The sequence below is a fragment of the Eretmochelys imbricata genome, chromosome 1 (assembly GCF_965152235.1).
Source record: "Eretmochelys imbricata isolate rEreImb1 chromosome 1, rEreImb1.hap1, whole genome shotgun sequence".
Classification (NCBI taxonomy): Eukaryota; Metazoa; Chordata; order Testudines; family Cheloniidae; genus Eretmochelys; species Eretmochelys imbricata.
In genome coordinates this window covers 8,741,348-8,813,041 of record NC_135572.1, presented here as the reverse complement: position 1 = coordinate 8,813,041, position 71,694 = coordinate 8,741,348, and the positions used below count along the sequence as shown (strand labels likewise).

General features: G+C 48.7%; 1 protein-coding gene and 1 pseudogene across 1 annotated transcript; one reads left to right on the top strand and one right to left on the bottom strand.

Annotated features, from left to right (window-relative positions):
• Positions 1–46,208: 46,208 nt before the first annotated feature.
• On the bottom strand, positions 46,209–67,928 carry CHRNA10 (cholinergic receptor nicotinic alpha 10 subunit). The gene is made up of 5 exons (XM_077841259.1): positions 67,826–67,928; positions 50,848–50,993; positions 50,120–50,274; positions 48,518–49,050; positions 46,209–46,834 (listed from the first exon to the last, which is right to left on the bottom strand). Exons 1-5 carry the CDS (start codon positions 67,827–67,829, stop codon positions 46,209–46,211), a joined length of 1,464 nt encoding a protein of 487 aa, XP_077697385.1. The 5' UTR covers positions 67,830–67,928.
• Positions 67,929–69,788: 1,860 nt separating this feature from the next.
• Positions 69,789–71,445, top strand: LOC144279661 (peflin-like; annotated as a pseudogene).
• Positions 71,446–71,694: the final 249 nt, after the last annotated feature.

The following is a 71,694-nucleotide window of genomic DNA, read 5'->3' as shown; positions in this document are numbered from 1 at the left end:
GAAGCGAAGTCAGCTCAGGAGGCAGAACTGGCAGCCTTGCTAACAGCTTTAAATGAAGTGGATCCCAAATTTGAGCCAGAATGTTGGGTGGTGGTAGATTCAGATGATGTATTTCGTGGTGCCACATTAATGCTGAGATGGTGGGCAGATAATCATTTCAGGGCAACAGACGGCTCCACAATCAAGCATGCTACCTGGTGGAAGCGAGTGGAGGAGCTGAGTCACTGTTTTACACGGATCAATGTGGTAAAGGTAAAGGCACACAAGAAAACAGGACCCCTAAGCAAAGGGAATAATCTGGCCGATGTAGAGGCCAAGCGGGCTGCAACAGAGGCACCCCCATGGCCCTGGGACCCAGAAGAGAGTGTGCCTGTCACAGTGTTAACAAGAAGCGGGGTGGATACAGATCGGGGAGGGCGAATTCGAGAGTTACAGGAATCTGACCCAGGACTGGAAGGCATCATGAAACTTGGGGACAGGCATGTGCCAAAGGTGGAACTAATGGAAGGGATTTGGTGTGTCTTAACAACTGAGGGACCGGTAATGTTGTGCCCTCAGGGAAGTCGGACGGCTTTCTTAAGCTGGGTGCATGGGAGCTTGGCAGGGGACACCCCGGGTTTGAGGAGGCACTGGGAACTTCAAAAAGGTTGTGCTGGTGGCCAGGAATGGCAGCTGATTTAAAATCACATCTGGAACGTTGTTTGGACTGTGCCAGGCACAGCCCACCTCACAAGGTGCTAAGGGGAGAATTAATGAGACAAGCCCCAAGGGTACCATGGGAAAGAATACAAATTGATTACACAGGACCCCTACCACCAGATCACAGGAAAAAACGATTCATGTTGGTGGTAGTGGATGCTTTCAGCCGGTGGATGGAAGCTTTCCCCACAAAGTATCAAACTGCCCGGGTAACTGCTGCAATACTGGTAAATGAGGTATTCACTCGCTGGGGGGTTCCGAAGGTGATTGACTCAGACCAAGGAGCTGCTTTTCGGTCAGATCTGTTAGGGGAGCTATCAGCCCTCACTGGAATCACACAGTTGTTCCATATTGCTTATCACCCCCAGGCTGCGGGGCAGGTGGAACGCATGAACCGCACCATTAAAAGTGAGCTAAGAAAGGGAGTGGAAGTCGGAGGAAAAAACTGGTCACAGTTACTGCCCTTTGTCTTAATGAGAATAAGGGCCCGAGAATCAAAGGGCACAGGATTTTCTCCATATGAAGATCTCATGGGAAGGCCTATGGAACGGTGGGAAAATCTACTTACCCCAGTACCTGGGGAAGTCACTACACATGGCTTAACACAAGAATGGATTTTAACTTTAATTGACCATGTAAAACAAGTACAGCAGGCGGTGGCCTGGCAAGACGAGCAAGGAGCAGCAAGAGTTAAAGCATGGTATGACCTGCCTGGGGAGCGTAATCTACCCATGGTGGGAGATCTAGTGATGTACAAGATTCCAGGTCAACACCATCCATTCCCAGCTCCTAAATGGAAGGGCCCCTATCTTGTCCTTGACCAATTAGGGCCCAGTCTGCTATTACTGGGTACAGAGAATGGAGGACGGGAGTGGGTCCACTGCACGCAAATAAAAAGGTACAAACAGGGGATTGGGAAAGGGGAACGTGTAAATTTTGTTATGTGTGTATTACAGGTTAATTCAAAAAGGAGAAAAGGATGAAAATTCCCTGGCCCTGGATGGAACAATTACTAGTGCTAATCACAATTGTCACATTTACAAATTCTATTCAGATCCCACGATGTGAAGTGTCAAAAGGAGGAAACACATGGATGGCTACACATGCAACCTGTGGTAATAAAGCTAATGAAGACTATGAGAATCTCCCCATAGAAAGATGTACCACTAATACTCCAACAGGAATTTGGCAGTGTCGGTATATGGTTTATGGATTAGATGGGGGAATCCCAACCAGGTGGAGAATATCAAATTTATCAGGAAATATAGCATGGTACTCCCTGGGTGCTGCCATGATTAACGATAGTGGAAAACACAGTTACCCAGCTATGTGGTTTGTTACAGAGGGTCCAAAGAATATAACCCTCTGGTCTCCTGGAGCAAATGAACCCTCTTGGGAAAATAGGGCCCCACATTTAGGGTGTGATGTTACCATATGTAACCACAACGGTACTTCCATGGAAGATAATCCCCGAAGGTGTGATTGTTATGTACATATTACATTAGGCGTAAAATCCCCTTTGGGACGCTGGGTGTATGATGGGTTAACCATTTTACAGAATGTAACCCTACAGGTGATATGGATGCCAAGTTGGAAGAATCCAAATTTAAAGTGGCCACAGCCTGGAGCCAAGAATATTCCCCGACGAGCAAATGTCTGGGAGCCATTGTGGGAGCAGGTGCAGCCAGCACTTTTTAACGTGTCCTTTCACTCTATTACATGGGTGGTACGCCCCAAGGAATGGTGGGTGGACCAAATCCATCCTAATTGTAGTATGTACATAAAAGGATTGAAACAACAATTCAATGCATGGGTGAGGGGACACACCTGGAATCGTCGTCGGAAAAGGGGGTTGTGGGCAGTGGGGAACACTATGCTGGGTACATGGAATCTGGGGGACGAGTGGGTAACCAAACAATTAGTAAGCCAAAATGTGAAATTTCAACAACAAATTAATGAATTAATGGCACAGCAACTATCAGCAGTTGCCACAGGGTGGAGGACAGCAGTAGAGGTAAACTTGCAGTTAACTCATTGGGCAGGGGACCTGCTGACATGGGTAGAGGATGGATTCAGAAGACTAACATGGGGAGAAGTGTGCGTAGGTATTCAAAATGCTCAGTTAATAATGTTAATGGATATTATGAGAGATGCTTGGTCAGAACAATGGCCTTCAGTATTAAATCGGGAGGCTAGCCCATATCTATCCACAATTGCAAACAACATACCCATCTACCTGGAAAATAACATCCCCGACCTGTGGGGACAGTTCTTGTGTAATTGTTACTATGATACCATGGGAAGGAAATGCAAATAAGGTGGTTCCCTTGAACCCTATGGGAGTTAGTAGGGAAGGGGGAGCACGTTGGGAGCCACTAGGGAATAGGTGGGGGGGCTGGAATGGTGTAAATTGGACTGTCATCACATTAAGCAGTTGTATATCCAGAGGAGGAATATGGATGTGCCCCTCTCCTATGACTATGGAGGAGCAGGATCAATGGCCTATTGCAAAGGGGGGGGGGCATTTAGGGGTAATGTATATGGGGTACGGTGTATTCTGTTGGGAATGTATGCAATCCTGCAACATAACACTAGGAGGCAAAATCCTTCCAGTGTATGACCAAATTATAAACTTCTATACACTGCCACCTGGACTACGGTGTACCAATGGATCAGTGGACTTCATCGTTGTAAACAATCGAACCGGCACCTACTACCCCATGCCGTACCAAGTAGTTGAATTGGTTTGGACAATACCAAATTTCACTGTGGATATTCAATGGACACACAATATGGACAAAAGTACACAAAGATTACAAGAGCAACTTGCTTCAAGCGCCAACAGTTGGACACACTTACAATGCACACTACAGGATGGCGCTGACAAAATTTTAACCTTATCAAAGGAGGAGAAGCAGTGTTTTTGGTAGTGGCCAGGATGTTGGACCATACTGCAGTGGTCAGGACTCTCGGTGTTGCTGTGGATTATCATAGCAGCTAGTGTATTGTTAACTATATGTGTGTTACATTGCATATGGAAACGATCAAGGGGGGCACAACCCCCTAGAGAACAGCCACTAATTATAACCTATAAGTAATGTAGTAAGCCCCTCCCCCCCCACCTATGTGTACTAGACAACCCGGACACAACCTTCTCGGGCCCACTATACTGGGAAGTCTGGAACACTAATTGGAATAGGTGTGGTATGCCCGTACGAGAGAAGGTGCAGGGCACTATACTACACAAGGGGCAGTGGGACAGATGGAGCATCGACACCTTCCACCTTGATGCCTGGCCCTATCAGGAAATGTGTCGCCATATGTCCTATGCTTTTCCAGGGATACCTGGGCAGGAGGATCCCAAAAGAAAAAGAAAAAAAGGGGTGGAGTGTTAGGATATAAATATTCAGGCCTGCCTGTAAAGGCCTGTACTTTAAGAATTTAGGTGTATTCTTATCACTTGGCTAGTTAGAGGTATAAAAGAAAGAATCAAAATCACTGTCTGCCAATGTAAGGTCCTTCTCTTACTGTGACAGTCTGGGGCCCTGTGCTTAGGCTAAGGCCTTTGGCTAAGCAGCAGAGGCAGCCATAAGCTGGGAAGCGACCGGTCACATCCTCACATTCCAACCTAGTCACATTGAAATAAGGTGCTATTGGGCTGTTAGGCACTATCAGGACAGGATTGTATTCCTATCACCTCCAGAGAAAGGGAAGTGCCTAGAAAATGTAAAAGAAAACTTAGTTTGATAGCATCCTGTCTGGCAAGAACTCACTTATCAATACTGGGATGTGAAATCCTCACTTCTGTATTGTCTTGCCATTATAGTTCCCACTTTGCTATTGTTTGTCTGTATAATCTCTGTCTGGTTCTGTGATTGTTCCTGTCTGCTGTATAATTATTTTTGCTGGGTGTAAACTAATTAAGGTGGTGGGATATAATTGGTTACATAATCATGTTACAATATGTTAGGATTGGTTAGTTAAATTTTAGTAGAATGATTGGTTAAGGTATAGCTAAGAATATTACCATATAAATTAGGTGCAAACAGAAAGTAAGTTGGGATTCGGAAATAAGGAAAAGGAACTTGGATTTAAGCTTGCTGGAAGTTCACCCCAATAAACATCTAATTGTTTGCACCTTCGGACTTCGGGTATTGTTGCTCTCTGTTCATGTGAGAAGGACCAGGGAAGTGGGAGAGTGAAGGAATAAGCTCTCTAACAGTGGTCTGTCCCAAAGACAAAGAAACAATACTTCTTCCAAGGATATTCCAAGGACAAAGGATAAAATTAATTTGTACCTTGGGGAAGTTTTAACCTAAACTGGTAAAAGTAAGCTTAGGAGATTTTCATGCAGGTCCCCATATCTGAACCCTAGAGTTCACAGTGGGGGAGGAACATTGACATGAACAATTGACCCTACTAATGTCAGTTCCATATTTTATGGTGCTCCTTTCGTCAATAATTCCTACACATCGTGGTGTGGGAAACCTTAATAGGCACCAGCAGGAAACACGAGTGGATGCTGGTTTTCCCTCATTGTTCCTTAGGCCTTATCTGCACTGCCAAGTTTTTTTGCCAAGAGGCAGCATTTGCTGAAGAAATAGTGGAGGTGTAAACACTACAAAGCCACTTTTGAAGACAGAACTCTTCAGTTTCAGTGACGTAATAAAGGCACCTTAACGAGAGGTGTAAGGGTTTGCAACAATGATTTCTTTTCAAGGCTCTTTGGTCATTGACCCAACTTTCAGTGAAAAAAGTCTGCCAATTTACACATAGGCTTAATGAAATGAAACCCAGACTAGAGAGTCCATGCTGTAGGCAGTTTCCCATTCACCTAATTACTGAAAATCTGAGAGTGGGGAAAAAACACCTTTGCTAAGACATGTGCCGGGGAAAACATCCCAACTAGAACCCACCTCAGGGAAAAGACTTGGGCATCATTGATAGCAGCTCCACAGAAACACCTGCTCATTTACAGTACTGGCCACAACAAAGACAATGTTCAGATGTGTAAGGAATGGGATGGAGAATATCCTGCTTTGGAGATGCACTCACTTTTGGTCACCCAGTCGCTATAAAGGATCTAGTAGATAGAAAGGGGATTTCCCAGGCAGGCTGTGAGAATGGGGGAGGCTGGCGTATGCGGATAGACTGAAAAGTCTGGGACTGGTTAGTTTAGAGAAGAGACAATTAAGGGAGCGTACGATAGAGGAGAACAAAATAAAGAATGGAACTGATTACATTGATATGGACAAACAGAGAACAGCTTCCAGCCAGTAATAGCGATCTACAGATACCCTTCAAAAGGGCCAATTCCCCAAAGATAAGGCAAATGATCAGCAAAACTGATTGTGAGGAAAAATTTAGACAGAAAAATGGGAATGAAAAATGGGGGAAGTTCTTTAAGAAGAGTTTATGAGAGAGCTAAAAAGCCATGATTCCACAATCAAGAAAGTGGAGAACTTTGCTTAAAAACCCAGTTCAGTAGCAAAGTGAAGGCAGCAATTGAGGGGGGTGGGGCGAAAGCAATATATAACAAATGGGGAAAAGGGAAAAGAGATAGCAAGCAATACAAATTGGAAGTTATGAAAATTAATACAGGATGTTACAGACATCAGGGGGAAATCCATGCTTTGCAGGGCTAAGGATAACAAAAAAGAGGTTATTAATTATATTAAGAAGAAAAGAAACCCTAGAAAAAGTATAGGCCAATTCCTAGAGGGAGAAAGGAAACTTGTTAATGTTGGAGAAAAGGGAGATGTGTTCAAGAATTAGTTTTGTTCTGCATTTGGAAAGGAGCAGTATCAGGTACTCAGATCACATACGGTCATGAAAAACTTTCCAGTCCATTAGCAGTCAAGGAGGATGTTAAACAGCATCTACAGTAGAACCTCAGAGTTACAAAAACCAGAGTTACGAGCTGACCGATCACCAAACATCTCATTCCGAATCAGAAGTAGGCAGTCGGGCAGCAACAGACTCCCCCAACCCCACCCCCACCCCACCCCAAAGGAAATAAAAGACAGTTCTGCATTAAACCTAAACTGTTAAAAAATAAAAGGAAAGTTTTAAAAAGAAGATTTGACAAGATTAAGAAACAATGGAAAATCTGATTTTGGATAATTTAAAAAAAATCTAGCATGATCTAATTGTCCCTTCTGATCTTAAACCTATGAATCTATCGATAAAGAAAGTAGGTCAAGCATTTATATTTACTCTGTCTCATAACACAGGAACAAGGGAACATTCAAGTACATTGAAAGTCTGAATATATGACACTGAGAAAGGAAAATTGTTTACCTAAGCCATATTTGGCCAGTGGAACTCGTTGCCACAGACATTGTTGGAGCAAAGAGCACAGGTGAATGGGATTCACAAATGGATTGGCCATTGTAGGTGGTGCTGGTGACACCATGGTTAGTTAACGCTGTCTGACACATTCAATTAGGAGACCTCATTTTCAGTTGGTTATAAGTTTGCCAAATTTTAACCGTTTGGACTGAAATATCTCACACTGGGTTTCTGCTTCTAGCTGAATTGTTTTTGAAAGTTTCAGGCATAACAGTTCAGCCAGCTTCTCAACTGAAGCCAGGAGAAAAGAGGTCTTGCCCATGTTGAAAAATTCAAATAATTCTTCCAGTGAGGAGCCCTAGCCCCTCCATGATTTCCATCACAAAGTCAGGTGAGAGCCACCCCTTTTAACAGCCAGAGGCCTGAAATGCAAGAGGAGGAGGTGAGAGTCCCTGTGCATTAACTCACACACAGCTGGCTCCTGAGGTCTTTACTCAATTCTTACTCCAAGGGGAGTTTTGCTTCTGTGGGGCCTGAGAACGTATGGGCCACAGCCTCATAATTTGGCCTTGTATTCTACATCTGCTAAAACCTTTCATTCTGAAGCATCCTGTGTGCCACTGAAATGCAGCCACCTCGGGGCTGGAGCCCATCAGCCAGGGGCAGAGAAAAGGGGACACTTTGGCCAGTGATATTGGAGCAAACTCATCCCCTGTGGCAAGGGCCCCAGTATGGTTAATGGTTTTGCAGAACGGAAAGGACCACAGACCTATTCTCTATCCCATCATACCCACGTTGCACTCGGTCTGTCGAGCAGGTGAGCTCCTCAGCAAGAGATGGGTACCTGTGAACTTTGAGCCAGACGTGTCTTCCCTGGGAATCCTCTGCAGATAGCTATGTTCCACACCTCTCTCACCCCAGCATCTGCAGCAGCATCCCACGCCGAGAGCCGACCATGGGTGTGCACCATTTATAATCTAGCTGTGCACACTCCCAGGTGGGTTCACTCAGCCTCTAGGGGAGAAGCGGCATCTGGATGCAAATAGGCTGGAAACCGTAGACACTCTAGCCAATGTATCTCTTTCAGTGTCTGTGCTTCTGTGTTCTTTATCCAGGTTTAGAAGTAAACAATAATTAAGGGACGTTCCCCAAGGGAGATGAGAACTCTTGGGCTCTCCACTGAGACAGAGAGGAATTGGCTGCTCTGTGTATTTGTGTATATTTAAAAAGTAGAGTTGATTAGGAAGAAAACTAGGGATAATGGGCAGCTCTCCAGAGGGTTTGATACCCTGTAAATGCCCAGTATTAATGGGTAGATAGTAGACAGAGAGATCTGGAGAAAGGTGACTATATGACGATAACAGGGTTTAAAAGAGAGCTGGATAAATTCATGGAGGTTAAGTCTATTTATGGCTATTAGCCAGGATGGGTAAGGAATGGTGTCCTTAGCCTCTGTTCGTCAGAGGGGGGTGATGGATGGCAGGAGAGAAGTCACTTGATCATTACCTGTTAGGGCACCTGGCATTGGCCACTGTCGGTAGACAGGATACTGGGCTGGATGGACCTTTGGTCTGACCCAGTACAGCCATTCGTATGTTCTTAAGGTAAGTGAGGAGAGATACGAACACTTTCTGCAGGCACACAGGGCTATCGCTAAGGCATCAGAAATCAGTAATTCTCATCAGTAACTGTCATCATACTGTGTAACATTGAAGGATCTTCAAAACACCAAGTAAAGGAAAGTCACTATCAACATATCGTCATTATACTGAAAGGTAAACTGAGGCAAAGGGAGACTGACTTGGTGAAGGTCACACAGAGAATGACAGACAGAACCCAGGACTCGTGACTTCCCTGCTCTAACCTTGATCTCTCCATTAGTAACTGAGTGCATGAGAAGAAGGAAATGGACTCATGGTCTAGCAGGGCTTGTTCTTTAGGTGGGTGTGACGGACTTGCCCAGGATGCAACCTGGAAAGGGGGTATCGCTGAGCCCTCTGGCATACCAACCTGGGCTCTCTTTCACACTTTGAGGATGTGACAAACTGCAATCCTCTCCAGGTTTGGACTCTCACAGCCAGACACAACTGCACCCAGCTGCAGTTACATGAATGTTTTCACGAGGCACTCATGAACCAACAATAGAGAGGCTAAAGCCAATTCCCTGCCTGCCCGCCCCCACCCCCAGAGTTCCCCAGGCTAAGAACCCAGAGCTGTACTGTCTTACCCTGGTCAGAAGCCCAGAGACTGTAAGTTTATTACCCAGTCCACCCCTCCCTCAATGTGGAGAGGACAATACATTAGCCCCTGTTCCTGAGCACATTTCCCGTTTGCATTTCACACAACACACTGTTTTAGATAAAAAAAAAATATATAAAACCGAGTTATTAACTGCAGAAGGATAGATTTTAAGTGATTATAAGTAATAAGTGTACAGATCAAAGGAGATGACCTAAGAAATAAAGGAAAACGACTGAGTTCTATAAACTTGACAGGATTTGAATCACGCAGTGTGTCACCCTGATGATACAAACAGTCCACCGTTCCTCCATGCACAGGCTAGAAATGCCTTCAGCCTCGGAGAAAATCCTCAGTTCTGTCCTTGTTCCTAAGATTTTTCCAGGTGTTGAGTTATGCAGGGGAGTGACGCCAAGCGATTTTCTTACTTCCACCTTTTATGGCTTCTGTCATTCAGAGGGACCTTCATTTTTCCAAGCAGAAGGCCCCAGCACAATTACCAGAAACACTCAGGCACAAATGGAGTCCAGTGTCACATGAGCTGCTCATATGCCCTCACATGCTTTCAGAATTTTTGGCACAAAAATGAGACATGCATACAAATAGGGTAATCATATTCAGCAAATCATAACTTTTTCACTGATACCATTGATACCTGTTCCTTTGGGGGCACAGAATGTCACACCTCCCCCCTTAGTTTACTGCAGAAGTGTTAGTCACTGACTAGTTTGGCGGGAGTGTGCCCAAGGCCTTCTTAAGGTTTGGAACATACAATGCCCAAGCGTTGCAAACCTTGGAGTGTGATCCACATGTTTTTTTACAAAGTTCTGTGTGCCTTCTATTTGTCACTAGAAAGCCTGTCTTTGTAACTGTGCAGGATTGTCAACCATTGTGTTTTTCCAACTGGTGATAACTCAATGCAGATAGTCATCAATGCCATGAAGTGGTTTGCCTCAGTTTCCCCTTCCACACAGCAGACCAGGTTTATTATGGTTTCCCTGCCGTAACAAGCTTTGAGCCTGTTTAGAGGTGTTAGCTGAGAAGTAGTATTCCCATAGGGCTTCTTTTTTACTACATGTAGCAGGTTACAACTTCTGATAGGATTTACCATCAGTACCAAATTCTTTGTTATAAGATTTACCATTAGCAACAAACATTGGATGAGGCTTTCTTCCAGCAACTCACGGAAGTTACTAGATGGCAGGCCTGGTTCTCATGGGAGACTTCAATCAACCTGATATCTGCTGGAAGAGCAATACAGCGGTGCACAGACAATCCAGGAAGTTTTTGGAAAATGTAGGGGACAATTTCCTGGTGCAGGTGCTGGAGGAACCAAGTAGGGGCAGAGCTCTTCTTGACCTGCTGCTCACAAACCAGGAAGAATTAGTAGGGGAAGAAAAAGTGGATGGGAACCTGGGAGGCAGTGACCATGAGATGGTCGAGTTCAGGATCCTGACACAGGGAAGAAAGGAGAGCCTGCAGAATACGGACCCTGGACTTCAGAAAAGCAGACTTTGACAACCTCAGGGAACTGATGGTCAGGATCCCCTGGGAGAATAACATGCGAGGGAAAGAAGTCCAGGAGAGCTGGCTGTATTTTAAAGAATCCTTACTGAGGTTACAGGGACAAACCATCCCGATGTGTAGAAAGAATAGTAAATATGGCAGGCGACCAGCTTGGCTTAACAGTGAAATCCTTGCTGGCCTTAAACACAAAAAAGAAGCTTACAAGAAGTGGAAGATTGGGCAAATGACCAGGGAAGAGTATAAAAATATTGCTCGGGGATGCAGGAGTGAAATCAGGAAGGCCAAATCACACCTGGAGTTGCAGCTAGCGAGAGATGTTAAGAGTAACAAGAAGGGTTTCTTCAGGTATGTTAGCAACAAGAAGAAAGTCAAGGAAAGTGTGGGCCCCTTACTGAATGAGGGAGGCAACCTAGTGACAGGGGATGTGGAAAAAGCTAACGTACTCAATGCTTTTTTTGCCTCTGTCTTCAGGTACAAGGTCAGCTCCCAGACTACTGCACTGGGCAGCACAGCATGGAGAGGAGGTGACCAGCCCTCTGTGGAGAAAGAGGTGGTTCGGGACTATTTAGAAAAGCTGGACGTGCACAAGTCCATGGGGCCAGATGCGCTGCATCCGAGAGTGCTAAAGGAGTTGGCGGATGTGATTGCAGAGCCACTGGCCATTATCTTTGAAAACTCATGGTGATCGGGGGAAGTCCCAGAGGACTGGAAAAAGGCTAATGTAGTGCCCATCTTTAAAAAAGGGAAGAAGAAGGATCCTGGGAACTACAGGCCGGTCAGCCTCACCTCAGTCCCTGGAAAAATCATGGAGCAGGTCCTCAAGGAATCAATTCTGAAGCACTTAGAGGAGTGGAACGTGATCAGGAACAGTCAGCATGGATTCACCAAAGGCAAGTCATGCCTGACTAATCTAACTGCCTTCTATGATGAGATCACTGGCTCTGTGGATGAGGGGAAAGCGGTGGACGTGTTGTTCCTTGACTTTAGCAAAGCTTTTGACACTGTCTCCCACAGTATTCTTGCCAGCAAGTTAAAGAAATATGGGCTGGATGAATGGACTATAAGGTGGATAGAAAGTTGGCTAGATTGTCGGGCTCAACGGGTAGTAATCAATGGCTCCATGTCTAGTTGGCAGCCGGTATCAAGTGGAGTGCCCAAGGGTCAGTCCTGGGGCCGGTTTTGTACAATATCTTCATAAATGATCTGCAGAAAAGGACCTAGAGGTTACAGTGGACGAGAAGCTGGATATGAGTCAAAAGTGTGCCCTTGTTGCCAAGAAGGCCAATGGCATTTTGAGATGTATAAGTAGGGGCATTGCCAGCAGATCGAGGGACGTGATTGTTCCCCTCTATTCGGCATTGGTGAGGTCTCATCTGGAGCACTGTGTCCAGTTTTGGGCCCCACACTACAAGAAGGATGTGTAAAAATTGGATAGCGTCCAGCGGAGGGCAACAAAAATGGTTAGGGGACTGGAACACATGACTTCTGAGAGGCTGAGGGAACTGGGATTGTTTAGTCTGTGGAAGAGAAGAATGAGGGGGGATTTCAAGTACCTGAAAGGGGGTTCCAAAGAGGATGGCTCTAGACTGTTCTCAGTGCTGGCTGATGACAGAACAAGGAGTAATGGTCTCAAGTTGCAGTGGGGGAAGTTTAGGTTGGATATTAGGAAAAACTTTTTCACTAGGAGGGTGGTGAAACACTGGAATGCGTTCCCTAGGGAGGTGGTGGAATCTCCTTCCTTAGAAGTTTTTAAGGTCAGGCTTGACAAAGCCCTGGCTGGGATGATTTAATTGGAGATTGGTCCTGCTTTGAGCAGAGGGTTGGACTAGATGACCTCCTGAGGTCCCTTCCAACCCTGATATTCTATGATTCTATGATTGCATCATGAGATGTAACAATAACTCTGGATTTGGGTACCCGCCGTCCCCCTTTTCTCTATCCATGAGAGGTCAGTTGTGTGACTGCTCGTCTCCGGTAAGTCACTTACACAGTTCCCTCTCAATGCTGGAGCCACAGGTTGGGTACCTGGGAGCACAGATGCTGAATCAGCCATTCTGTCCTGGACATCGTCCCCCATGTGATCAGTGAGGAGACATTCCTGTACTCCCACTGTTCCTCCCCCATTTTCCTCCTCTGCGGCCCCCTCTAGGACACATACCCCTGTGCTCTCCAGAGTGGGAGCTATCCCCTGTTCGTGCGTGAAGGACTCACAGCTAACAGCCTGGACAGATGTCTCAGTGGCAGGCTCCAAACCCCTCTCCCTTTCTCAGGTGGCCTTGCCTCCTGCTGCTTTGTTAAAGGAACCCATAACCACCTCTTCAGTAGTTTCTATGATTCTATCAGTCTTCTCTGGGCTCCTGTAGTGGGGTGAGCACCCCACTCCGGCCCTGAAGGGGTTAAAACAGCCCTGGGAGAGGGCTGCTCTTGGGAGCCAATAGTAAAAGCAGCCCTGCAGAGGGCTGTGGCTGGAGAAAAGGAGTGAAAGCAGCAAACTCAGTTGATTGGGGAAGCAGCCACAGCTATGGCCAGCTCAATCAGGGCCCAGCTGGCCCTTTGAAGAGGGCTGTGGGCCAGGAGCTGGGAGGAGACCCTCTCTTTCCAGCCTGGAGGGAGAAGGACCTGGCTACCTGAGAGAAAGGGTACCTGAGGCAGAGTAGAGCTGGGGAAAGGCAAAAGGAGCTGGAGAGCTCCAGCCTGGCAACTCCCCAGGCTGCAGGCCTTGAGCAAAGCCTATGGAGGTATTGGGGCTGCAGAGGGGCCGCCCAGGCAGAGGCAGAGGCAGCTGGTCCCAACCTCCTTGCCAGTGATGAGTGGCCTTTACAGACTGCAGTTTGCACCAGTGAGAGGGGGCTAGATGATGACTGGCAGTAGCCACTGAGGCAAAGTGGGGATAGAGGGTTGGGGGGTTCCCCTGGGAGGGGAAACCCAGAGTAAGGGAGTACTGCTGGAGGCAGAACCCTGACATTAAAGGGCACCGTGGTTCAGGAGGTACATGGGGCCTGAGGCAGGTGAGACACTGGCCAGAAAGAGGAGCTCCGAAGCTGCAAAGGGCTAATTCCCAGGACGACCAGCACAATGTGCCGCACCAGTGAATCTTTCCTTCACTACAGCTCCCCTCTGGAACACATCTCCCTGTGCTCCCTAGCATTGGGTTTTCCCCTTGTTTAGCTTCAACATTGACATTTTTCCCCTAAGGCAACGCTGGCCTTAGCTATAGGGCAGGAGCTGGTCTCAACCACCCCTACCCCTGGAAACATGCAGCTTCCCTCTCTTAGAATCATAGAATCATAGAATCATAGAATATCAGGGTTGGAAGGGACCCCTGAAGGTCATCTAGTCCAACCCCCTGCTCGAAGCAGGACCAATTCCCAGTTAAATCATCCCAGCCAGGGCTTTGTCAAGCCTGACCTTAAAAACTTCCAAGGAAGGAGATTCCACCACCTCCCTAGGGAACGCATTCCAGTGTTTCACCACCCTCATGATTCTTGTAGAGGAATCAAGGAGACCTCTCATTCTTTGAGCAGTTCCTGGGACTTTCCCCTTTCCCTCTGAGGTCCCAACAGAAAGCACCTTCTTGCTGAAGGTGGACACTCTAACAGCCTGAGCTACATGAAAGAAATCATTGCCAATTAGCTTATCAATAGGATTATCGTCTCCTACCCCCACTGATAAAACAGCTTCCAAACCTTTGGTTTCTATGTGCACTTTAGCCAAAGGCAAAAGGATTTTGTAACAGCAAAATAATAAAAGTTCTGCCATCTGTCCTGTCAGTATGTCTCCTTGTTGCAGTATACCTCTCCTAACCACCGAAATTTCTGCCCCTGTATCTTCCCACCCAAGGTGTTCCCTACTATTAATGCTGACAGCCTTTAAGTGCTTCATGCCTAGTTCAGCAGAGGCTAATTTTAGAAACCTTATGATAAATGACAGGTGCCCAAAGGGCTTCTGTGCTCAGAATCGCAGCATTCACATGGGCTATCCTGCTTTCTTTGAGCACAGGGCATTTATTCCTCAGGTGATCAGTGAAATTACAATGATAGCACCTCCTGGACTCTTCCGTTTTCACAGGAGATTAGGGTTGGGAATTAGAAGAATGGGGTAAAATGGGACCATACTTCCCATCAAGTGTAAACCCCTCTGTCTGTGGTTTATTCACAATAATTGCTTGTCTTCTCAAAATCATCAGCTACAGAAGCCGTCTCATCCACAGTTTTCACCTTTTTGTCCCATAGACACTGTTTCACATCATCTTTACCTGTGTTTAAAAAGTGTCCTGAGAAACAAGTTCAAACATTCCTTCAAAGCTTGTAACACCTGTGCCCCTTACCCACTTTCCCATCTAGCCCGGGTCAGTAGCCTGACCAGTGTAAGTTTATTTTCCACTACAATCCTCCCTCAATGTGGAGAGGACAATGCACCAGCCCCTGTTCCTTAGCAGATTTCCCTTTACACTTCAAACAACAACTATCTTAGATAAAAATATTAAAATGATTTATTTACTACAGAAAGTGATTATCACTAAGAAGTGTACAGCTCAAAGTAGATGACCTAAAAAATAAAGCAAAATCGCAATCTGAGTACTATAAACTAGACAGGGTTTGAGTCAAGCAGTATCTCACCCTGATGGCACAAACACCCTGTTTGGACAATCTTCCATACACAGGCCAGGATTTCTCCTTTCCAGTCTGGGACCACCTCCCCAGTCAAAATCTTTTCCCTCCAGATGTGTCTTCTGGTGTTTTATTGTGGGGGGAGTGTGGCTAAGTATTGATGTCACTTCCCTGTTTTATAGCTTCTGCCATGTTCAGGGAACTTCATTTTTCCAAACAAAGCCCCAAGCACTGTCAGTGGGAAAGTATAGGCACAAGATGGAGTCCAATGTCACATGACCTGGTCACATGTCCTTGTATCCTTCAATGAGTCATCACAAGGACCATTACCCACATTCTGGCCAGACATCTACAGGAAAGTCCACCAGGTGGGGAGAAGCTTCTTCCATGGCCCATTATGTGCTCACTGATGGGCCATCAACTTGAATAGTCCTCTCATAATGTGCTGGCTCAACTAGATGTAAGCTACCATGTGGGAGTTACCATAGGAACAAACACATTTGAAATACAGGTCATTGTAAATATTCTTATCTTCAGATACAAAAATGAGACATGCATACAAATAGGATAATCATATTCAGCAAACCATAGCTTTTCCACTAACACCCCACATGACATAGTTTGTACAAGATTTGTGGCAACTATATAACAGTGGTGAATATGGGGGTTCCAGGGTGTTGCTTTGGGGTACAGTGAGTTACAGCAACATATCTATCAAACTAGAGCTCTCTAAGGTCTAATTTTGTGTTTTAATATAAGCCATACATCCATGTCCCAAGCCATGGTTCAGAGCAAAGGAAATTGAATGAGTGATTTTCCAGCTACCCATCACATGTGCAATATGTGACCCCCTGAAAATGTCTATCTCACTTTCATTGTTCAGCGAGTGTCTCCTGCACTTTCTGTTTGTCAGACCTCAGCCTCACACACATTGCTGGATAAACAGACAAGGAAGGAATTTGTGCCTTGGGGAAGTTTTTAACCTAAACTAGTAGAAATAAGCTTAGGGGGTCTTTCATGCAGGTCCCCACATCTGTACCCCAGAGTTCAGAGTGGGAAGGGAACCCTGACAAGGGCCCAGCACCATGTCAGTAGCCAGCTCTGCATGGAGCTTGGTCTGAGAGCCAGAGCACCAGGAGAAAACTTGAGGTCCCTTTATGAGTAAAGGGCTGGAGCAGCCTATCCCAGATCTCTTGGGTCCTCACCCAGTAGATGTTGGGGTTTAGCATAGTGGGCAGCAGGAGGTACCTGTTGGCCATGAGAATGTGGAAATGCAGGGCCACATTGTGCCCAAACCAGTGCATGGGGAAGGAGAAGAGAGCTGGGATGTAAGAGTTTAAGATGACACGGAGGCAGGAGCCACAGGTCCCAAAACTCTTGAGCCAGGCGTCCTTTGTGGGGAGGCTTAAGATGGCCCTGAGGATCTGGGTATAGGACACAGCAATAAAAAACACATCCAGACAGATCACCAAGAATGCCACAGAGAGGCTGTAGTAACTACTAGTGTGGATGTCAGCACAGGCCAGCTTCACCACAGAGATGTGCTCACAGTGTGTGGGGGCAATGATGATGGTTCTGCAATATGGCACCTCCTCACCAGGAAGGGAGTGGGCAGTAGGAGCATGGATCCGCGAAGCACCATGGCCAGGCCAATTTTGGCCACCATGGGGTTTGTCAGGGTAGTACAATGTCTCAGGGGATCGCAGATGTCCACATAGCGATCAAAAGCCATGGCCATGAGGATCCGAGACTCCATCGTAGAGAAGCTGAGAATGAAGTACAGCTGCAAGAGGCATGCACTGAATTTGATCTCCCTGGAATTGAACCAGAATATGCTCAAAATTTTGCATAGGATAGATATAGAAAGGACTAGGTCGGTGATGACCAGCATGCAGAGGAAATAATACATGGGCCCATGGAGGCTCGGCTCCCTCTTCACGATGAACAGGATGGCGAAGTTCCCCAAGATGGCTATGGCGTATATGGTGCAGAAGGGGATAGAGATCCAGATATGGGCTGAGTCCAGGCCAGGAATGCCCAGCAGGATGGAGGTGGAGGGCTTCGTGAAATTGGTTCAGTTGGAATCTGACATGGAGTAAGAAAGAAGGTGTCCTATCCTGAGGCACAGTGGTGTCTCTTGAATGTACTGTACATTCCCTGACTTCCTTTATGTGCCCAGGGTTTAGGGTGATGGTGGCAGGACAAATACCATATTCACCCTCCCAACAAAGGACACCCAGCTCAAGATTTTTGGGACCTGCAGCTCCCACCTCTGTGTCATCCTAGCCTTTTACATCCCTCATCTCTTCACCGCCCTCACGCAATGGTTTGGGCATAATGTGGCCCTGCATTTCCATGTTCTCATGGACAATGTGTATCTCTTGGTGCCCCCCACGCCATACCCCATCATCTATGGGGTGAAGACCCAAAAGATCCGGGATAGGCTGCTCCAGCTCTTTACTCAGAAAGGGACCTAGAGTTTTCTCCTGATTCTCTGGCTCTCAGACCACGCTCCATGCAGAGCTGGCTGGTGATATGGTGCTGGGCCCTTTTCTCTGAATCACTGACTGGCCAGTCAAAGAGACTGTCAAGGCTTCTTCCCCACTCTGAACTCTAGGGTATAGATGTGGGGACCTGCATGAAAACTCCCTAAGCTTATTTTTACCAGCTTAGGTTAAAACTTCCCCAAGGTACAAACTATTTTCCTTTTTCCCTTGGACTTTATTGCTGCCACCACCAAGCATCTAACAGATATATAACTGGGAAAGAGCCTGCTTGGAAATGTCTTTCCCCCAAAAATCCTCCCCAAACCCTACACCCCCTTTCCTGGGGAAGGCTTGATAAAAATCCTCACCAATTTGCATAGGTGAACAAAGACCCAAACCCTTGGATCTTAAGAACAATGAAAAAGCAATCAGGTTCTTAAAAGAAGAATTTTAATTGAAGAAAAAGTAAAAGAATCACCTCTGTAAAATCAGGGTAGTAAATACCTTACAGGGTAATCAGATTCAAAACATAGAGAATCTCTCTAAGCAAAACCTTAAGTTACAAAAAGACACAAAAACAGGAATATCCATTCCATTCAGCACAGCTTATTTTCTCAGCCATTTAAACAAAACATAATGCATATCTAGCTAGATTACTTACTAAGTTCTAAGACTCCATTCCTGTTCTGTTCCCAGCAAAAGCATCACACACAGCGAGAGAACCTATGTTTCTCCCCCCGTCCAGCTTTGAAAGTATCTTGTCTCCTCATTGTCATTTTGGTCAGGTGTCAACGAAGTTATCCTAGCTTCTTAACCCTTTACAGGTGAAAGCGTTTTTCCTCTGGCCAGGAGGGATTTTAAAGGTGTTTACACTTCCCTTTATATTTATGACAGAGACATTAAATCCTTTCCTGACATTACTGTGCTGTGTCAGCATCACAAACTGGGCAATCTGTCTATGAACAACTCATAGAGTTGCCACCTTTCTAATTGCTGGTAACTGGAAGCATGACGCCCCACCCCTGTACCATGTATCTTCCCCCAGGTTCCGCCCCTGCTCTGCCTCTTCCTCTCAAGGCCCCTCCTGCAACTCTCTCCTCCCCTCCCCACCCCCTGTCACTCTATGGATTGTCCCGGTGACACTCTGCACTCCAAAGCACCCCATATTTACCACTGTGATGTTGTCAAGGTTCCTTCCCCACTCTGAACTCTAGGGTACAGATGTGGGGACCTGCATGAAAACCTCCTAAGCTTACTTTTACCAGCTTAAGTTAAAACTTCCCCAAGGTAGAAATTAATTTTACCCTTTGCCCTTGGAATTTCCACTGCCACCACCAAACTCTAACTGGGTTTACTGGGAAACGTAGTTTGGACACGTCTTTCCCCCAAAAATCCTCCCAACCCTTGCACCCCACTTCCTGGGAAAGGTTTGGTAAAAATCCTCACCAATTTGCATAGGTGACCACAGACCCAAACCCTTAGAATCATAGAATCATAGAATATCAGGGTTGGAAGGGACCTCAGGAGGTCATCTCATCCAACCCCCTGCTCAAAGCAGGACCAATCCCCAATTAAATCATCCCAGCCAGGGCTTTGTCAAGCCTGACCTTAAAAACTTCTAAGGAAGGAGATTCTACCACCTCCCTAGGTAACGCATTCCAGTGTTTCACCATCCTCCTAGTGAAAAAGTTTTTCCTAATATCCAACCTAAACCTCCCCCACTGTAACTTGAGACCATTATTCCTTGTCCTGTCCTCTTCTACCACTGAGAATAGTCTAGAACCATCCTCTCTGGAACCACCTCTCAGGTAGTTGAAAGTAGCTATCAAATCCCCCCTCATTCTTCTCTTAGAATCATAGAATCATAGAATATCAGGGTTGGAAGGGACCCCTGAAGGTCATCTAGTCCAACCCCCTGCTCGAAGAAGGACCAATTCCCAGTTAAATCATCCCAGCCAGGGCTTTGTCAAGCCTGACCTTAAAAACTTCCAAGGAAGGAGATTCCACCACCTCCCTAGGCAACGCATTCCAGTGTTTCACCACCCTCTTAGTGAAAAAGTTTTTCCTAATATCCAATCTAAACCTCCCCCACTGCAACTTGAGACCATTACTCCTCGTTCTGTCATCTGCTACCATTGAGAACAGTCTAGAACCATCCTCTTTGGAACCCCCTTTCAGGTAGTTGAAAGCAGCTATCAAATCCCCCCTCATTCTTCTCTTCTGCAGGCTAAACAATCCCAGCTCCCTCAGCCTCTCCTCATAAGTCATGTGTTCTAGACCCCTAATCATTTTTGTTGCCCTTCGCTGGACTCTCTCCAATTTATCCACAAGAAAAAAAAGCAGGACCAATCCCCAATTTTTGCCCCAATCCCTAAATGGCCCCCTCAAGGATTGAACTCACAACCCTGGGTTTAGCAGGCCAGTGCTCAAACCACTGAGCTATCCCTCCCCCCCAGACTAAACAATCCCAGTTCCCTCAGCCTCTCCTCATAAATCATGTGTTCCAGACCCCTAATCATTTTTGTTGCCCTTCGCTGGACTCTCTCCAATTTATCCACATCCTTCTTGTAGTGTGGGGCCCAAAACTGGACACAGTACTCCAGATGAGGCCTCACCAATGTCGAATAGAGGGGGACGATCACGTCCCTCGATCTGCTCGCTATGCCCCTACTTATACATCCCAAAATGCCATTGGCCTTCTTGGCAACAAGGGCACACTGCTGACTCATATCCAGCTTCTCGTCCACTGTCACCCCTAGGTCCTTTTCCGCAGAACTGCTGCCTAGCCATTCGGTCCCTAGTCTGTAGCTGTGCATTGGGTTCTTCTGTCCTAAGTGCAGGACCCTGCACTTATCCTTATTGAACCTCATCAGATTTCTTTTGGCCCAATCCTCCAATTTGTCTAGGTCCCTCTGTATCCTATCCCTGCCCTCCAGCGTATCTACCACTCCTCCCAGTTTAGTATGATCCGCAAACTTGCTGAGAGTGCAATCCACACCATCCTCCAGATCATTTATGAAGATACTGAACAAAACCGGCCCCAGGACCGACCCTTGGGGCACTCCACTTGATATCGGCTGCCAACTAGACATGGAGCCATTGATCACTACCCGTTGAGCCCGACAATCTAGCCAACTTTCTACCCACCTTATAGTGCATTCATCCAGCACATACATCTTTAACTTGCTGACATCTTGGATCTTAGAACAATGAAAAGCATTCAGTTTTCTTACAAGAAGACTTTTAATAGAAGTAAAGGAATCACCTCTGTAAAATCAGGATGGTAGGTACCTTACAGGGTAATTAGATTCAAAACATAGAGAATCCCTCTAGGCAAAGTTACAAAAAAGACACACAGACAGGGATAGTCATTCTATTCAGCACAGTTCTTTTCTCAGCCATTTAAAGAAATCATAATCTAACACATACCTAACTCAATTACTTACTAAAAGTTCTAAGATGCCATTCCTGTTCTGTCCCCGGCAAAAGCAGCATACAGACAGACACAGACCCTTTGTTTCTCTCCCTCCTCCCAGCTTTTGAAAGTATCTTGTTTCCTCATTGGTCATTTTGGTCAGGTGCCAGCGGGGTTACCTTTAGTTTCTTAACCCTTTACAGGTTAGAGGATTTTTCCTCTGGCCAGGAGGGATTTTAAAGGGGTTTACCCTTCCCTTTATATTTATGACAGATGTAATTATGGTATGTTTTGTACAAAGTATGTCCTGTGAGGTATCATTCTAAAAGTCTTAATCTGCTAAACATGGATATCTCCTTTGGTTGTATGTGAAGTTATGAAATCGTGCTATGTGTGAGTTACTAAAGTGTGATGTGAGACTGGAAACACCCAAAACCAGCCAATCAGTGGAGTAGCCAGTGGATGTTGTTGGAGTAGCCAGACACTGTTAATTGCTGTCATCAACACCCATCCAAGGCAGAATCCACTAGCACAGGAACTCTGCATAAGGAAGCTTCCTCGGAGGGAGTAGAGAGAAAATGGAGAATGATTGGCCAATGGGGGTGGACCCCCCATGTCACATACATAGACTTTCCAGCAAGCTAGAAGAAACTATAAAGGATGGGGATTGAAATCATCTCTTGTCTTCACTTCCCCACAACTCAACACCTGCAAGAATTTCAGGAGGACCAAGGACTTTGAATGGGAGAGGGGACCCCAGGCTGCAAAGCAGATACAGCCTGTGCCTCAAGAATCTGTAAGCCTGCTTGTATCATCAGTCAGGGTGAGATATTCTGATTCAACTCCTACCTAGTGTGCTCAAGTCTTAGATTGCACGTTTATTTGATTTCCTAAATAACCTGCTTTGATCTGTTTTCTATCACTTATAATTACGTAACACCTATCCTTCTGTAGTTAATAAACCTGATTTATGTTTTATCTTAACCAGTGTGTTTTTGAGTGAAGTGTTTGGGAATCTTAGCTCTGTTAACAAAGGCTGGTGCATATCTTCCCCCATCAAGGGCGGAGCAAACTAATTAATGAGTTCATGCTGTACACATCTCTCTGCAGTGCAAGACGGTCTAATGCTGGGTTTATGCTCCAGTAGGGTTGCCAGGCTGAGGAGCTGGGAGATTGTCTGGTTCCTCCATTGTTGGTCTATGAGTGGCTTTGGTAAAGCACTCAGGTAACTCAGTTGAGTATGTGGCGCCACCTTCTGTTGTGTTGGGTGATAACAGGGCCCAGAGGGGATGGCTGTGTGTCACCATGAGAGCAGGGGGAGAGGCCAACCCAGCTGAATGGTTTGGGGGCACAGCAGTTCCAACAGCTTCCAGGCACTACCCCAAAACAACACCCTGGCACCGCCGTTTTCACCACTGTTATATAGTTGCCACAAATCTTGTACAAACTATGTCATGTGAGGTGTCAGTAGAAAAGCTATGGTTTGCTGAATATGATTATCCTATTTGTATGCATGTCTCATTTTTGTATCTGAAGATAAAAATATTTACAATGTACCTGTACTTCAAATGTGTTTGTTCCTGTGGTAACTCCCACATGGCAGCTTACATCAAGAAACAACAAGAAAGTGAGAGGAAAGAGAAAGAGAGTGGAATTACCAATTGGACTTGCTGGAAAAGCAGAACCAGAACCCTTCCACTCCACTGATTCCCACCTCTCCAAAAATCCTCAAATGGGAACAGCTGTGTCCTGCATACAACGAGGCAGCTGACGTTGCTGAATACCTTTGAGAGCCTGTGTGTAATTCATAAGATTCCTGATGCCCAGAAGATGCCCACTTTAGTTGCTAATTTAACTGGTAAAGTTCTGGCTATAATCAATAAAATGCCAACTGATGATGCTTTAGATTATTGTAAATTCAAAGAAAGGGTTTTGAAACAATTTCAGATTTCCCCCTGAAAGATATAGTGTGAAATTTAGGAATCTTAAGGGGGTGCTGGTGTGTAACATGGAATATGTTTAAAAAATGAAAGGTTTGATGGGAAAGTGGGTAAGGGGCACAGCTTTTATAAAATGTGAAGGAATGTTTGACCTAGCTGGTTGGTTAGGAGCACTTCTTAAACATATGTAAAGATGATGTGAAACAGTGTCTATGGGACCAAAAGGTGAAAACTATGGATGAGATGGCTTGTCTAGCTGATGACTTTGAGCAGACACAAGCATCTATTGTGAATAAACTACAGATAGAGGGGTTTACACTTGGTGGGAAGCATGGTCCCATTTTATCCCATTCTTCTAATCCCCAACCCAAATCTCCTGTAAAAACAGAAGAGTCCAAGAGGTGCTATCATTGTAATTCCACTGATCACCTGAGGAATAAATGCCCTGTGCTCAGATGAAGCAGGGTGCAGGTAGCCCATGTGAATGCTTCGATTCTGAGCACAGAAGCCCCTCAGGCACCTGTCACTTATCATACTAGGTTTGTAAAATTAGCCTCTGCACAACTAGGCATGAAGCACTGAATGGCAGGGAACATCGTGGGTGGGAAGATACGGGGGCAGAAATTTTGGTGGTTAGGAGGAGTATAGTGCAACAAGGAGACATACTGACAGGACAGATAGCAGAGCTTTTATTATTTGGCAGTTACAAAATCCTTGTGCCTTTGGCTAAAGTGCACACAGAAACCAAGGTTTTGGAAGCTGTATTATCAGTGGGGGTAGTAGACGAAACCCCTATTGATATGCTAATTGGCTATGATTTCTTCTATGTAGCTCAGGCTGTTAAAGTGTCCGCATGCAGCAAGAAGAAGCGTTCTGCTGGGACTTCAGAGGAAAAGGGGAAAGCCCCAGGAACTGCTGAAAGAAACAGAGAGAGTCTCCTTGATTCCTCTGCAGGAGGAGGAAGCTGCATGTTTCCAGGGGTGGGGGTGGTTGAGTCCAGCTCCTGCTCTTCAGCTGAAGGTAGCGCTGCCTCAGGGAGAAAAATGTCCATGTTGCAGCTAAACACGGGATAAACCCAGTCCTAGGCAGCATAGGGAGATGTGTTCCAGAGTGGAGCCTAGAGAAGGGTGATAGAATCATAGATGCAGAGGTGGGTGTGGCTTCCTTTAACACTGCAGCAGGAGGCAACACCACCTCAAGAAGAAAGGGGTGTGTGGAGCCTGCCACTGAGACAACTGTCCAGACTGCTAGCTGAGAGTCCTTCACGGCTGAGCAGGGGATAGTTCCCACTCTAGAGAGCATAGGGGTATGTGTCCTAGAGGGGCTCAGAGGAGGAAACTGGGGGAGGAATAGTGGGAGAATGTCTCCTCACTGATGACATGGGGGAGGATGCCCATGACAGAATGGATGATTCAGCATTTGTGCTCCCAGGCACCCAACCTGTGGCTCCGGCTTCAAGAGGGAACTGTGTAAGTCACCTGCCGGAGGGGAGCAGTCACACAACCGACCTCTTGGGGATAGAGAGAGGGGTGACGCAGGGTATTCCATACCAGGTCACGATTTTTCAGGACTTTGTTCCTGATGTGCTTGTGAGAACTAACTCTGTCTCTTGAAGACAGGATGTAGGCACAACTGAATCAATGGAAATGCTAATGACCCAACTGACAGAGGGGAAGAGGAAATTCCCAGGGTTGGGAAGACACAGAAAGCAGCTGTGAAAAGACACACCTCTTAGCCCAGCCCAGAGAGCACAGATCACAACCCTCTAGGAAAGGGGGAGGGAAGGTCCCAGTGCTGGCAGTGGGGATCACAGGGAAAGCCCAAGGTTGGGGGGTGGATTATTTCCATAAGCATAACCCTGGGGTTGGGAAGCAGCTCTGCAGAGGGCTAGAAAACATATAAATCCCTCTTACTTCCTTAACTCATCAGACCCTGGCATACCAGGACCCCAAAGATCGCCTTAGACTGAGATCTCTACTGAACGGGGCTGATGTTATTGATGGGAACTGTGACCACAGAGATCATTGTTTGGTCCTATAGTGGCACCAAACCTTGTACAAAGAAGGTTGAGTAAGGGGTCATGAAAAGGTTGTAATTTGTTCGTTATGATTATGCTGTCTGTATGTGTGTATCGTTTTTGTATTTGAAGTTATGAATATTGGCTATGTACTTGTATCTCAATTTGTTTGATTCTAAGTAGCATCAGTGAAGCATTTGGTAAGCTTCTCGAGAAAGGACGATTCTGAGTAAGTGCCCAGTGAAGAAACATTTAACTGACAATAGACCTTGGGAGACTCCCATCCACATCTGAGGAGCCTTTCTGGGAACGTTCAAGATAGCACAAGATAGCCTGGAAAAAGGCTAATGTAGTGCCCATCCTTAAAAAAGGGAAGGTGGAGGATCCTGGGAACTACAGGCCAGTCAGCCTCACCTCAGTCCCTGGAAAAATCATGGAGCAGGTCCTCAAGGAATCAATTCTGAAGCACTTAGAGGAGAGGAAAGTGATCAGGAACAGTCAGCATGGATTCACCAAGGGCAAGTCATGCCTGACTAATCTAATTGACTTCTATGATGAGATAACTGGTTCTGTGGATGAAGGGAAAGCAGTGGACGTGTTGTTCCTTGACTTTAGCAAAGCTTTTGACACTGTCTCCCACAGTATTCTTGTCAGCAAATTAAAGAAGTATGGGCTGGATGAAAGGACTATAAGGTGGACAGAAAGCTGGCTAGATTGTCGGGCTCAACAGGTAGTGATCAACGGCTCCATGTCTAGTTGGCAGCCGGTATCAAGTGGAGTGCCCCAGGTGTCGGTCCTGGGGCTGGTTTTGTTCAATATCTTCATAAATGATATGGAGGATGATGTGGATTGCACCCTCAGCAAGTTTGGAGAGGTATATACGCTGGAGGGTAGGGATAGGATACAGAGGGACCTAGACAAATTGGAGGATTGGGCCAAAAGAAATATGATGAGGTTCAACAAGGATAAGTGCAGAGTCCTGCACTTAGGACGGAAGAATCCCATGCACCGCTACAGACTAGGGACCGAATGGCTAGGCAGAAGTTCTGCAGAAAAGGACCTAGGGGTTACAGTGGATGAGAAGCTGGATATGAGTCAACAGTGTGCCCTTGTTGCCAAGAAGGCTAATGGCATTTTGGGATGTATAAGTAGGGGCATTGCGAGCAGATCAAGGGACTTGATCATTCCCTTCTATTCGACATTGGTGAGGCCTCATCTGGAGTACTGTGTCCATTTTTGGGCCCCACACTACAAGAAGGATGTGGAAAAATTGGAAAGAGTCCAGCAGAGGGCAACAGAAATGATTAGGGGACTGGAACACATGACTTATGAGGAGAGGCTGAGAAACTAGGGATGTTTAGTCCGCAGAAGAGAAGAATGAGGGGGGATTTGAGAGCTGCTTTCAACTACCTGAAAGGGGGTTCCAAAGAGGATGGCTCTAGACTGTTCTCAGTGGTAGCAGATGACAAAACAAGGAGTAATGGTGTCAAGTTGCAGTGGGGGAGATTTAGGTTGGATATTAGGACAAACTTTTTCACTGGGAGGGTGATGAAACACTGGAATGGGTTACCTAGGGAGGTGGTGGAATCTCCTTCCTTAGAAGTTTTTAAGGTCAGGCTTGACAAAGCCCTGGCTGGGATGATTTAATTGGGGATCGGTCCTGCTTTGAGCAGGGGGTTGGACTAGATGACCTCCTGAGGTCCCTTCCAACCCTGATATTCTATGATTCTATGAATGGCTGCCGTCTGCAAACTGAGTCATGCATGGACATGTGACTTGCCCATGTGACTCCAAACTCCATCTTGCTGCTGTGATTTTCCACAGTAAAAACAAAGGGGTATCCTTCCACATGGCAGAGGATATAAAATGCCCTGGAATCCCTTCCATTTTGTCTTCAATCCTGCTTCTGACCTCTGGAGGAACTGTGCTTGAAACTGAAGCTCTGAACAAAGCACTGAACAACCCATCCAGGAAGGGATGTTTGTAGTCCAGAGACTTGATTGCTTTCCATCAGCCGTAATCCCATCAATCATGAAACAAGCCTGAACTAAGAACTTTGCAATTGTTCTATGTATTTGATTCCATTTAACTAATTTTAACTCTTATCTAAATTGCTTTCATTTTATAAATAAACCTTTATATTTTAAATTCTAAAGGATTGACAACAGCATGATTTGTGGGTAAGATCTAACTTGTATATTGACCTGGGTCTGGGACTTGGTCCTTTGGGATCGGGAGAACCTTTTTCCTTTTACTGGGGTATTGGTTTTCATAACAATTCATCCCCATAAGCAGTGGTGCTGGTGGTGATGCAAGGGAACTGGAGTATCTGAATAAATTGCTTCTGGTTAGCCAGTGGGGTAAAACCAAAGTCCTCTCTGTTTGCCTGGTTTGGCGTGCCTTAAATATAAAGAACCCCCAGCCTTGGGCTGTGACCGCCCTGCTCTAAGCAATTTGTTCTGAATTGATACTCTCAGTAGTGTTCCACCAAAGGCTGCCTCATTACAAGGATATACTAAAGGGAAAGGAAAACCAGTAACTAAACACATGTTAAAGTTCAGGGAGGAGTTAAAAGCTCCCTATTTTCCTTTCCATTTTTCTGTCTAAATTTTTCCTCGCAATCAGTTTTGCTGATAATTTGTCTCCTCTTTGGGAAATTAGCCCCTTTGAAGGGTATCTGTAGATAGCTATTACTGGTTGGGAGCGTTCTCTGCTTGTCCATTTCAATGTAATCAGTTCCATTCTTTTATTTTGTTCTCCTCTATCCTATGCCCCATTATTTGTCTCTTCTCTACACTAACCAGTCTCAGACTTTTCAGGCTGTCCGCATATGGCAGCTTCCCCCTTTCTCATAGCCTGTCTGGGAAATCCCCTTTCTATCTGCTATATCCTTTACAGCAACTGGGTGACCAAAACTGAGTGCATCTCCAGAGCAGAAAAAAGGAGGAGTACTTGTGGCACCTTAGAGACTAACAAATTTATTTGGGCATAAGCTTTTGTGGGCTAAAACCCACTTCATCAGATGCATGGAGTGGAAAATACAGTAGGCAGGTATATATACACAGGACATGAAAAGATGGGAGTTGCCTTACCAAGTGGGGGGTCAGTGCTAATGAGGCAATTCAATTAAAGTGGAAATGGACTATTCTCAACAGTAGAATACCAAGGGAGGAACAATCACTTTTGTAGTGGTAATGAGGCCAATGTAATCAGGGTGGCCAATTTCAAACAGTTGACAAGAAGGTGTAACAGTAGGGAGAATTAGTATGGGGAAATTAGTTTTTGGAGTGACCCATCCACTCCCAGTCTTTATTCAGGCCTCATTTGATGGTGTCCAGTTTGCAAATTAATTCCTGTTCTGCAGTTTCTTCTTGGAGTCTGTTTTTTAAGTTTTTTTGTTGAAGAATTGCCACTTTTAAGTCTGTTATTGAGTGTCCAGGGAGGTTACAGTGTTCTCTGACTGGGTTTTGAATGTTATAATTCTTGAGGTCTGATTTGTGTCCATTTATTCTTTTGCGTAGAGACTGTCCGGTTTGGCCAATGTACATGGCAGAGGGGCATTGCTGGCACATGATGGCATAGATCACATTGGTAGATGTGCAGGTGAACGAGCCCCTGACAGTGTGGCTGATGCGGTTCGGTCCTATGGTGGTGTCCCTGGAATAGATATGCAGACAGAGTTGGCAACGGGATTTGTTGTGGGGATAGGTTCCTGGGTTAGTGTTTTCGTTGTGTGGTGTGTAGTTGCTGGTGAGTATTTGCTTCAGGCTGGGGGGCTGTCTGTAAGCGAGGACTGGCCTGTATCTATTCAAGGAAAATATTCCCATGGTCATAGCCATGTGTTGCACATTGTATAATATTTGTGAAGGTAAGCTTAAAAAGTTTGCTTGGGGTGCACTGCTGAGACAGAACACTTGGTTTTTGATTTTGAGCAGCCAGATACCAAAGCTATTAGAGGGGTACAATGGGGGCAATTCGAATCAGGAAGTTTTTGCGTCAACACTTTGTAAATGAGGAGTAATGTTTGTTGCTATGCTTGGGATTGTAATGCATAATAAAGTCCAGTTTTGGTAGGGTAGGAAGCAGTTGTGATTGTTCAGGCCCAGGGTTCAATGTAACGAAATGATAAAACTGCCTGTGGGTTTGCTGTTGCCATCTGGTACCATAACGTCAACGGAAACAAATAAAGAGTGCTTATTATTCAGATAACTTTGCTTTTATTGCCAAAAAACCCACAACACCATATGCACACACACACAGCTGAGCCTAAGTCCAGCTTTCATTTGAAAAGGTGTCTGCGGAGGTGGAGTGAACAGTAAAGTGAGACGTCCCAGAAATCGGAAAGGAATGAGTGGGCGGAGTTTGGGGAAGACATGGGAAAGAGTTCTGAATGTGCTGAAGGGGAGGGCGGGCACCCATCTGCTCAGTCTGGAGCATCAGGAGGGACTGCAGCATGATGGCTTCCCACTCCAAAACTTTTATCTGCCTCTCCATTGCATCCCTAGGGTATGCCTCTTTTTCTTTACTTTCCTGCTTCTCGCTGTCCCTCCACTGCCTGCGTTCCGTCTTGTCTGCATGAAAGTACTGCTGCACCTCCTGGAACATATCTTTCTTTCTCCATCTTGGGCACTTTCTATCTGGCAGAGACACTCGGCTGGAGTGGAGGGGGTGCCTCCTTTCAAAGACCTATCTTGTAAAGCATAAGTAACAATAAACAAAAGCATTATCGTTAACTATATGTACAGCATTGAAACGCTACATTAAAGTACACTGCTGGTAACACACCAGTCACTTTCCCGCTGACCCTTGACAAGCACACCAGCCGGCGAATACTACAAGCATGGTGAGTGTTCCCAGGGGCGGGGGACATTGTGCATGGGAGAAAAGCAATGTGAAAGGAGTCATGGGGCACTTCTCGGGGGACAATACTCTAAAGTTTCCAACCCTCTTCCACAGGAGGGGGTCATTGTGGAAGATATCTCTCTCCTCAGGGTAAGCAAAGGTGCATCTACCACATGCTTGCAGTTTCCGCCCCAGTCCCTATGCTGCTCGCCTGTGTGCTGCTTTGGTCCTTGCCCAAGTAATTGCAGAATGGCGAGAGAAAGTGTCCCTCAATGGGGGAAGGAACAAAGAAGCTCTGCCAAGGAACCTCCAGCAGAGGATTGCAGAGTACCTGCAGGAAGGTTTCTTAGAGATCTCTCTGGAGGATTCCAGTGAAATCTCAATGTGCATCAAAACCCTGTTCTGCCATACTGCCTAGCTGCTTGGGGAAATGCCCAGCACACTCAAACACAGCCAGCCTTATACATTTCTCTGCCCTCAACCCACCTCTGCACTTCACAAAGCAAAACCACTTACTAGGGTCCTCCTCTCCTGCTTCTGGCTCACCTGATTGTGACTGCCAAGACTGGCTGGACACCTCCAGAGCAGAGAACAGCTCCTGACTGGACATAGCACTGGGCAACCCCGGCTTGGGCTCCACATCTTCTAATGCCTCCATCTCTGCATCAATGACCTCCTCCTCTGGGTTAGGTCCATTTCCATCAGCTCCTGCCCCACCGAAGTATCCACAGGGCTCTGGGTGGTGGAAGTTGGGTCACTGCCAAGGATAGCATCCAACTCCTTACAGAAATGGCAAGTCTGGGGCACAAGAGCGACTATTTGCCTCCCTTGCCTGCCGGTACGCATGCCTCAGCTCCTTCACATTTGCTCTGCACTTCAGCTTGTCCCGATCATAGCCCTTTTCCCACAAGCTGCAACAAATCTTCCCCTAGGTATTGAAATTCCTACAGCTGGAGCGCAGCTGGCACTGCACAGCCTCCTCTCCCCAAATACTGAGCAGATCCAGCAGATCCACACTGGTCCAAGTGGAAGACCATTTGTGGCATGGATCCACGATGGCCACCTGGGAAGATGTGATGTGAACACTCCACACCGAGCAAACAGGAAGGGAAATTTCAAAATTCCTGGGCATTTAAAGGGGGAGGAGTGGAAAGTATTTACCTGGATGCAGGGCAGCAGAGTTGAAACTCCTGACCAGAATGGTTAGGATGGGCATTGTGGGATGCCTTCCAGAGGCCAGTTACAGCCATGAAATCAAGGACGGTGTCTACACTGGCACTTCAGTGACAAAATTTTTGAGTAAAAAGCCTTAAAACCTTAAAGCCTTAAAAATCAAGGTGCCTTCATTACATCACTGAAACTGAGGAGTTGTCGTCAAAAGTGGCTTTGTAGTGTTCACACCTCCACAATTTCTTCGCCAAAGGCTGCAAGCACGTAGCTGTGGTGAAGCTGGCCTGTGCCGAAATCCGCATCAGTAGTTACTACAGCCTCTCTGTGACATTCTTGGCGATCGGTCTGGATGTGTTTTTATCGCCATGTCCTATACCCAGATCCTCAGGGCCATCTTCAGCCTCCCAACAAAGGACGCCCAGCTCAAGACTTTTGAGATCTGCGGCTCCCACCTCTGTGTCATCTTAGCCATTTATGTCCCACATCTCCTCTCCGCCCTCACACAAAGGTTTGGACACAATTATGGCCCTGCATTTCCACTTTGTCACAGACAACTTGTATCTCCTGGTGCCCCCCATGTTAAATCCTATCATCTATGGGGTGAGGACCCAACAGATCCAGGATAGGCTCCTCCAGCTCTTTACTCATAAAAGGACCTAAAGCTTTCTCCTGGTGCTCTGGCTCTCAGACTGAGCTCCATGCAGAGCTGGCTGGTGACATGGTGCTGGGCCCTCTTTCCTGACTCACTGACTGGCCAGTCAAAGAGTCGTTAAATCCTTTCCTGACCTTACTGCCCTGTGTTAGCGTGACAAACTGGGGAATCTGTCTGTGTAACTCATAGGGTTGCCACCTTTCTAATTGCTGGTAATTGGAAGCCTGAGGCCTCACCCCTATGCCCTGCCTCTTCCCCCACGTTCCACCCCAGCTCTACCTCTTCCCCTCAAGGCCCCACCTGCAAATCTCTCCTCTCCTCCCCCTGTCACTCTCTGGATCATCCCTGTGATACTCTGCACTCCAAAGCACCCTATATTTACCATGGTGATGTAATTATGGTATGTTTTGTGCAAAATATTCCGTGTGGTACCATTCTAAAAGTCTTCATCTGCTAAACATTGATATTTCCTTGGATTGTATGTGCGATCATTATATGTGAAGTTATGAAATCGTGCTATGTGTGTGTTACTAAAGTGTGATGTGAGGCTGGAAAGACCCAAAACTAGCCTTTCAGGTATGTCAATGCAGTAGCCAGACAACGTTAATTGCTGTCGTCAACACCCATTGAGGGAAGAAACCACTAGCAAGGAACACTGTATAAGGAACGCTCCTCGGAGGGAGCACGCAGACAATGGAGAAAGTTTGGAGAATGGGGGTGGATTCCCCCACATCACATGCATAGACCTTCCAGCAAGCTGGAAGAAACTATAAAAGATGGGGAGTTACATCATCTTTTGTATTCTTTCCTGCACAACTCAAAACCTTCAAGAAGCTCTGAAAGGCAAAGGACTTTGAAACGGGGAAGGGAACCCAGACTGCAAAGCAGATGAAGCCTGTGCCTCAAGAATCTGTAAGCCTGCTTGTATCTTCCGTCAGGGTGAGATATTGCTAAATCAAATCCTCTCTAGTTTGTAGAAATCTTAGATTGCAAGTTTGTTTGATTTCCTAGGTAACCTGCTTTGATCTCTTTGTTATCATCACTTAACATCTATCTGTTGGAGACCCCAGGGCATGGCCACTAATTAAGTTGAGGGGATGGAAGGCCATAAGGGTCGAGGAGATCTCCCTGTTGAAGGCCTAAGGGCTTCTTCTCAACCCCCTTAATAGAATTCAGGCCTGGCTGGTTTGAGTAAGCTCTTTTGCTCTAAAAACAATGTTGCAGCCGCAGATAATGCCTTATAGTGTAAGGTTTGCTGACGCCAAGTTAAAAATAATCAGAGATAGTTACAAGGCCAGACAGAATGTGCTGGTTGTTTAAGTTGCTAGGAATGCTTGTTAGAGGTTGCAGGAAATAAACATTGTTGTTACCCATATAATGAAGGCAGAGTATTTGTGCAAAGCTTTGATTGGCTGATGTGTAGTGCAGTAGCATTAAGGAATATAAAAGTGTGTGTAATGACCTGCTGTGCAGGATTTCAGACACACAGCCAGCCCTGTGTGTCTGTGCAGGATTTCAGATTCTATTCTCCCTGTACCTTGTTTGCAGCTGCAAATAAACTTTTCTGCTTCTCCACCCCGTTGTGATTATTGAGTGAAGCACACCGGGTAACGAACCCCTGCTGTTGTTTTGCCTCTCGGCACTGGGTGCCAGCAACATATCCTTCCGTAGTTAATAAACCTGATTTATGTTTTAGGTTAACCAGTGTGTTTTTGAGTGAAGTGTTTGGAAATCTTAGCTCTGTCAAGAAAGGACGCTGAATATTTTCCCTCCATTGAGGGGGGAGCAGACTATTTAATGAGTTTACGCTGTACAGATTGCTGTGCAGTTCAAGACAGACTAATTCTGGGTTTATGCTTCAGCAGGGGTGCAAGGTTGGAGACCTGGGAAACTGGTTAGTGCCTCCATTGTTGCTTAGGTAAGGCACTCATGTAACTTAGTTGGGTGTGTGGTCCCACTTGCTGTCATGTTGGGTAACAATACGGCCCAGAGGGGCTGGCTGTGTGTCACCAGCAGTGCCGGGGAGAGGCCAACCCAGCTTAACGGTTTAGGGGCACAGCGTTTCCAACAGCTCCCAGGCTTCATACTGGGGCTTCATCCCGTCACAATCTCCACCTCCCACCCAACCCCTGCAGCTGGGCTCCCTCTGCTCCCAAGCTGGGATGGGAGCTGCTGCTGCCTGAGAAGGAGCTTGCCCGTGGGTAGGAGGTGGCCCCGGTTAATGACCCAGTGCCTTCTTCCGCATTGCAGTAACCGGACATCATTATACATAGAGACATGAATAGAATTCTTAAGTCAGTTTCATGGTAAAGTTGGTGAGCTTTAGAGTTGCAAAAAGTTTTCTGAGTTAATCCTTAGGTTGCAGTCTAATGTCAAGTATCAGGGTGATCCAGACTGTAACTGGAGACCTCAGTCTTGTGACTTGAGTTTCCCTGATGAAGCTTAAACAGATTTGAGATGACAGGACTAGGGCCAAAGCATTTGTTATAGACCACTGGCAGGGGTTTACACTTGGTGGGAAGTATGGTCTCCTTTTATGCAATTCTTCTGATCCCCAATCCTAATCTCCTGTAAAAATAGAAGAGTCCAGGAGGTGCTATCATTGTAATTCCACTGATCATCTGAGGAATAAATTCCCTGTGCTCAGAGGAAGCAGGCAGCAGGTAGCCCATGCAAATGCTGCGATTCTGAGCACAGAAGCCCCTTGGGCACCTGTCACTTATCATACTAGGTTTGTAAAATTCACCTCTGCACAACTACGCATGAAGTACTTAAAGGCTCTCAGCATTAATGACAGGGAACACCTTGGGTGGGAAGATCCAGGGGCAGAAATTTCTGTGAACTGGCTGCAAGAGATTCCTCTTTCCGGGCCACTGACGGACATGGGACGAGCTGATGCAGGTGGGTCACCACCTAAGTGCACAAACCACTTCTCGCTCCCCTCCTGGTTGCAGACTCAGCTGGATGCCCCTGTGCGGTTAACACACCTTGGTGTCCCCCACTGGGCTGAGGTTCAAGCACTTGGGTCACTCCCCTTCCCAGTGGCCCCAGAAACCATCACACGTTACCCTGCAGGTCTCAGACAGCTGCCTGCGTGGTGTACACCACACAATCTGTCCCCTGCAGGAAAGGCTCAGCCTAGCAGCGGGTGGCTGGGAGTGGGATCGCCTGGTGGGAGAAGGGGCTTATGAGCCTGGCTGGAAGCAAATGCTTCGGTCTCAGTCTTCATGCTTCAGGGCTCTAGTCGAGGCCCAGAAATTTCCCCTGGTTTCAGGGTACTGGACTAGATGGGCCCCTAAGCTGCTCCGGCTGCAGCACCTCCCATGCTCTTCAGAGGGAGATTCACCAAGGCCACGGGAGGCATTGCACGCATAACCCTGGAGCAGCAACAATACCGCCGGGTAACAACCCCTCTCTCATGCTCCATCTCTGTGCTCTCTAACCTCCCAGAGGCAGCGTTCTCCTCCTCGACCTTTTCCCTGCTTCTGCCCCCACCCCCGTCACACCCAGCATAGCAGTCTCCAGCCAGTTGCTAATTCCTTTCCCCGGTGGCTCTGAATAATTGACAGCATGGCCCAAGCTGATAAAAGCAAACACGCTGTGGGGGAGGCTGAGCAGGGGGAGGTGGGATGAGGGGGCAGGAGAAGCAATTAAAGGGCAAGAGAAGCCCAGGAAGATGGAACAGGAACAAGTACCACACGGGATTTCGGAGGATCCCCACCCCTCTCCCTTAGTTTTCAGTTGTTTTAGAGAGAGGCTCAAGCCACAAACTTTAAATGCAAAGTGCTGCACTCAGACAGGAATAGTCAATTGCACAAACACAAACTGGGACATGCCTGCCCAGGAAGGAGTATTGGTGTAGTTATGTAGGTCCCAGGATATTAGTGAAACAAGGGGGACATGGTGGGAGGAGGGTTTATTTCTCTATTGAAGTTGGTTCTCTTGGGGTATTTGAGTGGCTGTCATAAATGTAAAGGGAAGGGTAACCACCTTTCTGTATACAGTGCTGTAAAATCCCTCCTGGCCAGAGGCAAAACCCTTTCACTTGTAAAGGGTTAAGAAGCTAAGGTAACCTCGCTGGCACCTGCCCCAAAATGACCAATAAGGGGACAAGATGCTTTCAAATCTGGAGTGGGGGGAACAAAGGGTTCCTCAGTCTGTGTGATGCTTTTGCTGGGAACAGATCAGGAATGCAGCCTTCCAACTAGGAACGCATTAGATTGCCTTTTGTTTAATGGCTGGTAAAATAAGCTGTGCTGGATGGAATGTAGATTCCTGTTTTTGTGTGTCTTTTTGTAACTTAAGGTTTTGCCTAGAGGGATTCTCTACGTTTTGAATCTGATTACCCTGTAAGGTATCTACCATCCTGATTTTACAGAGGTGATTCTTTTACCTTTTCTTTAATTAAAATTCTTCTTTTAAGAACCTGATTGATTTTTCATTGTTCTCAAGATCCAAGGGTTTGGGTCTGTGTTCACCTGTACAAATTGCTGAGGATTCTTATCAAGCCTTCCCCAGGAAAGGGGGTGTAGGGCTTGGAGGGATATTTTGGGGGGAGATATCTCTAAGTGGGCTCTTTCCTTGTTCTTTTTTTTAACGCTCTTGGTGGTGGCAGCATATGGTTCAAGGACAAGGCAAAGTTTGTACTTTGGAGAAGTTTTTAACCTAAGCTGGTAAAAATAAGTTTAGGAGGTCTTTCATGCAGGTCCCCACATTTGTACCCTAGAGTTCAGAGTAGGGAAGGAACCTTGACAGTGGCCCTGTTCCATGATGTGATCTACTTCTCTGGTGTAGTGTCCTCATTTGGTGAAGGCAGTTTTGAGGTGTGTATCCCGGACCTTCTCCTCGGAGCATGTTCTGCAGTAGCTGAGTGCCTGACTGCAGAGAACAGATTTCTTGGTGTTTTCGGGATGGTGACTGGATCTGGGAAGGTGGTGGTAACTTGTGGGTTTCTTGTCTGTACTTTTCTGCAGGGTTCCATTGTTGAAGGTGGTTGTGGTGTCCAGGAAGTTGATGCTGGTGTGGGAGTGTCCCAGAAAGAGTTTAATGGACAGGTGGTGATTGTTGAAGTTGTGATGGAAATCGATGAGGGAGTTTAACCTGCTTCGATACAGAAATAAAACTCACCTCCGACTGGTCACCTTCCACCTCACCCTGGAACCCATATGGGGTATCATCAAACAATCACAACCCATACTCAATGAGGACCCCATCCTGAAAGACTCTTTCCTGAAGCCCCACTTCTGACCTTCAAACTCCCCAAGCTCTCCAAGCTCATCATCAGATGCAAGATCCCTATAGACCAGAACACACCAACTGAAAGTGGCACCAGATCCTGCCACAACAACAGATGCAAAACCAGCAGACATATCTCCATTTCTACAGTGATCAACTCCACCCACCCACCCACCTGAAGCACCTTTCTAGATCCATGGATCCTACACATGCCTATCACAACATGAAGTGTGCCTCATCCAGTGCACTAAATGCAGCTATGTGGGTGAAACCAGACAATCACTACACTCTGGAATGAACTCCATAAAGCAATCCCTCTGTATCTGACCTCAGTCCTCATCCTCAAAGGAAATCTGCACAACACCTTCAAAAGACAAGCCTGGGAGCTTAAATTCATCACTTTGCTAGACCCCGCAGCCCCTTTTTGTCCTCTGACTACAGGGTTGTTAATGGGCTACCTCACCATGAATGGTCCCTTAGAATATATGCTAACTACTTATGCTAAACTATCTGTTTGATCTTGTATTTAGCTTTGACATTCTTAGTACCTTTCCCAGACCTCAAGAGCTCTGTGTGTAAACTTGAAAGTTTGTCTCACACCAATAGAAGTTGGTCCAATAAAAGATGTTCCCTCCCCCACCTTGTCTTTCTAGGAAGGAGTAAGACAGAAAAGGATCGGGGGGTGACAGTGGATTACAAACTAAATACGAGTCAACAATACAGCACTCTTGAAAAAAAGAGTGAACATTATTCTGGGATTTACTAGCAGGAGTGTTGTAAGTAATTTGCCACATTTCAGGAAAGGTGTGGACAAATTGGGGAAAGTGCAGAGGAGAGCAACAAAAATTATTAAAGTTCTAGAAAATGTGTCCTATGAGGAAAGATCGAAAAAAGAAAACTGAGCTGGGGACATGGTAACAGTCTTCAAGTTCATAAAAGGTTGTGATAACGAAAAGGGTGATAAATTGTTCTCCTTATGCACGGAGGACAGGGCAAGAAGTAATGATGGTAAATTGCAGCAGGGGCAGTTTAGGTTGGACATTAGGAAAAAATTCTGAACTGCCAGGGTAGATAAGCTCTGGAATAATTTGCCCAGGGAGGTTGTGGAATTGCTGTCACTGGAGGTTTTTAAGAGCAGGTCAGACAAACATAGACTCTGCTGCTCACGGAGTTTGACTAGCACTTGCTGCGAAAGAGAAATCTAGTGTGGATGGGAGGGGACACAGTCCTTGGCACATGGGCTCAGAAAAGCTATGCTTCCTCCTGTAAATGGGGGCTTCTTTTTCCAGCCTATTCCCTCCTGGGCCTCTCCACTGAGGCAGCCAATGGTGATTGCAATGTAGACCTCTAGCTGGACAGACCACCAGACTCCTTGACCCCAGAACAGCCATCTGTAGCATTCAATCACGCTGCGTGGATTTGAACCAGCATACCAAAATCTACAGGGCTGCTGGTCCCTGGGTGACTGCCCCATCCACACCACCTGCCCTGGTGAAGCAGCAATTGACTGACTGTGAGCCTTATGGGCCCAAGCTCTGCAGGACTTGTTGCTCACAATGGGCCTCAGTGGCAGTGCTCCCGGGCTCCCTGATTGGTCCAGGCGCCTGGAGGGGACCCTCGAAAGGAAGTTGTCTGTGCAACCAGGTGGCTCCCCAGCTGTCTGCTATGACCGAGCCTGCTCCTTCACCCTGCTTCTGGTCCCTGGGCTCCGGTCCTGAGCCTGTGGCTCTAGGTCCACCCGGTAGGTCTGATCGCCCACACCCTGGCCGTGACACAGTGACCTAGAGATATAAGGCACCACAGCTTATTACCGACCCCTTGAGCCAGCCAGGCTCAGAACAGAGCATTTTATCTACAGCAGCCTCACCCACAGCCCAGGAATGCCAGGACACCACGGGCAGCTGACACCCTGCACTGTGGCATGGGGTAATTAACTCCAAAATGGGGAATCCCCACTGCCCTTACAGCACCAGTGCTGCTGTTAGCCTGGCTGCGGGAGAACGCACGGGTGTGGATTTGTCCTGGTGCATCGGCAGCAGAACCGTGAGGGCCCAACTCTGCCCTCGGTTCGTCTGGGGCCCACTGGAGGCAAAGGGATAGCACAGGTGTAGCACTGGCCTCTTCCCTTCCAAATTCCCCACTGACGCAGTCACAACTGCCAGGCCAGCCACACCTCTGCCCTGTCGCTGGTCTCCCTAAGTACACACCTCAGGCCTTTCCCTGTCTCAGGGTGGAGTCGCACAATTCTCCCCCTCTTAGACCAAGCCCCAGGCTACAATCTGATGAATTCGCAGCCCCGGATGGTAACCAAAGCCAGCCTATCTTCAGATATCCCAGCAGGACCTGTGTCTCAGTCTGGCTCCCCTGAATGTCTCCACCTTCTCCAGAGAGCGTTTTCCTTTTTAACTTTGCGGCAGTTCGTCAGCTCTTTTACGTTCCCGTCCTGGCCTCGTCTCTGACCTGTTCTCCACTGTAAGCTGAGAAACGGCTGATCCTGAGCCCTTCATCCCCTGCCTGCTTGTTTTTCCTGACAGCCTCCTACTAAACTAAACCAATATGTATTCGTACATCAAGGCCCCAGTCAGCAGGTCAAAGTACAGTATTCATCAGGCTTTACCAAGCACCTCCAAATCTCTTCTAGATGCTCCCACCAGTGAAGCTCAGACAGACCAAATCATTTGCCCCAGAGCACATCTAGACCTGGTTAAAATGGTGGTGGCCACTGCGCCTTGTCTACACTAGAGCTCCGATGGTGTGAAGCTTCCGTCTAGTCAAACCAGGACCTGGAGTCAATGCATATTGCTCAGGGCTGGGCACATGCAGGAAGAAGAGACTTGCCCGGCTACAGCTGATCTGAAGATACAGCGAGCAACAGTCTCTGGGGCTCTGTCAATCCAGCCTTCCGTCAGCGTTAAATTCACCTTTGCAAGAATACACTAGCTTTCAGCTCCCTGGGCCACTGCATCTCCACCTCCTTCCCCTCAGTCAGCATCTCGCTGAGAGGAGGCTCCAATCAAATTTCCAGGGCTGCTCGCATTGGTGAAAGCCTAGCTGATGAGCAAGGGGGCCATCAGAGATCTAGACCTCTGCACAAGACACAGAGCCAACAGAAACTGCATGGACACAATCGGGCCCCAGGCAGCCCCTTACTCACAGAACAAGCGCTCCAGATAAATCTGTCAGGCCATCACTTTGTCCTCCTGCAGATCCCCTCTAGCTAGCCTCCGCCATGATGCCCTGCCCATCGAGCAGTGCTAGGTGGGTGGCAAGCTGTGATAGAAGAACTTCCACGCAACGCCTGCTCCTTTCACCATCACCTCGTCCTCCCCGTCTCCTCCTTTATTGACCATCTGTTGCATCCTGTCAAAAGCAAGATAGTTTGGACACTTCCCCTCCTCACACGGGCCCGCACAATGGGGCCCTGGTCACGGATCAGGGCCTCTAGGCACTATTGCGATGGAAATAATAAAGATAAATTGCAAGGCATGGGAGGGCAATGCAGGGAGAAGTGAGATTTATGCTCAGTAGGAGAAAATTGCATCCACGTCTGAGACTGTGGAAGAGTCTCCTGGGGAAAGAGTAAGCCCTTTTACTGGGGACATTTAAAATCAAACTGGACGTGCCCTGGAGAATATGCAGAGCAATCCTCCATGGGGCATGGAATGGATGGAAGCTAACAGCCTTTCCATCTCTAACGTTGATACCTCTGTGGCACTGATCATAAGAATGGCCAGACTGGGTCAAATCAATGGTCCATCCAGCCCAGTATCCTGTCTTCTGACAGTGGCCAATGCCAGGTGCCCCAGAGGGAATGAACAGAACAGGTCATCATCAAGTGAACCATCCCCTGTCACCCATTCCCAGCTTCTGGCAAACAGAGGCTAGGGACACCATCCCTGTCCATCCTGGCTAACAGACATTGATGGATCTATCTGGACTAGAGGTGACTGGAGCAAGAAGACTCAAATACATCCGATTAAGGCCCAAGCTTTACCAACACAGCTATGTCGATTAGGGGTGGGATTTTTTTTGCTGACATAGCTGAGCCAAAGCCCTAGTGTAGATGCACTTATGCCAGTCTAAAAGGGCTTATGCCTGGGCTGTAACCATACAAGGTTAAGCATTCTGGGTGTTGGTGTGAAGTTGTCTTGTGAAAATCTGGCCATCAATGTTCATGGGGCTCATTGCTGACAGGTCCTGTAGCACATATGCACCAGGCAGATACAATAAGAAGGTGCTTAGGACTTAATCTTATTCAGGTAGGGACATCTGGGACACAGGGTGAGCTGCATCCTTAGAAAACCAGTTTTTAGCTGACTGGGGGGGGGGGGCGCAGAAAAGGTGGCAGCAGAGGAAAGGAGGAGAACAAAAAAAGACCAGCTGACCAGAAGGAGTTTAAAATAATGAAACCCACAGGAATGAGCACCAGTCAGGAAGACAAAGGTTACAGAAGCTGGATAAAGGGCACCAGCCGGGGGAGACGGCAATTAGAATGCAACAGTCTGCATGAGGCCAGATGGATCCCCAAGGACTCCCATGGGAAGGGGGAGAGAGAGAGGGAGGGAGGGATACTGGCAGGCTGGATGTTTAATGCCGTGTATGGTCTCTACGCACCTGTGCGTTACATGATTAAGTGTAAAAAAGAGCATAAAGGTGTTAGACGGGGGGGGGGGGGGGGGGGCAGTACAGTCAGTGCCCGGCAAATGTGCCTGAGAGGCCAAGGGGAACCAGTGCTGGAGCCTGCTGAGACTGAAAACTCAACACCCCCCAACCCCACCCGGGGCTCCAGAGCACTGAGGTTGGGTTCTTTCACAGCCTGCCTAGTGGGTGGCCAGGGCAGGGCACTCACCAGGGTCTGACGCACCCTGGGCAGCCTTCTATACCTGGGGGTGGGGGAGTTGCTGCTTTAGTTATGCAGGCATGTTAAAGTGACACCACGGCCGTGTGGACAAGTCCCAGGCCCTAGCTCTGCTCACCACGGTTGCCCCTGCTCCGGAAAGCCTGACCCCAAAGGCTCAGCCAAGTGGGTGTGGAGCATTACCGCTGAGCTGTGTGGGGGGAGATCTCTGCTTAGGCTCCCCTTTGCGCTCCTTCACTGGGCTACGCCCGCCGCCCCTGCTAGCACCCCTGCGTGGGGCAGAGAAAGCATCTAGATGAATCGGCACAGCACAGCAGGCCATGGGCAGCCATGGGAGGCTTCCCTATGGTAGAACAGCTCTCAGGGCTGCTCTGACCTGCACTGGGGGCTGCTCCTGTCCTTTCCTCCTGGGCGCCATCTTCTGCACCAGGCCTCCCAAGAGGCACAGGATCTGGCCCACCCTACACAGGCGGAGGTGGCCAGGCGTGGCGCAAGGCAGTGGAGAATCGGGCCCACTTGTGCCCCGGCTGTCGTGAGAGTCGGGGTGCTCAGCTCTCCTGACCTACCCACGCTATGCAGGGGCTAGGTAACGGGTGGGGTAGGAACATACCTGTGGCCCTGTGCTATTATAACCTCCCCTCGTGCACAAGGTGCTTCGGGCGTCTTCCTGTGTGCCGGAATCACCATACAACCAGGCAGCAAAGCAGAACACCACAGGGGTACCAGTAAGAGGAAGCCAGACAGTCCTGCTGCTAAATTATTTAGGTATAAACCTGCAGAGCAGGATACAAAGCAAAGCATCCAAGCCAGGTACCCTGGGGCCAGGACGCACTGGGAATGTGACTCAAGGTTTCCAGGGGGGTGGAGCATGAGACGGAGATGCACAAGCAGGCACTATGTGGAGAGGGCAATCGTGAGCGGATCAGGACCGGGTTCTGCTGGTGTAATTCGCCATCAACGCTGCATCCCAGAGAGCGGGCGTGCCAGGGCGTTGGGACCCGGGCCCGTTTAAATCACGTCAATTGGTTTAGTCAGTGTTTTCTTCCATCATCGCATCAGTGTGGTGGTAGGGCTAGGCCGGTGACTAATTATAGCCTACGAACGTGCAGGGTATTTTCATTGTTCAGACTGAGGAAACTCAAACACCTATGGCCAAGCATTAGCGATCTAGAGAATATTGGTTCCAAAATGTCACCTTCAGAGGAAAGATGCCCTAGCAGCCGGCCTCTCAGTCCAGCGAGCCAACCCAACCCTGTTCCCACAGTGCTCACCACCTGATTCTCCAAGAGCTGCGGAAACCCCCAGGCATAGCCCATGAGCGGGCGGATTCAGAGGGACGTGTGGCCCAATGGTCTTCCATCCGGTAACACGCGCAGATGCAGAAGGCAGGCCTTAGCATGCTGTGACTGGAGCAGGGCTGGCTGGCTGAACGGCTCACAGGAGGGATGTGCACTTAGTTCCTATTGCTCAAATTGTCAGAGGGAATTTGTCTAGTGGTTACAGCTTAAGGAGGGAATCAAGACACCCAACTTCCACGCCTGGCTCACTGAGCGACCTGGGGCAAGCATGGAATGCAGCTCCATAGTCCAGGGGTCCCTAAACCTCCAACTGTTGTTTCACCTTGCCGTGCCTCAGTTGCCCCCCGCCCCGTAACATGGGGACGATAACACCAACCGCAGAGTGGCGCTGTGAAGTTTAATCCATTTGCTTCTGCAAAATGTGTTGGGATCTTTCAAAGTCTTTAGGCTCCCATGGATTCCAATGGAAGTTAGGAGGTGCTGGGCCTGGGGTACTGCACTGCAGGGGGCATATGAAAACGTAGATAGCCCGTTGGCTAGAAGGGCCTAGAGGAGGAGCAAATGTCATTAACAGGGTACTAGCTGGAAGGGCCAATGCCCCAGGACCAGAGCCAGGGGCTCCCTCTGACTCCTGGGCAGCACCGCAGGCTCTCAGCAGTCAATAAAGGCAGCAAAATCATGTTATTTTCCATTTGGTCGCATGAGCTCTATTAATTGAGAGGGAAAGGCTAAGCCGATTAAGCCTCCAAGCAATTGCAGAAATCCCATCCTGCCTCGAGGGTCCCCTCCCGCGCTGCTCCCCAGAACCCCATGGCTCCGGGCCAGTGACTCTTGGTCCCTGGCCCAGCTCAGGCCAGGGGGAGAACAAACAGGGAAGATTGTTACGAAGGGGTCCAGGCGTCAGAGATCCCAGTGTAACTCACGGTGCGCGTTGCTGGAATGGGAATTCTGATTGGGCTTTGGGGAGTTACAGACACATCGATGCTACTGTGACCATCTGTACCCCTACATTCCCCCCTTCGATAAACCTTGGACTAAGTAGGTCTGGTGGGGTATTTGAAAGCTCATGATTGACTCATTGTTATTGTGTGGCAACCAAGGTTGTATGTAAAGTGAGAAGATTCCACTGTCTGATATTACTGAGGCCTGACCGAGACAAAAGGCTGGCCAATGCCTCAGGCAGGTGTCAACAAGATCAAATGGATGTGTCACCTGATTAAGCAACCACGCTTCGGCAGGAGAGAATGTGTGAGCAAAAGTCTGTGTCTGGACAAAAACAGCATGAGGTTCCCGTCCCCACAGACTTTGTCTCCCCAACCTCAGCTGTAGGTGATGCTTGTGCAAGAGAAAGAACTACAAGAGAAAGAGTGCAGATATCCCAACTAATCTCTCCCTTTCCCTCTGCCCCGGCATCAACAACGCCTGGAGAACAAAGGAGCAACATGACTCAGTGGAGACCCTGTTTGAAAAATTCAGCCAGCAAGACTGTAGGAACAAGGGGTGAGAGAGACTTAGCTGTGAATTCACTGAAAAGATAAAAAGCAACTAACAAGTTATTTCTTTGTAACCAATTCTGACTTTTATGGCTCATTACTTGTAATCACTTAAAATCTCTCTTCCTGTAGTTAATACGTTTGTTTTATTGTTTTCGGTAGACCAGTGTGCTTGGATCAAAGCGTTTGGGGAACTCCCTTTGCGATAACAGGATTTGTGTATATCATTTTCCATTAATAAGATGATGGACTGGGATTGTCCAGGTAGGTGTGAGGCAGTAGAAGCAGCACATTTCTGGGGAACGTCTGGGACTGGGAGTTGGCTGGTGTAATTCGTGAGTGGCTGGGCAGAGCACTCATACTGTGTAACTTACATGCTGGAGGCTGGGTGTGAGCAGACCAGGAGCGGTGGCTCTCCCAGCAGAGCAGTGTAAAAGGCACCCCAGGTTGGAGAACTGCAATAGGAATGGGCCATCCAGCCACAGAATCAGTGACCACATTTGCAGCAGGGAAATAGATAATTAAGCTGACGGGGGTTTACATGGAACATTTGGCCCAGAGAAGAGGCCGGCGCACGTCTGCCTCTGTCTGAGCACTGCCTGGCACAGGCTCAAAGAAGGTCACTCTCCACCCGGAGTCAATGGGTTGGAAGCAGCCACCACCCAGATCCTTTCCTGCATTGCCAGTGGCATTAGCTCTCTCCGCCCAGCTGGACAGACTGACTGCATATGCGACGGTGTCAGGGTCCCTGCAGCAAAGCCCTCGAGTGCACAGGTGCTGCCTGGGGCCACGACACACGGTCTCAGATGGATTTTCTAGCCCAAGAACAATGCACAGGAGACATTCCAGAGATTTTATTTTGGCCTCTTTATTCCAGGCCACGCTCCCCCACAGAGCTCTTGCAGAGGTGACTGAACATGTTAGAACAATACACGCTGCACTGGGGGGCAGGCTACAGCCTGCCACTCCCTTCCAGAGCTGGGATGGAATCCAGGAGTCCTGGCTCCCAGCCCCTCCCACACCCTGCTCTAATCCACTAGACCCCAGTCTCTGCCCAGAACTGGGAATAGAACCCAAAAGTCCCAGCTCTCAGTTTTCCGCCCCTGCTCTAACCACTACCCCCAAACTCTTTTCCCCAGAGCCAAGGAACAGTCCCAAGAGTCCTGACTCCCAACCCTCCCTCCCCACCTTTCAAACCAGCTGTGTGGCTGCAGCAGTAACTGGTGCCATCCTCATGGGGGAAGACAGGTTCTAGGATAGCCAAAGAATAAATCGCTATGGAACTAGAAGAATATGCTATTAGTGAGACCTCACGTGCAATGCTTTCCACAGCAGCCCCGGGATGGACCATCCCAGGCCACCCATGCATGTGCACCCGCAGCTCCGACAGAGCAAGAGGTCCTAGCTAACTAGTGGGCATTGCGTGCCGAGGGCTCTTCAGATGGCTTTGCCCATGATGAGCATGCTCATGAAGAAGACCATAACAAAGAAGACCCACATGAAGATGCGATCCATGACCTTGGCCACTTTCTTCCACTCGCCGCTCCGTTTCTGAGCTGCCTTTTGGTCCCGGAAGCAGTTGGCAATGTACTCGACGTTCCTCAGCAGGCTGTTGTGGTGGCAAAGGCACGGGCTCTTCACACAGACTTGGTGCTGCTGCCCCTCCCGGCCGCACTCTAGGTTCTTGCATGTCCCAGTCTCTTTCCAGTCCTGCTGGCCAGAGAGATTGCTGAGCCCCTGCGGCAGCAACTCCTGCTGCAAAGACTCTTCCCAGCACGTCGCATCCGAGTTCTCCTCCCTTGTCTGGGCTTTCTGCTCCTCCTTGGCAGCCCTGCCGCTCACCACCTGGACCGTGGGCCGGTGGCCCAGTTGCTGCTTGGGACTTTTGCAGCTCTCCCCCACCTCATAGACAAAGAATAGCTGGGCCATGTACTGCAGGATGAACTTCTTGGCCCACCTGGGCACGGGCTTAGCTCCTGGGCCGCAGTGGTGAATGTTCATGATGAATATGGTCAGCGCGGTGGAGGCTGTGATCATGGTCATGGTGGCAATGTAATACTTCCCTAGAAGACAAGGAGGGATGCGCTGTGACTGACCTGGGAAGTGGGGGACTCGTGGCTGCAGGCCCAGACACTGGTGCTCACCTGGGGAAATGGGAGGCAGGGACCTTCAACACCAAAACACAAGCCCCTACCACATAAGCTAAAGAACAACAACTCTAGCTATAAGGAAGAAGCAGGTTGTTATAGTCCCAGGAATGGCCTCTGTCCTCCAGCTGAGTCCCTTCCACCAGCAGTAGACAAGAGGCTGGTGTAGGACCCTCTAGGCCATCAGAGAACCTCTTGCACTAGGATGGTCCTTTAACGGCTGGGTACATCAGCTTTAGATCCAGAATCTGGTGTCAGTATGGTGCAAAGCAACCATGCCGCACCTCAGGATCTGGCCTGCAGCCTTCACACTTGGCTTGGTTTTTTTTTTTCTTTTTTTGTGTTTTGTTTTTTAAAAGGTGTTTCTGAAATCTACAGAATACAGCCAAGCTTTAGCAAAGATACGCAGCCCAGCTAAACCAACCTCTACTGAAGCCAGCCCAGCTTAATGGGGGCTGCCTATCTGTCTCAAATAAGAACCTTTCCTTAAATCTGCAGTTGTCTGGGTCATCCCAATTCAGGATGCACATTCTGGCTGCAAGAGTTTAGTACCTTAAACCCACATTAAACATTTTGCAGATCAGGATTTAAAAAAAAACAAAACAAAACAAAAAAAAACAACCCAATATCCTATAGAAAAGTCACTGCAGAATTTGTACGTCACAAGCATTTTAAAATGGTAAATTCAGCCTGAACTGCAATAACCTTAGCAAAAGCTTTATGCTATCTATCTATCTATCTATATAAATATATGAGAGAGAGAGAGAGAGAGAGCGCGCGCACTCTCCCAAAATATCAGACCATATTGAAAAATGCTATTTTAGATTAAAGAAATTGTCCACTTTCAAGTAGGCTCAAACAAACGAGCCTCAAACTTGGGTTGAGTCTTTGATCTCAATGAGATCTATCAAACAAGCTAAGTTTGAAGCTTCTAATTTCATTTGGTTTTATTGTAGGTATTCTGAGCACAAGATTTCTAAATGAAGCACGGTGGTGAAAGGGGGACCACCCCTTCTCCACTTGCTCAAATAAAACCCCGAAAAAAAACTAACCTGAACAGATTTGGCTCAGACGTTCAACATAAAAAATGTATCTTTGGGGTGAGACCAAGCATGGAAAAGTTACTCTGGAAAGGTATGTGTTTGGTTAGATTCATAGACTGCAAGGCCAGAAGGGACCATTGAGATGATACGGTCTGATCTGCGGAACACAGGCCAGAGATCTTACTCAATTTCTGTATCTAGCCTGTAATTTGATGGGGCTACAGCCCATGTGCTAGAGAGACGTCTAGTTTTGTCTTTAAGACAGCAAGTGATGGAGAGTGCCCCAGGTCCCTAGGTAAGGCAAGAAAGGGGAGCTAGAACGGAAGCTGGAATTCCACCATGGCTGCAGTGTGCCGCTTGCGGACAGTTTTTGCGAAGAGGCTGAGGACCGGAATGGACCATGCCCCTAGAGCTGATCCCTGCATCTTGGGGCTGAAGCACATGAATGGTGACATGGTTTAAAGCATACCCATTCTGCATCACGTGCTGCATCTGCAGAGTGGATAGAGGGCTTCCACAGTTGCCCAGCCAGCTGCAGGAAGAGGCAGATACTCACCAATCAGCGGCACGTTCTCGGAGGGTGGCATGCTCTCTGCCACCAGCAACTGGAAGACGGTGAGCGCCAGCAGGACTGTCACTCCCAAGGAGACCTTCTCGCCAGAGTCGGCTGGGAGGTAGAAGCCCAGCGGGGCCAGGAAGGAGATCATGATGCAGGGGAGGAGCAGGTTGAAGATGTAGAAGGAGGCGCGTCGCTTGAGAATCAGCGTGTAGGTGATGTCGGGGTAGGGCTCCGAGCAGCAGCCGTAGATGATGACGTTCCTCTTGGCTGGCATGCCCAGCACCTCCCACTCCACGTTCTCCACGAAGTCAGTCAGGTCGGCCGTGTCCAGTCCATTCACGAGGTCGATCTGGTTGCCGTTGTAGGTCCACGAGCCGAAGGTCAGTCGGCACTGCTGCCCATCGAAGGGGAAGTGGGAGACGTCCACCTTGCAGGAGCTCTTGGTGATGGCAGGGGAGTCCCACATCACCTGCCCATCGTAGCGGATCACCACGTTGGTCTCCATGGAGCCCGTGAACTGGTTGTCTGCGCTGGAGGGACAGGGAACACAGATAGGGGCAGGGAGGGATCCTTACACACATGAGGCAAGACTGCACGGCCCTTCGCTAGCCTAATCCCTCCCCCGCTCTGCTGGGCTTGTTTCTGTAGGGCTGCTCACGAATGAGAGACATAGCTCGCTGGGTTGGCCCGGTAGGGTCCCTCATGAGCACTCGGTGGCCAACACAGGTGTGTTTTCATAGGGTCGCTTGGTCACTCACTGGCTTGTTGTTATTATAGGGTCACTCACTGTGGGCCTTGATTTTGTTTTTAAACAAATGAGTCATGAAACTTTTGCTCTGAGAAGCCCCCCCAGTAAAAATCACCTGGACTCTGCAAACAGATGCAAGAAAAAGCCAAGTCCAGTTCTGGGCTTCCCAATCATCAGTGCCCAGTCTTTAAACAGCCACACGCCCCCTTCTGACAGCTTCCCTCCTGTCCTCCCCCTCGGGGGCTACAGCGCAGGCTTGGACGCCACGTGCTGCTCTGAGCGGCAGGAGCGGGCTTTACCTGCCTGCGTGCGCAGCCGCTCAGCCATACCCGGGCACTGTCGGGCCCCAGCAACCCGATCCCTCTGGCCCGGCTGCTCCCAGCGCTGCACCGGGGAAGGTGCGGGATGAGAGCAAAGCAGATGAGGCCAGGGAGCCGCAGAACATGCCAGGAAGATCTTTGCCCGCTACATCCGGGCAGCCTTTGAGGGGGCCACTGCCCAAGGCAGCAGCTGTTACGCTCACTGTGCCGCGGGGGGGGAGGGGGGGGCGTAACAAGGGTGCAATTACACGGTCTCCACATGGGCCCAAGACGCCTACATTCTGCCGCCTGTTAACCTGCCCAAGGGATCCCCTCTTCCAGATGGAGCCTGAGGGCGACGGGCTCACTAGGGGCTGCAGCCTGCAAAAAGGCACTTCAGTAACCTCCCCTCCAGCTAACAGAGAGCCACCACTGGCTCAGGGGGCAGGGGCCTGTGTGTATGGAGCTGGAGGGTCCCTGGTTCTATCCCCCCGCCAGGCTGCAGGAGCCCCGTCTCCAGAAGCGGTGCAGTTCAATATCAGGCTGACCTACTTGTTATACAGGACTATGTCCGGTCTCCATACATAACTACTAGGTATGCGGACGGTGTCGATCCCATCGTAATCGTCCTTATCCCAGCTCAGGTAGGCGTCCACCCACACCTGCCTGATCCACAGGTAGGCAGTCAGGACCTGGTTCCTCTCGTCCTGGAACAAGGAGAGATGAGGAGAGGTGTGTGTGAAATGCAGCCACCTCTGGAGAGGGGGGGAAGATAGGAGCAGCCGCTGGTTTTACACTAACCTCCAATGTATAGGGCATTTGCCATACGCTTTACCAGCATGAAGCCACCCTCAGAAGGGACTCAGACCCTGGCCTTGCCAATGGTGATGCGTGCTTCACTTTCAGCATGAGGAGAATGCCAGGGAAATCCATGGGACTGTGCAGGATTTGGGACTTGGAGTCAGACTATGCTAGAAAACCTACCACATCAGGGGATCACAGGTCAGTTCTTCTTTGGACTGGATGGGACCAGATCCCACTGCAGTCATGTTACTAATTCCTGTTAGCCCTCACTTTGGGGGGGCTGGGCTAGTCACTGGGCCAAGGGGTGCACTTGGAAGCTAGCTGCCAAACACCCAGTGACATTCGCAGTAACCTTCTCAGCCCCCATCGGGGATGTCTGTCCCGCAACCTACAGAGCAAGGGTTCCATCTCCCAGTGGGCGGCATGTCTCGCATGGCTTGTGCAGTGAAGGAATGGCCTGCATTTCCCAGACGTACCATGTCGATGATTTGGGACAGGGTGATCCGCAGGGTGACGTTCAGCGCCCGGTCCGTGTCCTCCACCGGTCGCAGAGCGTTGGAGTAGTTGGCAAACAAGTCATGGAGCAGCTTGTAGGCGAATTTTCCCTGAGCCCCCGAGCAGCCTAAATAAATAGATAAGAGACACACAGCAAAGCTGGAGGGGAACTGGGAAGCAAAGGGCAGCGGGGCGCCATAGAACCCAGCCCTGATAAACTGTGCACACAAACCCCTGAGCTAACTGCACAGCTGAGGAACACACAGAGCTACTGCCAACGAGAGTATATCTGTGGGGCAGAGCAGGGGTCACGGTGAGCCTAAGAGCATTGTCGTGCCAGGGGCAAGGGGCTCGTGGGTAACCAGTAGTGAGTTTCAGCTGGTCTGACCAGTTCAGTGTCCCCAATTCGCTTATAGCTATCTGTATACAACAGTCGTCATGTAAGGAGTCATTGGAAAACCAGTACCGCGCTGGTCATTACTATTCCGGCGCGGTCTACGTACAGTAAACACCTAGAGGACTGTACAAATGTGAAGGAAATATGGGACTATGATATATTTGAACCAGACAGGCCTGGGGAGTGGGGAAACAGGTTTTTCCAGACAAAGGAAAAGCTGATGGCTCCCTCCAGGTGCAATCACAGACCATTGGCAATCACAAGCGAGGCCAGTCGTTGGCTAACAGGGGCTGCAGGGACAGATGAGTTTGCATTGTAGAAAGCACCAGCAGGGAAGAAACTGGCCTGGAATCTTCTCCATCAGATGCCCCGGCACCGTTCCTCACGGCAGGGGTAAGGAACTTTGAGACAGGAACATTTCAGAAGTTCACGGGACTATAGAAGAGGGGCACAGAACTCCAAGGGCTCTTTCACCTAAGACGACAAAGGAACTGAGCACTTTGGACTTCATTGAAGATCCTGACCAAGGGGTTGCCAGCCGCCTCGCTGGAAGGTGTGATAGATTCTTACCTCAAAGCCAGACTGTAGTTTTGTGAGGTCTTAGTCACTAGAAAGTGTAGTGATTATTAACTCCAGCCAAAACAATGAGCCACCCGGCTTTTGTCTCTTTGAAGGAGCAGGTTTCAGAGTAACAGCCGTGTTAGTCTGTATTCGCAAAAAGAAAAGGAGTACTTGTGGCACCTTAGATTAAATTGGTTAGTCTCTAAGGTGCCACAAGTACTCCTTTTCTTTTTTTGAAGGAGCAATGCATCTTAATTGAGCCTCTGAGCAGTCCAGGAGAGGGCTGGACATTTCAGGGCAGATGGTTTGGGGGAGATTCAGGCCTGTGGTGGTGTTGGGACCACATGGCTAGTAGTGACCAAGGCTGGTGGACACCAGAGCGTGGCTGGGTGGACAAGCAGGCTGCTGCAGTCCGCGTTGCTGAACCAGGGCTGTTCGTCACACAGCGCGGGCTTGTATCCTGGCAGGGAGCGGCGAGCCGGGGCGTTACTGCAGGAGAGCATGTTAAGGTACTCAGGGTCACAGGGCAGGTGGTGACCCAACCTTCCACTGGTCTGGCTTGCAGCCCACTACATGACAATCCCGGAGACAAGAGGAGCGAAAGAGTGTGTCAACACCGCAGAAAGTAGAACGGAGTGATCTGGTCAATGATCATCGTTTTGATCTAGCGTCTATCCATAGGCACCAGCTCCGTGGGTGCGCCGGGGCTGGAGCAAAAACATAAGTGCTCAGCACCCACTGCCAGCCCCGATCAGCTCCTCCCCCTCCCTCCCAGCACCTCCTGCCTGTCGTGGTCAGCTGTTCAGCAGCAGGCAGGAGGCGCTGGGGCAGGAAGAGGCGGGGGAGGTGGGGCCTGGGACCGAGCACCCCCCGGGAACTGGGGAAGTGGGCACCTTTGCTTTGATCCCTAGTAAAATAATGGAAATCTTATCAAGAGGAGAAATCACCAACTGGCCAGAAGAGAACAGGCCCTGGAGCAATCAACACTGAGGGTTAATCTTGCCAGACACACACATGCTTTAGAGAAAACAACTGGATTTAAGGAGCATGGTAGAGAGAATGAGCAATATTTCTCAGCTGGCATAACAAGGTTGAAGTCCTTGGACCTGCAGGGACCTACCCCAGCCCAATGTATCTGAGTTACAGCAAAGCGCTCAACACAAAGTACTTTCAAAATCCGAATTCCTTTTCATTGATTTTTTTAACAGACGAGAACGCCATCAGGGGCACTAAAAACCGGCTAAGGGACCCGAGATGCTACACGGCAATGTATCATGTTGTGGGGAGGTGGCCAGTGGGAATGGCTGGCTCCAGGACTGGCCGTAGGTTTGATCATATTTAATGAGCTGCATGCTAAAGACAGATGCAAAGCCTGGTAAGTTGGTAGGAGTTGCCAGCAGCAACGAGGACAGAGAAGTGAAACAGGAATATTTGAAAGAAGGGCAGAAACTGGGAGGTTCTGCTCAAAGACCTGCAGCTCACAGGTCAACCCCATAAAAGGCACCGGCTGGGAAGCAGGGGGTCGGAGCGACCCCCAGGAGAAAGAGTTTCTGCTGTTCCAGCATGTGACCTTTCCATACTGACTGTTGTTCTCAGGCTCCTGGCCTTGCTTGGTTAAAGTCCAGGAGCCGCATTATGAAACACACCTGTGAACCCAGGTATTCACAGCCCTGGACTGGGAGCACGCCTGCCAGTGTGACTACAGAGCCCAGACCAGCCAACCCAAAGGAACTGCCAGGCCCTAATGCATTGTGCATTGGAACGGGCTCATTTATCTAATGAACTCATGGCTCAGCCCCGCCTGGCCTGTCCTCAACACATCGGTCTGAGAGCCCCAACACCCCTGTGAGGCAGGGAAGTTCTAGGATTCCCCTTTTACAGATGGGAAACTGAGGCAGAGAGCGAGGCCGAGTGACTCACCCAGAAAGTCTGTGGCAGAGCAGGGAATTGAGCCCGGGTCTCCCAAGTCCTAGGCTACCTGGCTGCAAACCCCATCACCTCCTCCACTGCCCGTGTTCTCATCCCGCCCAGCAGCATGGCAAGGGAGTTGGAGCAGGGCACTTTACCTAGTTGAAGCCTGTGTGACAACCCCCTTCTCCCCTTTGCTGACTCAGAGCTGCCAGGGCCTTGGGAGGCGGCCATTTGGATCCCTGACTGGGGCGGGCGAAGGGGGAAGAGAATAATGCTCCCCCTCCAGAAGAGCTAGATCCCTTCTCCCAGGCAGGTGGGGCCGTGTCAGCAGAAGAGATGCACAGCAGGTTCACAGCAGTGACCTGGGAATGCCGGGGCCAGTGACCACGAATGGCCCATGGCATTCAGGCCCAGCAAGGCAGCCTGGAGCAGAAGCGAGCCCAGCCTCCCAGCCAGCAGGGCCCCAACCCTGCATGCCGAGAATGAGAGGGGATCGCCGGCCCAAGCACCCGCTCTGTGCGAGCGGGCGCCTGTCCTGGCTCTCAGGCAGCCACAGCCCGCAGAACCTTGCTCCTGTCCTGAGCCTCCCACTGGGCACATCGGGGAGACCAGAGCCAGCACCAGCTGCTCTAACCAGCGAGTAGGGCTGAGGCCGGGTCAGGCTCTCGGACCGCTCAGCTTAGACCTAAACCCAACTTCCATTCCAGGGCAAGGCCGGCTCCACTGCCGAAGGCCCACGGCTGGTCCTGGGAGCTCGGCTGCTTTTTCCTCCGTTAAGCTTCTGTACAGCACGTCTCAACTGTAGATCTCAAGGCCCTCTGCAAAGGCAGGCAAAGCTCACCAGCCCCCTAGATAAGGGATACAGAGGCTTCCTTTCCCATCGCTAGCAGCCCAATAGGGCCCCCAACTGACTCTGAATGGCAGGTCAGCTGCCACTTCAAAACAGACATGTGCCCTGCCCCCAATCCATTATCTTCCAAAGGAACGTGTCACCCCCGTGCCACCCAGAAACAATCCCGAGCGCGCCGTAGCCTTAAAAACAAGGAGGAGTCCGGTGGCACCTTAAAGACTAACAGATATATTTGGAAACATCCAATCAGCAGAGAAGTGGGTTTTTTCCTCATGAAAGTTTATGCCCAAATAAATCTGTTAGTCTTTAAAGTGCCACGGGACACCTCCTTGTTTTTGTGGATACAGACTAACACGGCTACCCCTCCGATACCTGCCTTCGTTTTCAACGTGGATTTTAGAACACAACCACCAGTCTCCCTCCAGTCCTTGGAAGTGGCCACATGGACATAGATTGCCTGCTATTCCGTGGCTTGATCTCATGTTTTTTTGATGCAGGCCTAGCTATGCCTCTCACACGGAGCAGACGAACGCACATTTCCAAGATGCCTTCAGCTTGGGCATTAATTTGGGACTTCTCGTTATTCATCGCCATTCCCAAGCTCTGTATTTGTCCCATCGGTTAAATAAAGACTCCGAAGATTAAATCCCAAGGCCCCAAACAGACCAAACAAACGCCCCCCACCCCATGCAAAGCATTGCTTCTGTGCACTATGCATCAGTCCAACAACTGAAGAACAGTTACCTACTTCTCCCCTGCCCTGCTGCCTCCCCCCACAATTTAGCTTATCCCCCCACCACTAAACCCACCTAGAAAAGTTAGGAAACTAAATGCTGTTTGCTGCCATCACATTGTTCCCTCTGCTTATGTGGTCTACCCCCCACCCCTCTGTGTGTCTGGGAAGGGACTACCTCCTACTCTGTACAGAGCCTAGCACAATGGGGCCCCATTCTTGGCTGGTCCCTAGGCACAACCATCATAAACATGATTAACAATAATAATTTGCAGCTCTGCTCCACGCTGCATGACATGAGCTCTTTATTCTTGCCAACAGCACTGGACCATACCGTGGCAGAGGGGGGCAATGCAGACAGTGCTGGGCGGACGATACGTCAGCATAGCTTCCCACACACATTGTCCCCTTTCCATTGGGAGCAATCCCATGGTCCGAGGACGCATTTACTGCAGAGATGAGGGCTGGGACGGGCTAGTCCTTTGCATTCGGCCTTTGAGTAGAAACGGTCTCTCAACCCAGCAGAGATACAGCCTCATTTAGCAAAGGCACTGTTGGGTCTTTTTCGATTTACGTAAAAATACGAAGAAAGCGCACGAAGAAAGGGTCCCCAGTAATCATGTTTGCTAACGCTCCCCACCACGTCTGGCCCAGGAATAGCAGAAGGTCTTTAAAAGTGGGGGCCCCCCCCAGCGGTGCCTGAACCCTGGCTCCTAATCCCCAAGACCCCGCCCCTTCTCCCCAAAGCCCCACCCCTTGCTTGCTCCTAGAATCATAGAATCATAGAATCATAGAATATCAGGGTTGGAAGGGACCCCTGAAGGTCATCTAGTCCAACCCCCTGCTCGAAGCAGGACCAATTCCCAGTTAAATCATCCCAGCCAGGGCTTTGTCAAGCCTGACCTTAAAAACTTCCAAGGAAGGAGATTCCACCACCTCCCTAGGCAACGCATTCCAGTGTTTCACCACCCTCTTAGTGAAAAAGTTTTTCCTAATATCCAATCTAAACCTCCCCCACTGCAACTTGAGGCCATTACTCCTCGTTCTGTCATCTGCTACCATTGAGAACAGTCTAGAGCCATCCTCTTTGGAACCCCCTTTCAGGTAGTTGAAAGCAGCTATCAAATCCCCCCTCATTCTTCTCTTCTGCAGACTAAACAATCCCAACTCCCTCAGCCTCTCCTCATAAGTCATGTGTTCCAGACCCCTAAGCATTTTTGTTGCCCTTCGCTGGACTCTCTCCAATTTATCCACATCCTTCTTGTAGTGTGGGGCCCAAAACTGGACACAGTACTCCAGATGAGGCCTCACCAATGTCGAATAGAGGGGGACGATCACGTCCCTCGATCTGCTCGCTATGCCCCTACGTATACATCCCAAAATGCCATTGGCCTTCTTGGCAACAAGGGCACACTGCTGACTCATATCCAGCTTCTCGTCCACTGTCACCCCTAGGTCCTTTTCCGCAGAACTGCTGCCTAGCTATTCGGCCCCTAGTCTGTAGCGGTGCATTGGATTCTTCCGTCCTAAGTGCAGGACCCTGCACTTATCCTTATTGAACCTCATCAGAACCTCCTCTCCTCCCCAAGGCCCCCGCCCTCTCACCAGCTCTTCCTCCCCAGGCCCCTGCCCCCCGCTTGCTCCTCTCTGCCCCCTCCCTCCTGTCGCTACCCCTTATGGCCGGTAAAAAGTGGAAGGTCATGGCCCTCTGCGCCCCCTTGATCTGGCCTCATTACACACAGAGCACTGCTCTGATTGGTCTCTGGTGGCCTCTAAGCTATAGAGCAGGGTGAGCACCACACTGAGAGGACTCACCCTCTATTTAAAAGGATACTACCATATTTCTACGCACTTTAGAAACACCTTACATGAAGTGCCACATACAGGAGCTATTTGTCCTTCATTCCTGAAAACTACACCGGGGGGCCGGTCATGGGGGGTGAATCCTCTGGCCCAGGAGATCTGAGCTGAGTTCCCAGTTCTGCCACAGACTGAGTGCGAGACCTTGGGCAAGTCTTCGGATCTCTGCGCTCCCCACCTACACCATGGGAATAGCAGTACTCCCTCTCCCCTGCCCCTTTGATTGGGAGCGCTACGGGGCAGGGGCCATGTCTCGGTCCATGCATGCATAGGTGCCGACTTCCCCACTTCCACATGAGTGCTCAACCCCGACTCTGCCCCTGGCCTTGCCCCCACTCCTTCCATGCAGCCCTGCCCCGCCTCTTCTCACCCCTTCCCCAAAGTTCCAGCCCCAACTCCGCCCCCTCCCTGCCCCTATTCCAACCCCTTCCCCAAATCCCCGCCCCTGCTCTTCAGATTGCATGCATCCCGTGCCCCTCCCACAATGGGGTACGTCTCCTCTAGCAGGCAGAGGGAGAGGAACGCTGGCAGAAGCATTGTGCCAATCCCACGGTCAGTGGCATGGGGGGGACTTTAAAGAAAGGAGCCCCCTCCCCCCCCTTCAGCATATTGCTGGCCTCGAAGAGATCTTAGCAGGGGTGACACTGCATGGCCGATGAGCCTGATCCCAGCTAAGTCCCTGGGAGGGAAGCTGAATGACACAGTACCCAGGGCAAGGTGGGAGGGTCTCATCCCAATTCTCGGTGCCTTGTCCTTCTGCCTCCTGGCTTCAGCTCCCACATGAAGGATGCTTGTGCAGAGCTCCGGCCTTGCTTGTGTTTGAAAGTTTAATGACCAGGATCCCATTTCGCTGGCAGGTGCGACTGTTGACATCTCACAAGGTTCGCTTACAGATCAAGATGCACCCTTTCCAGTTACTAACGGGGTGCCTTTCCAAAAGGGCAGGTGCTTTCATGCAGCTGATTGAATCGCAATATAGTTGATTGCAATGGCGGGCTTTGCAGCTTGACTTTCAAAGGTAAGATTCCTCAGGCATCCATTCAGCAGGGTGAATACAGAGCTCAGAACTGCCAGGCCCGAATGCATTGTACATGGGGCCAATGCATTAGGGCATGCATTTAATTAGATCATTTATCTAATGAAATTATGGCTCAGCCCCGCTTGACCTGTCATCTCTTCAGTGTTCTCGCCACGTCGGTCTGAGAGCCCAACACCCCTGTGAGGCAGGGAAGTTCTATGATTCCCTTTTACAGATGGGAAACTGAGGCAGAGAGCGAGGGCAAGTGACTCGCCAGGGTCACGCAAAGAGTCTGTGGCAGAGCAGGGAATTGAGCCCGGGTCTCCCAAGTCCTGGGGTGCCTGGAGGCGAAAGGCTGCAAACCCCATCACCTCCCTCCCGGCCCATGCATTCATCCTGCTCAGCAGCATGGGAAGGGAGCTGGAGCAGAGCAGTTTACCCCAACTCAAGACCATTTGAGGGGCTGCAGTTCCTGGCAAAACCAGGAGTGTAAAACTCACCAAATACTACACTGAAGTGGTACAGGAGAATAAAACCAACCTCATCGGGGAAAGTGCAGAGCGTGGTTTGCTCAGAGGAGTGTAAGCTGGCTGTCGTTAGGATAGGGACCCACACAAAGATAAATTTCCAGAACAGGTTGCAAGTTGCATGGAAATTATTTACTTACGGAGCAGATGCCTCAGACTAGCCTCCCGGCTACTGAGCAGCTGCTGCTATTAAATGCTTGCAAGCAGGACAGAGCCAGCAGCTGCGCTGGGATTTCTTAAAATGAGGATTTTCTTCTAGGAGTGTTTACGAACAAACAAGTTTACGAATTCTCACCTGGTGACACAAAGATCCCCAAGAAGCCCAGAGAGAGCAGGCAGGAATGGAGACCCCTCCTTGGATGCATCCTTGCGTTTCCGCTGCTATCCAAAGCGTGCCTTGGAGAAGAGCCCTTGGAACAGTGGAGCACACAGGTGCAGGGCTCAGGGTGACATGTCAGACGCTGGCTTCATTTGGGACACCGCAGGGAAAACCCGATCTGCCAAACTGTATCCCAAACAGGAACAAGTGAGCAGCTCAGCTGCGAGAGCCGTGAATGCAGAATCCTTGCAGGTGCTGGCAGCCGGCTGCAAGCTCGGGGGGGTCTGGCTGTAATGCCATCCTCTCTCCTCTTCAAGAATCACGGAGGTATTCTCATCGCCTGGTGTGGGGTTTTTACAAAGAGCTGTGGTTAGTTCACCTAATGGGTGACGTCAGTGCAGGAGGAAGCTCATTGCCTCTTGATGGAAATTTAGGGAAGCCAAGATCGGGGGGGAAGCCAACAGGTGCCGAGGAGCACACGGTTTGGACAGAGACATCCCTTAGGGATGAATTTATAAAGAGGGAACTCTATCCTAATAAAGAGGATAGGAAAGAAGCCGGTAAAATACAGGTGAAAAACAGTCACACACGAAAGAGTTCCAGTTAACGATAACATAGGAAGCGAAGCAGCTGAAAGTTGTTAGAATGAACAAGTCTAAGTACGAAGACAGGTGAACTCGAGCACCAGGCCTTGGAGGAGGATGTTGATATAACAGGAATCGTGGAAACAAGGAGAGTTAATGGGACACAGAAATAGCAGGGTACAAAATATAGATGCAAAGCAGGATCTGAATGAGCCGGGGGGGAGGGGGAGGAAGAGACTTCAGGAGCAGACTGGTTGCATACACACCTCTACTCTGCCTTGGTATTCAGCAGAGGGAACTGCTTTGCCAAAGTGATCTGTTTTGGCCGGGATTGGGTTGCAGATCACAGGGGTGATGAAATGCTAGCCTTACTGTATGAGAGAAGGGCAGCAGAACTGTGCTTAGCCTGCCCTGATTGAGGGGGTCACCCTCCACAGACCCTCACTTGCTAAGCAGGGGGAGGAGTGCCAAATCCCAAAGATTGGGGGAGGTGGGTAGTACTTCCTACAGAGTGATATGGCCTTTGCCCAAAGAGTCCTAGATACTGTGTGACCTTCCCCACTCCAGTGTTTGAAAGCAGAGCTCTTTTGGACTCAGTTGAGAGTTTCTGTTCAGCTATTACCAGGGCTGAATCCCTGATAAATTGGTCTAGGGGCCACACCTAAGGACTGCTATAGAGAGTGGTGAAATGAAAGAATGCAGAGGCTGTACTGGCCATGAGGTTCCCTGCTACCTGATGAAATCACCAAGGACCTGAGTTAAGTGGTGGAACCTCAGAAGTGTCCGAGAGTGACCAACAGCCGTGCGCGACCAGTGGCAAACAGCCAGTTGCAGAGCAACCAGCAAGACATTGCTCGAAGCACCCTCCCCCCTTTCTGGGGTGGGAGGTGATCCCCCGCAAACACACCTCTGAACGCTGGGTCTTCGCTAACAAAGAACAACTAGCTGCGTGCAGGGTGCAGTGGATGGAGATTGGAGTGGCGGGTTAAAGGGTCATTCGTTCATTGGACTTTCACACAAGGTAGGAAACTGAGGCACGGGACACACCCAAGGCACTGTGGGGTGGGTGTTTGCTTATGCTCATGTGCTTTTGGAATGTGGGTGTGGTGTTGTCCCAAATTAATGCTGGCTTCCCTTTAATAAAAGTTATTGTGTTATGCACCAACTCAATGCTTATGAGTGAGGAAATACTGCTTCTTAGAAGCCCCTGGGGGCAGTGTTAAGGATGGGTGGCCAGTGACCCAGCTGTTGGGAGAGGCTAGCCCCCTCCCCTTCTGCCCCCCTTGTCCCTTTCTCTCCCCCCCCCCCTCCCGCCCTCCCCAGGGCACCACAGAGAGAGGGCCTGGCCTGGGGGCAGAGCGTGGGCAGGGACATGCTAGGCTGTTCGGAGAGGCACAGCCTCCCCCTGCCTGCGATATCCACTGCTCGTAGTGTTAAATTTTCCCAGATTACGGGGCAGGGGCTAAAGCCAGTTCTGTTTTGTATTGTTAAGAGAAAGCCCTAGATTCTGAACCTGGCCCTTGTGGCTGCCGACTTCACCTGGCAGACGGGTTACATGTAGGAATGACAGAGCAGGTCGTGCGGGTGGGGGAGTGGCAGTGTGTGTGAAAGAAAGAGTCAAACAGAGTAAAAATATTAAAAAGAGTCAAACTGTACCATAGAATCTCTATGGATAGAAATGCCAGGATTGACTAGGAAGTGTATAGCAGTAGGAATATACTACCGACCACCAGAGCAGGACGGTGAAGGGAGAGGAGAAGCTACAAGGGCAGAAAACGCAGTAATGACGAGGAATTTCAGTTATCCCCATTTTGACTGGGGACGTTATCTCAGCACAGGTTGCAGAGATAATTCTCGATACCATTAATGGCTGCTTCTTGGAGCAGCTAGTCCTGGGACGCAGACAGGGAGAGGCAATTCTTGATTTAGTCCGAGGTCGAGCACAGGATCTGGTCCAGGAGGGGGACTATAGCCGAACCGTTCAGTAAGAGCGACCATAATGCAATTAAATGTAACATCCTTGTAGGGGGCAAAACACCAAAGAAACCCACCACAGCATTTTAATTCAAACTGGTTAAATGGCAATTAAAAGGAACAGGCACAAGGGTGAAATGCCTCAAACACCATAATAGAGGCTCAAACTAAACACATACCCCAGTTAAAAACAAAACAAACAAACAAACAAAAAACAGTGACAGGATCAAGAAAATAAATACCCCCTGGCTAAACTGCAGAGTGAAAGAAGTGGTTAAAGGCAAAAAGGCATCCTTTACAAATTGGAAGTCAAATTCTACTGACGAAAACAGAAAGGAGCATAAACTCTGGCAAGTCAAGTATAATTGGGCCAGCCAAAGAAGAATTTAAAGAGCAACTAGCTAAAGACACAAAAACTAACAACAAATTTATTTTTTAAGGATATCACAAGCAGGAAGCCGGCCAAACAATCAGTGGGGCCACTGGACAATCGAGACGCTAAAGGAGCACTCAAGGAAGACAAGGCCATTTCAGAGCCGCTAAATGAATTTTCTAGTCTACATCCGTCTTTACTGCAGAGGAAGTGAGGGAGAATCCCACACCTGAGCCACTCTTTTTAGGTGACAAATCTGAGGAACGCTCCCAGATGGAGGTTTGGGAACAAATTGAGAAATTAAACAGTAATAAGTCACCCAAGATGGGATTCACCCAAAGGTTCTGAAGGAACTCAAATGTGAAATTGAAGAACTATGAACTGTGCTATGTGACCTATCGCTTAAATCAGCCTCTGTACCAGATGACTGGAGGGTAGCTGGTGCTGAACCAGAGAATTTGCCGGACCATAGGAGGTCAATGCAGAATGACAGTGCGTCTCCATAGGAAGTAGGGATGCGGGGGTGCTGCAGCACTCCCAGACTTTGCACAAAGCGTGGCCCCTCACCCGGGGTCCCGGCCGTCAGCCCCAGGACCTCCCCCTCCCACCTGGAGCTTGAACGCCACGACTCAGCTGTTCGCAATGCTCTGTAAGCGCTGGGAGGGGGGAGCAGGAGGAGGAGTTGGTAAGCACGGGGCTGCCGGCGCACAAGAGGAGAGGGGAGCTTGGCACCAGGGGATGCACCACACCCACTAATTTTTCCCCGTGGGTGCTCCAGCCCGAGGGCCCATGGAATTGGCGCTTCTGCCGGACCATGGAGGTTGCCAGACCAGGGAGTGCCAGATTAGAGACTTACTTTTCGGTGTATCGTCTATAGAGCATTAGAAACGAGTCGTCGTATGAAATTTTAGTTTGTACTGATTTTGCTAATGCATTTTATGTAGTCTGTTATAAAACTAGGCAAATATCTAAATGAGTTGATGTACCCCCTGGAAGTCCCCTGCGAACCTCCAGGGATATGCATACTCCTGGTTGAGAGCCACCGACATAACATGTGAGGGTTACCTGATTAAATTAATAGACAGCATGGTTAATAATGAAATACTTCTTCACACAACACACAGTTAAACTGTGGAACTCATTGGCAGGGGATGTTGTGAAGGCCAAAACTATCACTGGGTTCAAAAAAGAATGATATAAACTCACGGAGAATAGCTCTAAATTGGGTGTCCCTAAATTTCCAACTGCCAGAAGCTGGGACTGGGCGCCGGGGATTGATCACTGGATGATTGCCATTCCCTCTGAAGCATTTGGCACTGGCAGGAGGCAGGATACTGGGCTAGATGGACCACTGATCTGACCCAGTATGGCCGTTCTTATGTTTTGTGCTATAATCGGCGAAAAAGAAAGACAGGAACTCTTCAGCATAGAACAGCGGGTGGTGCTATAATACCTTTGCCTGATTTTGCAAACAGCCCATGCTGAATAGCAGAGTTTGGTTATTTAGCAAGGAAATAAAAACTCTTAACACCCTCACCAAGATCAATATCTGAACTGTCCACTCTCACCCTCCCACACTGCTGCACAGCATCATCATGGGCTGTTAAAGAGGAAGCTACGCTGGTGGCTAAGGCAGCGGCGAAGGCTTCAGAAGATCTTGGTTCTAATCCCAACTCAACCACAGATTTCGCACAACATTGGTCAAGTCACAATCTCCGAGCCTGTGTGTGAAGTAGGGATAACACCTTCCTTTCCAGTCTTCTCTGAGATACGGACTGTCTCTTATTATGTGCTTAAGAACAAAAGAATGGCCATACTAGGTCAGACAAAAAGCCCAGCTAGCCCAGTATCCTGTCTTTGGACAGTGGCCAATGCCAGGTGCCCCAGAGAGAATGAACAGAACAAGTAAATCATCAAGTGATCCATCCTGTTGCCCATTCCCAGCTTCTGGCAAACAGAGGGTAGGGACACCATCCCTGTCCATCCTGGCTAATAGTCACTGATGGACCTTATCCTCCATGGATTTATCTAGTTCTTCTTTGAACCCTGTTATAGTCTTGGCCTTCACAACATCCTCTGGCAAGGAGTTCCACAGGTTGACTGTGCATTGTGTGAAGAAATACTTCCTCTTGTTTGTTTTAAACCTGCTGCCTGTTAATTTCACCGGATGACACCTAGTTCTTGTGTTATGAGAAGGAGTAAATAACACTTCCTGATTTACTTTCTCCACAACCAGTCATGATTTTATAGACCTCTATCATATTCCGCCCCCCCATAGTCATCTTTTTTCCCAACCTGAAAAGTCCCAGTCATTAATCTCTCCTCATATGGAAGGTGTTCCATACCCCCATATTGTGCCATGTCCAACGGAGTCTGATCCCGTCTGTGGCCTCTAGGTGCTACCATAATATAACAAGAAGTATCAGTTAACCACGAGAAGGCACTTCACTGGTACCAGCTGTGTGCCTTGGGATCCTTCAAAGCCAGAAGGCACCGTGTATCAGAAACAATTGCTTCTCATCTTTCAGAACCAGGCATGTCTCCAGGCATTCCCCTACCTGAAGGCATGATACCTCTGCCCGCTGCTGTTCATGGGACATTTATTTATCCCTGTTTCTTACCACCACCTTTAGGAGGAGTCTTTAACAGAGCAAATGTAACCACCCCCCCGTCCCCCGAGTTTTACAATACTTTAAAAGGACAGACTGTGAAGCTGACTTCAAAGGTTGGCACAAACAAGCCCACCACCTAGCATCACAGCTCAAATGGTGGATAAGCTGCTAATAAGGCTGGCTTCTCAAAAACCCTGGGGAATAAATGCTGGATTTCTCAATGGAGATAAATGGTCATAGCAGTGAGAGATTGCTAGATTCCAAGTCCAGAAGGGACCACTGTGATCATCCCACTTGACCACCTGTATAGGACAGGCCACAGACCTACCCCAGAATAATTCCTAGAGCAGTTTTCAGAAAAAACATCCAATCATGATTTGAAAACGGTCAGTGATGGAGAATCCACCAAGAGCCTCAGAAAATTGTTCTAATGGCTAATTCACGGCTTATTTCCAACCTGAATTTCAATAGCTTCAACTTCCAGCCATCGGATCATGTCAGACCTTTCTCTGCTAGACTGAAGAGCCCGTTAAATATTTGTTCCCCATGCAGGTACTTATACACTGTGATGAAGTCACCCTTTAACCTTCTCTTTGTTAAGATAAATAGATTGAGTTCCTTGAGACAATCTCTATAAGGCAGGTTCTCTAACCCTTTAATCATTCTCATGGCTCTTCTCTGAACCCTCTCCAATTTGTCAATTGTGGGCACCAGAACTGAACACAGGATTCCAGCAGCAGTCTTACCAGGGTCAAATATAGAGGGAAAATGAGCTCTCTGCTCCTACTTGAGAGTCCCCTGGTGATGCATCCCAGGATCACATTAGATCTTTCAGCCCCAGCCTCACACTGGGAGCTCACGTTTAGCTGATTATCCACAACCAGCCCCACATCTTTTTTCAGTCGCAGCTTCCCAGGATAGTCCCCTTTATATATAAATAGCCTGCATGCTTTGTTCCCAGATGTAGACATTTACATTTAGCCATATTAAAATGCATATTGTTTGCTTGCACCTGGTTTACTAATGGATATAGATTGCTCTGAATCAGCAGCCTGTTCTCTTCATTATTTAGCACTCTCTCAATTTTTGCATCATCTGCAAACTTTGTCAGTGATGATTTTACACCTTCTTCCAGCTCATTGATAAAGATGTTAATGGCTTAGGGCCAAGAACTGATCCCTGCAGGACTCCACTAGAAACAGACCTGTTCAGGGATGATTTCCTGTTTACAATTACAGTAAGACCTATCAGTCAGCTTTTAATCCATTTAACATGTGCCATGCTCATTTTGTATCCATCTAGTTTTTTTTAAATCAGAAATGTCATGCAGTACCAAGTGAAAGGCCTTACAGAAGTCCAAGTATACAACATCAACACTAACACTTGAATCAAACTTGTAATCTCATTAAAAAAAAGGTATCTGGTTAGGTTGACAGGATCTGTTTATCATAAACCCATGTTTATTTGTATTAGCTACATTATCCTCCTTTAAATCTTGATCAGTCAAGTCCCTTATCAGCTGCTCCATTACCTTGCCCGGGACGGATGTCAGGCTGACAGACATATAATTACCCACATCATTCCATTCACCCTTTTAAAAAACTGACCCAACCTTAGCATTATTCCAGTCTTCTGAAACTTCCCCAGTGCTCCAAGACTTATTGAAAATCAGCACAAGTGGGCCAGCAAACTCCTCAGCCAGCTCTTTTAAAATTCTTGGGTGCAAGTCAGAAAGACTCGTGGATTTAAAAAATGTCTAGAGATCAGGGGCTATTATCCAACCAGCATCTCTTTTGGGGTGGTCCAATATTGGAGCCTCACTGTGCTAGGTGCTGTACACACACACAGCCCCACATAGCTTAGACTTAAAATGGAATAAACTGATAGACAAATAGCATTGCCCTGTCACCTGAGGCCCAGAGAGATGAAGTGACTTGCCCTCAGAGATACAGAGGGTGTGTGGCAGAGCCAGAAATTGAAGCCACATCTCCAGGATCCCATGCCACTGCCTCCGCCACAAAGTGACCTCTCTTCTCTGCACCACATTTGCAGTAGCCGGTGTACATAACTTCAGTGCCAAAATGGTGCTCTGCCCTGTACATGTCAGCGTCTGCCTCTAAAAGTTAACAGTCCAAGAGAAAGACTGGGGAAGCTAAGAGGAAGGAGCAATTTGGAGTGAACTTCTTCTGCTGTCCACCAGCAGCAGAGAGAAGCAGCAATCCCTAATGGGCTAAAAACGCAGAGGATGGAGGCTGAGAGAACAGTCAAAGGGACACTGTGTGACATTAGGCACTTCCACCTTCTCACCGGGTGTAGCAGAGAGCCCCTGCACTTTGCAGGCCTAGGAAGTTAGAGCTGTTGGAAGAGGCTCTTCGTGAGGTTGCGAGTGGGCTCATGATGCTCCAGCTCAAATAGATCCTCCTCCCGGAACACAGGTGCAGCTCCCGGCCTCACCCAGGGGGCCATTTCAAAGTGTCCCTAGCAGCTCCCTTGACATCTCCTTGGCTTCATTTATATGCTAATCCCAGGCAGCAGCAGATGAGCACGAGGGATGATCAGTTTTAAGGCAGGATACGGTTTTATTTACAGGTGGTGAATTATTAATCCCTGGGCCTGAAGTCCCTGCCACTTTTCTCCTTTGCGCCACGACACAGGAGCCAGAGCAGCAGATGGATTTGCATGAAGTCAATTAAGATAATGAAAAAAAGGGTAAGTCACTAAGTGACCTAACTTTCTTGTTGCCTTTGGAACAGTTACAGGTGTCACATTTAATTATCCATTACATAATCCGAGCTCTGCTCTCCTGGGGAGCGAATGGGATACAAGCACAGCGCTGCAAGGTTTCCTCTTTCCAAAGGAAAGAAACTCACAAAGGACCTTCCCTTTCAAGTAGTTAATGCTTCTAATAGATGGTCCTGAGACCAGAGTCCTGCCTAGTCACATAAATAGGACAAGGGGGTGGGGGGGTAAGAGCTGTGCAAAACTTCCCCAGACTGCCCTACCAGCAGATGGCAGCACCCCTTTGGGAGACTGTAGTTCATCTTCCGTGGTGCATGCAAGCTTGGCCACTACTGAGATTGTTGGTTCTGACAATAGTGACCTTGATTTTCTGCACCCATCACCTGCTCTACAGGTATTAAGGAAACACAACAGCAGTCTTCCTCACCTCCAACCTCCCTCCAGTTGGAAGGAGTTTGGGTTTTGAACTATGTTCACACTCTTCTCAGATTGATCACTTACCCATGGCTGCAGATGCTCTCGTCCGGATCCAGCTGCTGAGAAAGTTCTGTCCTTGCACTCACGACTGCTAGCGTCCGATGGTTCCATAGTTCCAGCAGAACCTAGCAGGGGCAGGAAGTCACTGTCATGGAGTGACTAGGTAGCTTGAATTCAGAGACAGAATTTGGATCACAGCCCCCAAGCGAGATAGGGATTGAGGCACAGCAAGGCTAAATGATTTACCCAATGTCACACAGCTGCGGCAAAGCTGAGATATTAACCCTGGTCCCAAGCTCACCCCTTAAATACCAGACCATCCTTCCTCTCTAGGAAGGGAAGCTACTCTGTACATCTCTCCGAGCGTCTGGAGAGAAACAGTCAGCTAGATTCTCATGGGTCACTGAAGAGTCACCGCCAAAGCTTGGAAACATGTCACTGCATCGGTTACACTCAGGCCATCTGCCTGACGATGCAAAGAGCCTGAAACAATAGTTCTGAGAGGTGCACAAATTGACTCATGCATCTCAATAGAGTGTTAACTCCAAGGCCCACTGCACATGGGGTTCCCTGCCAACATCATCGCAGCAGATATGCAGCACATTCAAGCCCCTCCAAGCAAACCTTTGTGGCTAGGGTAAGTACTGGATGTGGACCCTGGCTGCTATCCCTGCCTCTCTGGGAAGCAGAAAAGACCCCTGATGTTGCCCTCTGCCTTGGAGTGGCAGGGACACAGTGACATGCAGGCTTCAGTCACAGGAGTAGGTTTAGAGAGCCTTATGTCATCTGCCTAGGCCCCAGATTGCCTTAATCCTGCCCAGTCTTTGAACAGTCTCCAGGACAAGATGGACGGCAGCATTATAGACAAACCCTAAGGCTATATGGGGGTGGAGTAGGGGGTTAATCCAGAGCTTTTTGCGGTGCATCAGGTAACGCACAGAATGCAAGCTTCAGCAATAGGGTGCACACGGGACAGTGCGCCCTCCGTCAATGCACATAGGGTACGTATGGCAGCAGTGTGCGGAGAACTGAAAGTGAGGCATCCTTGGAGGGCACCCCATGCACCTTTGCTTTGTTGCTGAGCAGCGTACATTCTGGGATTTCCTTGCAGTGCATTGCGGGACGCTTAGCAGAAACCAGGCTAGTTCCAATTTCTTTTAAAAGAAAAATCCCATGATTCGTTTGTCTCCACCTCATACTCCCTGGCTGGGTGCGTTAGCGCCATTTCTGAACTGTTGTTGGCCAGCATGGATCCCACAGTGCTCCCTGCTGCTATGCTGACAACTTCAAAGACACAGAAGCCGCTTGGGTGTATTTCAGCCCCAAATTTGGATAAAATTTGGCTTGCGACTTCACCCGCCACACCATCCAGCGGGTGTAGCAGCAGCAGCTCCTCCAGCAGCAAGTAGGCCGGCCAATTTTCCAGGTTTAAGCCAGTCCGGTTTTTTTCCTAAGATTTGTCTCCTGTCCAGTACTGAGACAAAACCAGGCGTGGTTTTGTCTAGTATTACAAAGGACTCTATTTTGAAGAGTGCACCACTCTGCCCTCATTAGTGCAAACTTAATTATTTTCTGTGCAAAATGAACAGTTGCCTCCTCCCAACAGAAACTTAAGGTTTTTATTATTCAACAAACTATTATGTAACAAGCGAACCTTCAACTGAAGAGAAAACGCAACAACTTTTAATAAAACACATTTTAAAAAAACGTTATTTATCCGCAAAGAAGCCTTTCATGAAAACAGCAAAGTGCAACAGGGCAGTACAGGGCATGACAAGGAGTGTCAGGGCTTAAAGTCACAGGTCAGTATAGATCTCTCTTCTGCCCCTGGAATTCTGCAGGGGCCAGTCCTGGTTCTGGCACTACTCAATATTTTCATTAATGACTTAGACTGGCAACCAATCAGCGAAGCCGGAGGGCGGGGAGGGAAGCTGTGCTCACAGCGTGGGCGGGGCAGAGGCGGTGAGCTCCCCAGTCAGAGAGCGCCATGGCCGGCTATCCGTACAGGCAGGGTTACCCTGGATCAGCAGGGCCAGCCCCAGGTGCCCCGCAGGGTGGTTACTATTCCAGAGGCCAGTATGGAGGTGGGTTGCCTCCTGGTGGTCCCTATGGCAGCTCAGCACCTAGAGGCCCCTCTGGACCACCATCTGGTGGAGGAGCTTGTGGGCATCCCACCTCAGGGGGAGCACCATCTGGAGCTCCTGGGGGACCTTATGCAGGAGGCCCAGCCCCAGGAGGGCCTTATGGGCAACTATCTACCAATCCCTATGGTGCCCTTCAGCCAGGACCCTATGGAGCCCCCGGAGCTCCTGCTGGTAACATGCCACCCGGCGTGGACCCGGTGGCCTTTTCTTGGTACCAGACAATGGATGCCGACCGTAGTGGCTACATCTCCATCAAAGAACTCAAGCAGGCCCTGGTCAACTCCAACTGGCCTGCATTTAATGAGATCTGCCTTATGATGATTAACATGTTCGATAAAACAAAGTCAGGACGGATCGATATCTTTGCATTCTCAACCTTGTGGTGCTTCATCCAACAGTGGAAGAACCTCTTTCAGCAGTATGATGGAGAAGGTCAGGTTCCACCAACCTCAGTGAGCTGCAGCAGATGGATATAACTTGAGCCCCCAGTTCACCCTGTTGCTGCTGTGCCGTTACTCTCAGAGGGCTTCTGTCATAAATATAAAGGGAAGGGTAAACCCCTTTAAAATCCCTCCTGGCCAGAGGAAAAATCCTCTCACCTGTAAAGGGTTAAGAAGCTAAAGGTAACCTCGCTGGCACCTGACCAAAATGACCAATGAGGAGACAAGATAGTTTCAAAAGCTGGCAGGAGGGAGAGAAACAAAGGGTCTGGGTCTGTCTATATGCTGCTTTTGCCGGGAATAGAACAGGAATGGAGTCTTAGAACTTTTAGTAAGTAATCTAGCTAGGTATGCGTTAGATTATGATTTCTTTAAATGGCTGAGAAAAGAACTGTGCTGAATAGAATGACTATTTCTGTCTGTGTGTCTTTTTTGTAACTTAAGGTTTTGCCTAGAGGGATTCTCTATGTTTTGAATCTAATTACCCTGTAAAGGTATCTACCATCCTGATTTTACAGAGGTGATTTCTTTACTTCTATTTACTTCTATTTCTATTAAAAGTCTTCTTGTAAGAAAACTGAATGCTTTTTCATTGTTCTCAGATCCAAGGGTTTAGGTCTGTGGTCACCTATGCAAATTGGTGAGGATTTTTACCAAACCTTCCCCAGGAAGTGGGGTGCAAGGGTTGGGAGGATTTTGGGGGGAAAGACATGTCCAAATTACGTTTCCCAGTAAACCCAGTTAGAGTTTGGTGGTGGCAGTGGATATTCCAAGGACAAAGGATAAAATTAATTTGTACCTTGGGGAAGTTTTAACCTAATCTGGTAAAAGTAAGCTTAGGAGGTTTTCATGCAGGTCCCCACATCTGTACCCTAGAGTTCAGAGTGGGGGAGGAACCATGACAGCTTCCAACTCCACCATCCAGCTGGATAGCTTCATTCAGTTCTGCACCCACCTCCAGAGCACGACCAAAGCTTTCCAGAAGAATACTGGCAGGGTAGGCAGCGTGCGGCTCAGCTGTGAATACTTCCTCACTCTGGCCGTGACTCGCATATTGTGACACGTTGGGATGTTTCTTTGCCTGAGGGTAGCGAGGGAAGGTTGATAGGCTGGAAATGAGTCAACAGGAGTGATCAATCAGCCCCTCTCTCCTGGATATGTATGTCCTCCGACAGGGGGGATAAACCCATTCCATTTCCTCTCCCAGCTTTGTAACCAACATGAATAATGGAGCAGAGAATTTGCTTATAGAATCAGAGGATGACACCAAGGTGGGAGGGGTTGCAAGTGCTTTGAAGGACAGGATTAG

Coding starts and splice junctions, on each gene's coding strand:
- CHRNA10 (XM_077841259.1), bottom strand. Junction 50,275..50,847: donor TGTCCCAAATCATCGACATG/GTACGTCTGGGA, acceptor TCCTTGTTCCAG/GACGAGAGGAACCAGGTCCT. Junction 49,051..50,119: donor GACATAGTCCTGTATAACAA/GTAGGTCAGCCT, acceptor CTGTCCCTCCAG/CGCAGACAACCAGTTCACGG.